The sequence below is a fragment of the Ictalurus furcatus genome, chromosome 25, assembly GCF_023375685.1.
Source record: "Ictalurus furcatus strain D&B chromosome 25, Billie_1.0, whole genome shotgun sequence".
NCBI lineage: Eukaryota > Metazoa > Chordata > Actinopteri > Siluriformes > Ictaluridae > Ictalurus > Ictalurus furcatus.
Genome location: NC_071279.1, coordinates 3,938,066 through 4,000,000, shown reverse-complemented (window position 1 = coordinate 4,000,000; position 61,935 = coordinate 3,938,066). Strand labels below are relative to the sequence as shown.

Genomic DNA, 61,935 nt, shown 5'->3' with positions numbered 1-61,935 from the left:
TAAGAAAAGTGCTCTATAAATAAAGTCCATCATCATCATCATCTCTAAACCCGTAAAGTCAGTATCTTCATTCAAGTGATAGTTCAAAGAAAAAATGAAATGCAATTTTTTCCCCTAACCTCAAATACATTCAAGCAACCATGTATAAAGTTAGCTTATTTAGTTTTATAGCCTTCAGAGTAGGATCCTTCATGCTACATGTTTAAATCATCATGACTTTACCTTAAACGTGGAGTTGAATTTAATAAAGACATACAGTGGGTGTTGGATTCCTCACAGCTCCACAGTCCCTGGTTTGATCCTGAGCTACTGGCAGGAGGTGAGTTTTTTTTCCATGTTCTCCCAAGGTCAGTGTGGGTTTCCTCCAGGTTCTCCGGTTTCCTCCAACTTCCTGCCAGTAGGTGGTTTGGCGACACAAAATTGTGAATGTGTGCATGATGCCCTGAGATTGACTTGTGTCCCATTCATGGTGTATTCCTGCCTAGTGCCCAGAGGTCCTGGGATAGACAACACCATGCATTTACCAAGTCATTTAGAAAAAGGAAACAGCCAATGATATCATTGTATCTGTACTTGCCTGATAGAGGACTCAAGTCCCAAGGATCAACAAGACGGATGACATGCATTATGCTACCCCATCACAGGCGCGTTAAACTTTAAGTCATATTTGCAACACCTTTACAATATGTCTAGAAGTCTAGCTTGTTAGCTCACAGATCGCAAGATGCGACCTATTGGAGGTTTAGCCTTGATTTGGTGCTCGTCTGTTCGAGTTGGGAAACCTTTCTGGTACTTCACACAACCAAACAACCCCCATTTCTGTGGAAGTACTACACCAAGACAGTTACTACACAATAAAACCGCTTAAACTGTGGTCGAATCCCCCCTCTCGCTCAGTGTTCCTCCAATCCTGCGGTCATTTTTGTGCCTATGGTCAGGCCATTCACATACAGGATAGCAATACGAAAAAAATTAATCTGCTGCCCCCTAGTGTTAGTCACCCGCCATTCATTTGCCCTCACACCAACAGCTTCGGCAGTCGTGTTCATCGTGGAACATTTATCCTGTGAACGTAAGTGTTACATGTTGTCTAAAAAAATATCACGAAAAATAAGAAGCCTTAGAAGGCAGACAGCCAAATGCCAACACAACCTTGCCATGAATGGACTACAGGCATTACAGTTACCGAGAATTGAATTAGCGGGTATCATCAGCACGAGTAGGTGCGATAGTCCAGAACGATGTAGAACTGACTGACCAGACAATGCTACGTCTGTGTGAGAGATAAAACCATTAGATATCTTCACCCATTTTCCAAAACGTAATACCTGAATGATAATCTAATAAAGCTGCTTTATTGGTAAGACAAAAAGAAAAACCAACAAATATGACAATTATCTACAAACCGAAAACAAACAAGGTTCATAGCTGTACATTTCATATTCATACTATTGAGCATACACATTGATACTACTGAGTCACAGAGGGCTTCACCAGGTCGCCTTTGCTGTGCTGGATGGTTGAATCGATGGATCAGTGTCACTATCGTCCTGGATCACTACCAGTCCGACTGAAGGTGCTTTACGCAGACCTGTGAAAACCCACAAAAGTCTTTTACACTATTATTTATATGTTATATTATTTTATATCTGAATTACTGTAGGGAAAGCGAGGCCAATTCATTTTTCTTTTTGCTGTAGACTGGAGACGTTTAGGGTTTGAGGACAAAAAATGAATATGAGAAGGGTTTAGAATTTCAGCTTTTTTCCCCTTGTATTAATATGTAGATGTGTTAAACAACACAGAACATTTTTTTTCAGACCACCCAATTTTGTAGGCGAGCAAAAAATATTGTAACATGTGACTGACTGGTGTTTCTTGTTACCCAGGTGTGTCCTGTTGGATTGATTGTTTAAACAATTAATAGCTCTGAATCTACATCTACTCCTGGTTTTCGCCTTCAGTTTCACCTGTGAAGACTGCGTTTGTTGTTAAAAAGGATAAGCCAACATGAAGATCAGAGAGCTGCCTATGGGAGAAAAGTAAGCCATTTAAAATCTATCAGAAGATTCAAACCACTCATCAGCAGTAAGAATCGGAAGGCCAGATTGGAATTCGCAAAGAAATACAGAGATGAGCCACAAGAGTTCTGGAACCAAGATTAACCTCGATCAAAGTGATGGAAAGGCCAAAGTGTGGAGAGAGAAAGGATCTGCTCGTGATCCTAAACATCCAAACGCTCATCTGTGAAACCTGGTGGAGGTAGTGTCATGGTTTGGGCTTGCATGCTTGCTTGCTTGCTTCTGGAACATTCTCACTAATCTTTATTGATGATGTGACGCATGATGGTAGCAGTAGAATGAAATTAATCGGGAAGGACTTTATTATGCTGCAAGACAACGATCCAAAACGAACGGTCAACTCAACAAAGGACTTTATCAGGCAGAAAAAAATGGAAGGGGTTAGACTGGCCAAGTCAATCACCAGACCTTAACCCAATTGAGCAGCGTTTCACCTCCTGAGGACGAGACTGAAGGGAGAACCCCCCCCCCCCGAAACAATCAATAACTGAAAGAGGCTGTGGTAAAAGCCTGGAAAAGCAACACAAAAGAAAAAAAAATAGTTTGGGATATGCAACCAAATATTAAGTAATATTTACTTTAATCGACTTCAAGACTTTTCTGTTCCTATACTTTTGCTTGCCTAAAAATGGACTTCTCTGATACAAAAGGTTCTATGCTTTATGTTGTTTAACACATCTAGATGTACATACCGGGAATTAAAGTTGAAAGCCTAAACTCTCGTCTCATATCCATCTTTTGATCTCAAACCCAAATGTCTTTGGTGTACAGCACAGACAAACAACGTGGCCTTGCCGTTCCAATAGTTTCGGATGGGACTGTATGAGGTATAAGCGCCTAATATAACTGCTTTTCATTCTTAACTATCTGGTAATGACGAATATACTGTTAAGGCTCAATGGACTCATCAGGAAAAGTGGAAATCATGCAGCATAGTGGGCAGAGAGGACGCACCTCTCACCTTTCCTCTGGCTGATAAGCGCTGTTCTCCTCTCCCTCATCACAGTGCTCAGGTTTTCCACCATGCGGTCAATGCAGTTGTCCAGCACCAGAGAGCGAGCCTGAGACACAATGGGCTGCCTGCAGATGGGACACTCATCTCTGCGTCTCCGCCAGTCTGCGATACAGTGCTGACAGAAACTGTGAGCGCAGCTCAGCGTCACCGCCTGAGACGGGAGGAAAAACAAACACTGCTTAACGTGAACCCAAACGCCCCACACCATCGGAAACATTTTTTTCCAAGATAACAAAAGTGAAGTGACTGATTCGCTACTACTAGATATTTTAAAGCCATCTGGATGACCAAACGCATTCACAGACATTCTATTCATGCGTGGACATAACAGTCATTGTTTTTAAAAGTTCACTACCCCATGATGGCCATACCTCGATGAAGAGCTCAGAGCAAATGATGCACTGCAGTTCATTCTCCAGCACTTCCGTCATCTGTGAGACCACCTCTTCCTTCTGAGCTCTCGCCCGCTCTTTCTCCTCCTGCAGCAAGCACAACAGTCGCTTATCAAACTCGATAAACTGCGTACAGCAGCCAGGGATGAGATCTTTAATGCAAACGCTTCAGAAATATTTATTTACGTCTGCAGCGTAACGACAGGTGGAAAAATAGAGACGACAGAACAGAAAGACAGACAAATAACAGTCGATAAACATTTTTGCTGTGTTTGGGAAAACATTGCTAGCACCAGTTAGAATGGCATTTAATAGGAAAAACTCAGACACGTGAGAAAGAAGTGATACCTGATCCTAAAAACAAAAGAGTAAGAGCTTCTCTTTTTGTCACTCACCATTTTTTAGGGACGTTAATTAATTATAAAACCAATATAGAGGTATTGAAGATGACGAAAGCTGAACTCATATGAAACAGCTAAAAGACGTAGTTCTGGGGCGTGGCCGGTAAACCAACTGGGCTAGTTAGAGATCTAGGAGATGGCTTTTATCGGAGACAGGGTATGAAATGAGCTTTTTCCTCCACCTGCCACAGATGCTGGTACGTTTTATTTTTTTACCAGCCACTCAGAATTTTTACCAGCCACCTCACAAGAACAGAAAACAACAACGTTGTTTTAAATGATATAATTGATATAAACAAAAAGTTATTTTAATTGTAAAGTAATCATACAAAGTCATCTGCACACATGCATTCACTCGATACAAATACGTTTAAAACACTCATCTATTCGATCATACATAAGAACACCACTCCTTTATTACATACACTCCTAGGTATTGCAAACCCTTATTATTTGCAATACCTTGCATGTATGCACTTATTAAATGGATAGTCATTATTTACTCGCCCTCCGGCCTCCTGACTGTCTTTCTTCGGTGGAACACAAAAGGAGACGTTAGGCAGGATATTAGCCTCAGTCACCATTTACTTTCACTGTATAAATAAATGTAAAAAAATAAATAAATAAAAAATGCACTGAAAGTGAATGGTAACTGAGGCTAACATTCTGCTAACCGTCTCCTTTTGTGAGGGTGATGAGGGTCAGTAAATGACGACACAGTTTTCATTTTTGGTCTCTTTAACAACGGCACAATTCAAACAATACCACCAGCATACTGTGCTTTAATTTGAGAACATTAAACTGTTTTAAATTCTGCTCTGGTTCTCCATGTTTTGCAAAGTTCCAGTAAAACACGAAGCTAATAACGGTTTTCACAAGCTGTTAGGTGGGAGACATTTTATGAACGCGACAGACAATTAACCGATTTCCCACTTCCGGGTCTTCGCATTTTCCTTCTCTTCTACATTCATAGTGATGTTTAATGTTTGTACAGCTGACGGTAATCATGAGAGAGGAATCATGGTGGGTGCTATTTTCATACCCTGTTTGAAACCCCATCTGTCTGAGCGAGAACGTACAGACGATGAGTTGAAACTAAAGGGCTGCGTAGGTGTCGGGTGATGCCTGAAATAAATGCGTGAGTGAAATAAACGTGATTTCTTTTCTACAGGGATGAGTACCTTGGTTACTTCCAGCTCCTTGTCTTTGGCCTGAAGAACCTCTTGAAATCCCTCCCTTTCATGTTTGAGCTCTTCTATTACTTTGCGGTGCTGAAGCGGCAGAAGACAGACAGACAAAACATTAAGAGAGAAACGAGAGCCTTAAAGTGAGCAGACATTCATGTCGGAGTCAAAATTCCACCATTAAATTAAACAATAAAGACAGGTCTATCAAACTATTACTTTTTTCATGAAGAGGCTTTCAAACCCTCCCCCGCATCCCCACCCATATAAATACAAACCTCTTACCTCTTTTAACGCCTCCTCTAGTTGTTTTTTCAGGCCATCTTCTTTCTGCTGGATTCTCTCCATCTTTTAACATAGACATCACACAGTTTAAGAACGCTGATTAAAATCTGCTCTTCTACATGTAGCCTTTACATCTATAGATACTGTAAATGAAGGGAGCTGTGTGGCCTCGAGGGGAGAAAAACGAAGCAATGCTCTATCTAGTATACTGCCACTGACGATACAAGTGTGTCAGGCTCTAAAGAAACGTGACGCCAGTTTAGACTGATCGTCTCTTGGTTTTAACGTAGAAGGGAAATGGATTATTACACTCATATCATCGTCATCATCATCTGCAGACATGCAGCGTGTTCTGGATATCTCGACCGACAAACCAAAATAAACAGTGGACTTGATACGCAAAATGTTTCGAACCAGTTAATAATAATAGAACATGCTTGTAATTTATTGAGCACTGGCTCCATGTTCTCATGATCAGGTGACTTCAGTGATTTCCACAAACAAGTGTTTGTTTACCTTTTTCCATCACCATGTTTGTGGCCGATCAATAGAGGAACGTTATGCGTATGTTTTCAGCCTGAAATCGTTTTTTTTTTCTTTGTTGAATGATGTGCAACGGGAGACTAAACTAAACCAAATGAATTAACTTTGTTCTAACTCAAGCTCACGAATGGTCAAAAGTTTGTGGACACGCGACTGAAACGTTTCTCAGGATGTTAAAAAGCGTTTGATCTGAAGGTGTGTGATTAAATGTTTGAAATCGGTGTCCTAGACAAAAATATACTCGTGCCGACGTACTCGTTTCTTTCATTAGAAACCTAACATTTTATTTACAAAACATTTTTATTAAACGGACGACCCGGAGCGAAATATTCGGAAAAGCGGCCGATAGGAGTCCGGCGTCGGTGGGAACTCCTTTAATACTGTTTAAAAAGCATCTCAGGGAAATTCCTCAAGAAATCGGGCGAGAAAACGGCAAGAATACATTTCTGGAAATTCTAGACAAAAAGCGTGTCTACTTTGAAGATGCTAAAACACTAAATTATTTTGATTTATTTTGAATTTATCATCACAACATAATTCCCATAGTTCCATTTGTGTTACTCCAGAGTTTTGATGACTTTATTATTATTATAAAATGTGTGAAAATAAAAATAAAGAATGAGTGTGTGTAAACTTTTGACCGGTAGTGTACGTTGCATGAGTGTTACATGGATCCTGGTGATCCTTCATATTGCCATCACTGTCTAATTTTTGTGGGTTTTCATGGCATGATACGTCACTTTAATCAAACCGTTTTTGGGGTTCTTCAGGTAATTAGACGAATCGAGTGCGCTGTCCAGTGAGCGCAGCGACAGCTAAGCAACTAAATTAAGATCAGTATTTATCGACTCCCTATTAATGTGTAAGCTGCGCGACCAATCACAGCATGTTTTCTTCAATTTTTTCTTTATATTTCGCTTTACATTTTTTTCCTCTCTATAAATGGAACATGTATTATTACGGTTATTATTATTAGCACAAACAACAAATATATAGGGATAAAATAGATTTTGTATGCCAATCAGAGTTATATAGCCGAGACGGACACATGTACACATGGCATACGGATTAAAAGTCTGTAAAAACCCACCGCCAGTCGTCTCTCCTCCTCACACACGGTCCGCTCCAAGATCTCCATGCGCTGCCGTGCCAGTTCCTGCTGTGAGTTTAACTCGCCTCGTAGCAGCTTCATCTGCTCCTGCAGAGCCTCCATTTCCTGGCGCTGCTCGAGACTCGAGGCCTCCTGCCCCTCTAACTCAGCCGCTCGCTTCTGCGTGGCCCCCATGCGCTCCTTCAACGCTTTCAGGTTCTCGTTGTAGCGTTTTAAGCTAGTCAGATGCTGGCTGCTGTCACTACACTGAGTGAAGCGTCCAGACGGTTCACTAGGTCCAGCCTGATCGGGTAGTGTCGCTGGGGGACACGGAAGGCCGTGAGATTTGTCCGTGTTGGACACGCGATACAGCTTCGCTTTCGAGTTGTTCGGCTCCGTCTCATCTGTGCCAAATTTTCGCTTGGACTTTTTTGGTCTGGAGGTCAAAGCTTTGACTTCTGCTCCGGCTGTTTTTGACAAGAAATCTTTGATTTTGTCGAGGCTGGAGTGGAGAAGAACATACTCAAACTCAACTGGGTTGCCATCCAACGGGACGCCGAATCGCACGAGGTCACCCTGCTGCAGAACGTGAGGTTTCCTGGGGGATATCCGAGTACCATTCACCCACACTCCATTTAGGCTCTGAGGCAGAGAGAGTGGGGGGGAGCAAATGATTAAAAAGAATAACAGCTTACGAGAACAATTAAAAATAAAAGATTCATTAAAGTTGTCTTGTAGTATAATCTGTTTGAGCATAGTTTCCTTATTTATTCATTTAATCCTTGTTTAAATGTACGATCAAACTTGTGTAAATTTGTGCGTTAACATTTTAACAACCTAGAAATGCTTGATTTGCAGTTAAATAATCGACATTACGGATAATTTGATAATTATAGCAAGCAAGCAGAGTTGTAAAAGTAATAATAATAAAAACCGTAAATAAGGTTTGAGCTGATTACATAATTTGATATTAAAAACACACACACACGAAAAAAAAACCCCACACCAGACCTGATTTTATACATTTTGGTAGAAGATTAATTTCTTTCAGCATTTTGCATCTCTACATTCAGAACAGTCTGGGAGTTTCAGTTCGCAAGGTGTGGTGCTACATTTTTAACAAAGATGTTTATTTAACGTTTTATTTTATGGAAGGAGTCTCCAGTGTGAGTGCACCGTAACCGTCAGAGGTAGAACTATAATTTTATGTTTGATTTACAGGAAAGGTTCGAGGACCGAGGAGTTTGTGTTTTGTGCTTTCACGGTAATCTGATAAGGGACGACTATTTATAGCTGCTATAACACGTGAGATAACAGATATTTGCTTTGCAGACGTTCAACAAAACTAAAAAGTAACAGTAAATGGATAAAAAGTTTGATGTATTGTTCTTTAATAAATACAATTTTGCAATAACTGGCAAACTGCTGTGGTATAAGAGGAATAAAAGAATAAGAGGATTGGAAAATCATCAGCTTTGGGATCACGTCACTGCAGCCTGGCGTTATTTTCCTATAACAGCATGTCCTGGAAATGTTTTATTCCTAATTTATAAAAGGCTATGTTCCCAGGGTCCTAAGTTCCCCAGTTCAATATTCTGTTAACATACATTAAGGGCATGTCTGAACCAGCTCGCTAGTTCAGTAGTCAGGACACTGATCAGGGAGTCGGCCATTTTAAGGACCGTCTCGATCGCAAAATCCTTCCAGCGCACCGTAATGTCCGTGCCCTAAAAAAAATCCCACAATGCACCACTAAACCCACAGAGCACCGATGCTCATTATGTTCCCTTACTGGAAATGATGTCATATTTTCTGAAGCCGCTCACTTCGAAAAAATAAACAAACTGGGGACAAACTCTCAGCCAACTTCCAGCTATAAACGCAAGTAGCTTGTTATTGTAACTCTCAAATGATTACTCATGCTAACGATTTTTAACTTTATTTGACGTTCTATATACAGTTTGTTTGAGTCTAACGACTTTTAAGTGTATAATGATTTATTTATTTTTTGAAATCCACTAGCTTACCTATGATCCTGCTTGACATGACAGAAATACATGCGATTAAGTGAACACACATTTATGACATATAAAACTGAAATGTTTTTAGGTTTTTGGTGACATTTTACAACGCGAGTACGTAGTCATGTCGCCGGAAATTCAGATATCCGTGCCCCAGTGTGTAGTGAGCCAGGGTCCTTACCAGTGCCCGAACTCGTGTACACCATATACTGATTCACCACCTCGGGAGCGAGGGAGCTGGATGAGACATACCCAAAGTCAACTTTTCCAAAGGTTTAATGTAGTCAGGACTTATTTTCCCAGGGCCCTATTAACTTAATTACCTTTTACACGTTTAAATAAATAACATACATGTATTATTTTTAAAATCCATCTTTCATCCACACTCGAAATTTATGAAAGATATGGAAAATGAACTAGGTTGCACGTGCTGAACCGTCATTTGTGCTGCTCTAAAAATAGCTGTTAGTCTACATTCATACAGGTCAACTCCATGCAACAGTACAGTACAGAAGTGAAATGTACACACTAAAACTGAAGAGATGCCACACTGTAGCCTATAAAACACATAAAAGGTCATAAAAGAAACAAAAATGTTAAGTATGAACATGTCCCAGCACTCACTTATGCTGAAGCCTAGCTTTAAATCACCACGTGTTCATTATGTGCCATAGAAACCCGGGGGAACGCGGAAACCCGGAGGAACACGGAAACCTGGGGAACGTGGAAACCCGGAGGAACGCGGAAACCTGGGGAACGCGGAAACCTGGAGGAACGCGGAAACCGGAGGAACGCGGAAACCTGGAGGAATGCGGAAACCCGGAGGAACGCGGGAACCCGGAGGAACGCGGAGGAACGCGGGAACCCGGGGGAACACGGGAACACGGAAACCCTCCTGGGACATTACAGTCCGAGTTATAATAACGCAACAGAATTCCACTGACAGTCACACAGCTATCTACTCCTGCCATGTACTTATTAAACCTTGTGCGTCCTTATGGACATTTTTGTCTTTTTCGTTTTGCTTTTTTTTTTTTTTTTTAATAATTTTTATTGTGTTAGCGCAAACAGCATAAATTTTGCAAAAGAGGTGTATTTTTATTGGAATTTTAAATATTTCACCCTCATTTGCTTTCATAAATCTATTATAAAACTAGATACACAAAAAAAAAGTTACACTCAGGAACTTAAGGACAAAAATGTCCCCACTGAAACCCATTCAAACTGCAACACTTAATCCCCATGACATTTAAGCATACAATTACGCCTTCTGTATTAATAGGCTTTTATTTTATTGACAAAGTTTCAAAACAGTCATTTATTTTCTGATGTGTGTAATATTTTCTCAGGTTTAGCCTCTGGGGAAAACACACGCTTTTCCTTTTTTCGGATCCTGCTGTATTAGAGAGTGCCGCAGACCATCTGAATAAATGATGCAGCTAGAATAGTGTGTGTGTGTGTGTTTGAATGGATCAGATATCATGGTTTGTATGCGTGTACTGAAAATTGTGTGTGTGAACAGTCTGAAAGAAAGAAATGATATCGTATTGGAAATCACATCGCACCCCACGGTTACGAATCGAAGAAGGTTTGAAGATTTTTTGCATTATGTAAAGAACCCAGTGTTTAAAGGGTTAAAATGGATGAATGTTTGGTGATTATGATCAGAACTGATGCTGGTAATAAATAAATAAATAAATAAATAAATCAACATCAGTGAAAGTGGGGGGAAAAAATGAATATATAATATTTCTATGAGATTTTTGGACATGGAAATGTCTGTCCTGTATGGACCGGAGTGTGGTACTGTACCTCATTGTCAGTCACCGTCCACTGGCCATGTTCTCTCTGCTTAAACATGCAGTGGTTTCTGGAGATCATCAGTGGACAGCTCACTGACAGAATCTGATGGGTGACATTCAGTCCACGTCCGATGGTAACCTTACACACAGCAGAGACCATTTTAAAGAAGAATAACCAAACCAACCAAAAGTAACAGTCAGAAAACGTGCCCAGATAACAACTTACTCACTTCATGGTGCCAAGCAACTAGCTACTACAGAGCTAACATGCTAACATGCTAACATGCTAGGTTTCAAGTTCAGCTAGCTGTTAGCTTAGCTCCGTTCTCGTTACTTACCCACACCTAGGTAACGTGTCTACAGATCGAAAATAGCTCATTGTAACTCTTAAATAGTCAACTGAAGTCCTTTTAAACTGCTAGCTACACAGCTAGCCTCGACTCCAGTTAGCGTGCTAGGCTAGCTCAGTCCTTTAGCTCAGTCCTTTACCTCAGTATTTTCGAAGAGTTGTAGCCAGCCGCTGTCTTTCCCAATTCGCTTCAAACACCATATTTGACCATTCTGCTTGGAGGTTTCTTCTCCTTCCTCAGCCGATAAGGAAGATACTTCCTTTGCCAGCTCCTCCATAATTACCACGCCATAAAAGTCTAATTAAATGCCCATTTTGCCCAATGTTTTCTCAAGGAGTAGTTGACATTTTGTTTTCCATTCCCTGTTACAGATTAAACTCGGGCGCCGCCCTAGCGGAGGGAAGAAGGAAAACCACAAGCAGTGTGAAGGCAGCCACGACAGAGCACTGAGACAGCGAGCTGGGACACCGTCATTTAACTCAGGGGTTCCCAAACTTTCCCAGGGCAAGGCCCCCCAAATGGCATTAACATTTGACCAAGGCCCCCCTTTTGCAAGATGTCTTTAAAACACATTAAAAATACAGACTTCTGAATATATCCCTCTTTTTTTATTAATGATTACATCTTACATCTTTACGTTACATTACATTACATTAGGAATTGTGTGTGTGTGTGTGTGTGTGTGTGTGTGTGTGTGTGTGTATTTATTTTTAGTCTAGAAATAGTCTAGTTACATCCTGGTTCAAGGATGAATCTCAGATGAACAATGTACTGTACACTGTACAGTGATTTCCCTTGCTATGAAATCAAAGGAAAAAGCTTATCAGTATGACACTAAATTCAAAATTCAAGTATAATGAGTCTTTATTAGTCACATGTACATTACAGCACAGTGAAATAATTTTTTCTTCACATTCTGCGATGTTAGGAGGTTGGGATCAGAGAGGGTTAAGGGTTTTGCTCAAGGGCCCAACAGTGGCAGCTTGGCAGTGCTGGGGCTTGAACCACAGAACTGAAACCCCTATCAGTAACCCAGCGCCTGACAATGCTGGGGCTTGAAACCCCGACCTTACGATCAGTAACCCAGAGCCTGGCAGTGCTGGGGCTTGAACCCCTGACCTTACGATCAGTAACCCAGAGCCTGGCAGTGCTGGGGCTTGAACCCCCGACCTTACGATCAGTAACCCAGAGCCTGGCAGTGCTGGGGCTTGAACCCTCAAACTGAAACCCTGATCAGTAACCCAGAGCCTGACAATGCTGGGGCTTGAACCCCCGAACCGAACCCCTGGGCAGCAGCACAGAGCATTAACCGTCAGTTAAGGTCTGTGCCACCACAGACATTTAATTTACATCATCCAGCATTAGGCATATGTGTCTAATTTGTGGCTTAAAAATGTTAAAAAAATCCGAGCAGTATAAACCTGTCGCATACTAAAAAAATGTAAATAATTCTTTGGTTGTGAGTTGAGGTGGGCGTAATGTGAAATGCTCACCGATGGCTGATTTAGTGCCAAGTTCTGGCAGTGTCAACATTAAAAAATATATTTTTTAAGTTAAATTCTCATATGTAAATGATGCTCATCTATAACCCGCCAAGAGAAAAATCGTGGGATAGGTTGCATATCTGTCATTAGAGGATGTTCATTATATAATCTGACATGAAGAGCATACAGTGTATTGTTGCACAGTTTGTTATAGAATTTGGCAAAGATTTTGGGATCGTCATACAGTAGACAAATCTTAAAATACTGCTGAAATCGAACAGTGCAAAACAGGCTTTAGAGTTTTAAGTCCCTGTGAAGTGCCTTAAAAGACATGCGGTTATTCGATGTGTTGACGTAATAGCCTGGGAAACAGGAAGTTAGGGTGGGACATATCGAGTGGCTCCTCCCCCTTTTAAAATAGCTAATAGTGTTCAGATTACCTCACAGCCCGGGCTAAAGCCGGGTGCACACTGTGCAATTTTTAATAGTCCTTTGCGACTGTTGCTCGTCATACTGTACGAACACGATCCCCGCTGTAAGCCATGTCACACTGTAGGATTTCGGTTGTCATTAATGTCAGACTACACGACAGTCAAGACGCGAAAAACGGACGCAATCATGTGAGAAGGAGTCTTCTCACATGATTGCGTCCGTTTTTCGCGTCTTGACTGTCGTATAGTACGGGTTAGGAGAAGCCACACTACAAGACTGTGCCTCAAATCTTCCGACACTGACAGAATTTAATCGGAGGAAAAATTTAATCACAACGGCCGTTAATCGTCTGTCGGGAAACGCGTCAAACTAGCGATGAATGACTACAGATTTTGGCCTAGGATTATAGGAATCTTTTAGGATTCTCAAAATTTGTCTCGGACGACCAAATCGTGGCCAAAATCATACAGTGTGAACCCGGCTTAATACGTACTTGACGGTTAGTACTATGGACGCGAGCCTGAGCAATAACGACGTGTTGGATTCACTTGTGCAGGATTCAAGCTGTTTCCTTCTTAACCAATGTACACTTGGAAAATGAATAAAAGGCGGGTGTTTGAACAGCCAAAGACCCAGCTCAATAGCGGCAACTTCGGCACGGTGTTTATAATGTTGGGGGCGGGGCACTTCAGATTCTTGAGAGCATTTGTTTGTACGGAAAATCTAATGAGAAGCCGAAGTGCAGGGCGATGTCATCAAAATTGTTGCGTCGTATTGGTGGTAGAGAAACTTTACATTTTGAATGCATACATCTTCTAAATGCGAATTTTGTCATTGTTTTGGAGCACACTTGCTTATAGATAACCTGAAGCCCAACATATTCCTACTAAAAGCCACAAAACTTCGATTTTGATTTCATGGGGGCTTCATCTCAGGAGCACTAGTATGACCCAAAAAATGCTGCCTTTCTTGAGAGCCTCCTCCCAAGTGAATGATAGTAATGATATTTTAACAACAAATCTGTTCTTAAAACAATATGCAAGTTGCACAGAGTTTTTAGAAGTTTTTTTTTTTTCTTTGATTTTAGAGCATTATGAGGACCACTGGTTTCCTGACGCACCGTTTAGAGGTTCGGGATATCGCTGTATCCGGATCAATCACAAGATGGATCCGCTAGTAGGGAAGGCCGCTTACACCATCGGCCTCAGCAGGGAGCACCTTTTATCCCTCTTACCCTGCGAGCTTACGATGTGGGTCGACCCCTACGAAGTGTCCTATCGTATAGGGGAGGGCGGGTCCATTGGTGTACTATATGAGTCCACACCGCCGCCGGAGACTCATCTGAACTCTGTGGACAGCTGCAAAGAGAAACTGAGACTGGGTCACTCGAGAACTGTGATGACTGTTTCCAGCTAATGTCTCATTTGTTTTATACTTTTTTTTTTTTAATGACTTTTGGAAATTGAATATATTTGGATTCAATACTTGATTTTAATGCCTGTACAATTTTGTAAATTTTTTTATACGTTTTTTCATAGTGTTACATATTATGCAAATAAAATATAAAATATACTACATATACAGTAAGTGCACACTTTATGTGTAACTGTAGCCCATTTGTTGCTATACACAATTTCTAACCCCTCTTTACCACATCCATCAGTGGGAAAGGTCCATCATAGGACCACACTGAGCCACTCATACCAGTGGCAGACTCACTACTACGTCAGTGTTGCTTCTGTGAAAATTATCAGCCACCCAAATAATATCTGCTCAGATGTACCATATGGTGGTCTGAATTAATTTTCACGTGGTCATTAAGATATGAATTGAATAAGGTCAAACATCTGCTGTACAGTCACGACACTACGTGTTACACCTTACATATTTCTAATGGTTATGAGATACAAAAATGTTGGTGTATGTGAAGTTTACTTATCACAAGATAATGTACAGTCTCCTCTGAAAGTATTGGAACAGCGAGGCCAATTTTTGGTTTTAGCTATACACACTGACAACATTTGGGTTTGAGACCAAAAGATGAATATGAGACAATAGATCAGAATTTCAGCTTTCGGTTCCTCATATTTACATCTAGAACATGAGAGAATATGGTATCTTTGGTTTGAACCCACCCATTTTTCAAGTGATCAAAAATATCCTAACAGGTGATTGACAGGTGTGTCCTGTTAGATTGATTCTCTAAACAATTAATAGCTCTGAATGTCTACTCTTAGTTTGAGACCTTGGTTTCACCTGTGAAGACTGTATTTGTTGTTTAAAAAGCATAAACCAACATGAAGACCAGTGAGCTGTCTTGAAGCTGAGAAAAGAAAATCAATCACAGAAAATCCATCAGAGCCATTGCACGAGGATTGGGCATAGCCAGTGCAACAATTTGGAATGTCCTGAAAAAGAAAGAAACCACTGGTGTGCTAACAACCGGACATCAAACATGCTGACCGAGGAAAACAGCAGATGATGCTAGAAACACTGTGAGAGCTGTGAAGACAAACCCAAAAACAACGGTCAGTGACATCACCAACAACCTCCACAGAGCAGGGGTGAAGTTATCACAATCCAACCTTTGAAGAAGACTTTGAGAGCAGAAATGAAATAAAGTGACTGCAATCACAAAACAAATGTGCTGTGCAGGACATAGTGGTTTTCTCAGTGCAGTAAAAGTAGAATACTGTTACGAAAGAGGACTTGGACAGGAAGTAAGCGCAGGAGTAAAGTCTTTATTTACACTTAAGCATGAAACACTCGTTTAACTAAGGCAGGAAACACCCGTTTAACTATGGCGTGAACACTCTTAACTATGGCATGAACACTCTTTTAACTAGAGCATGAAACTAGGAACAGGAAACTAGACAAAGCATGGACACATTACCGCCTGACGCCATTATACATTCCATCTTCCCTCCATTAGTCTCTATTGTTCTCTAATACCGCGCGATGTGCGCAGCAATGTGAGGGGTTTAAATAACCAGTCACCATTATCTTAATTGCTGGCAACACTTAACACACCCTCACACCTCCGCGAATAACTGAACCGGGCGAAGCCAGAACAGGAACCAAAAACAAGTGCATATGTCCATTGTAAACAAAGTCTTAGCTTCCATGCGCACTTCAAGCACGTGCACGCGCTCTCCAGCAGACTGTGCACGTCATCGCCGCAGCGCCATCTGCCGGCGAGATCGTGACAGAACCCCCCTCCAAAGGTGGTCCTGGACCCCTGTGTAATCTGTCCTTTGATGTATCAGGAAACAGGGCGGCCTCCGCCGGGCAGCAAACAGGCGGAGCACCGCCCCAGTGGGGCTGAGGCATTGGGTGACGTCCACCGCAGGGCTGGAGCTCGGGTGACTTACTCTGCGGGACTGGAACGCTGAGCGACATCCTCAGTGGGACTGGAACGCTGGGCGAGGTCCTCAGCGGGACTGGAACGCTGGGCGATGTCCTCTGCGGGGCTGGAACACTGGGCGACGTCCCCTGCCGGGCTGGAGCTCGGAGGGACGTCCTCTGCGGGGCTGGAGCTCGGAGGGCTGTCCTCTGCGGGACAGGACCGCGGGACAGCTATCTCGGTGGCAGAGACCTCCCCGCAGGTCTCTGGCTGGAGCTCCGAGGTCGCCAAGTTGACCTCAGGCTGGAGCTCCGAGGTCGCCAAGTTGACCTCAGGCTGGAGCTCTGAGGTTGCCAAGTTGACCTCGGGCTGGAGCTCCGGAGCTGAGACCTCCCCGCAAGTCTCTAGCTGGGGCTCTGAGGTCGCCGTGTTGACCTCAGGCGAAAGCTCCAAAGCTGAGACCTCCCCGTAGGTCTCAAGCTGGAGCTCTAAGGTCGCCAGGTTGACCTCAGGTGGCGGCCCAGAGGTTGCCAGGTTGACCTCGGGCTGGAACTCCGGAGCTGAGACCTCCCTGCAGGTCTCTAGTCGGAGCTCTGAGGACACAAAGTTGACCTCGGGCTGGGGCCCAGAGGTCGCCAGGTTGACCTCGGACTGGAGCTCCGGAGCTGAGACCTCCCCGTAGGTCTCAAGCTGGGGCTCTGAGGTTGCCAGGTTGACCTCAGGCGGGGGCCCAGAGCTCGCCAAGTTTACCTCGGGCTGGAGCTCTGAGGTCGCCAAGTTGACCTCGGGCTGGAGCTCCGGAGCTGAGACCTCCCCACCTGTCTCAAGCTGGAGCTCTGTGGTCGCCCTGTTGACCTCGGGCTGGATCTCTGCACGGGCTTTCCGGTGTAGTCGTTTATGCTCCCACCAGCTACTCTTGAAGCATTCCTTCGAACAGAAGAACGCTTCCTGGAGACCCAGTTTCTTGCAGGTAGGGCATTGTAGTTGGGTCTCCCTCCCGCAGCCCTCAGACATACATCTAGGTGTACTCTCCACTACATCGACTAATCCATAATGAGATTCGTTGCCAATGATTTTCATAATCAATTATTATCGATTAGTTGTCGCAGCGCTACAGATAGGGCTGAATAAATGATGAATAATGGCGGTAATTAAGTGCATATCTGGCAAATAAGGTTCAAGATTTTATTTGTCACACAATTATACAAGTTATATACACAATTATATATCGTATAGAATTTGCAGTGAAATAAAAACCTGGCCTACTCCTCTTTAGACTGTGCAATAAATACTAAAATAAAAATAAAATCAGAGATGAACAGAAATAATAAGAAATAGATAAGAAATCTGAAATATACGTAAAGGAATGTGTAGAAAATGGATGAACAAAATATGCAGTATGTACGTGAGTAACAATACAATACAAAGTGGTGGTGTTGGAATTACAGTTAAATATGTCCAAAGTTTGATTGTAAGGTCCTGCCTAAAAAAGAAGGTGAAAAAGGTAAGAGAGCAGATAATGTAACATGATTATAACATTTTACACCTATGGCGTTTGGCAGACACCCTCGCCCAGAGCATCTTACACAACTGAGCAGTAGAGGGTTAAGGGCCTTGCTCAATAGCCCAGCAGTGCTGAGATTTGAACTCACAACCTTCTGACCAGTAATCCAAGATCTTGACCACTGAGCTACCACTGCTCCTTATGTCACTCTAAGGAAATGACAGTAGCTAGTAAAATGTTAAAACATATAATTCAGTATATCTCAGTATACCTGTGGTCACCAACCCTCTTCCTTGAGCTCTACCACCATCCTGCAGGATTCATCTCCAACCAAAATCTAACACACCTGTTTTAGCTGATTATGGCTGGAGCTAAAATCTTCAGGAAGGTAGATCTCCAGGAACGGGGTTGGTGACCACTGACGTACACACAGTCTGATACACTTGGAAGGATGGCAAAAACAGCAAGGAATGGATGCAGATGCGCCATGATAGAATCAAAATAAAACAAATGTGATTAGGTTGAACCGTGATTAAAACAAGTACGATGGAAATCCCTCTGCTCCACAAATCCTTCGGCTCTTTAAAGACTTTTATATGCACCATTGTGACTGAATGTTTTCATTTTTTGTAATGCAGAATCAGAACCAGGGGTGAGTTTTACAGATTACATTCATTCAAAGCAACTAGCTCTTATTTTATATAATGTTTATGTGTCATGGAAGTCCAGTCCAGTTTTGGTGACTGTAATGGTGATTTTAATGCAGTTCCCAGGTCAGCAAATGAAGAGGCTATGGAAGGGTTAAATGAGAGAAAACTGAGAGGTAGTGAGAGGATTGATATCAATCCTGGGTATCAGACTGGTGCCATCTTTTCTGAGAACTAGCACTAAACCACTAGATGGTGTCAGCGAGTTGAGGCTGAAATTGTTGCCTCAGTGTCCTGTATAAGCTTTTTCTTTTAATAACTCTATATTTAGTTTTGGCTGGAGTACCTGAACAGGTTTTCTTCTGAATTCCAGAAAATGTTATTTTGTTGTGTATTTACCGGAGTAATACAGAATACAGTGGCTGAGCGTGGAGTGAAGGTGCACCAGACAACCATTTTAAGAGCTCTGCATAACCGAGGACTGTATGGGATGGTGGCGAGAAAGAAACCACTTCTCAGCCATATGAAAGAGTGACCCAGTGACCCAGTGAAGATATGGTTTTTCTTTGGTGTGATGAAACCAAGACCCAACCTGAAAAACCTAGAGCAATTCTGAAAGAACGAAGGAGAAAGAAGAAAGAAAAATAACTCAAGAACAGTGTGCGAAGCTGGCAGGAACTTCAATGAAAGAAGCGTTTTTGGGGATTTTAAAGACAGATGATGAATTTTGACTTTGAAAATGTACTTTAAGAGCATATTGGTTTGCAATAAAAAAAAAAAATACTGTCTGGAATACTGTGTGTAAGTGTCATTTGTAAACCCAGACGAATCTGATGACTCTTAAGGGGGTTGAATACTTTTGCAAAGCACTGTACAAGTTAATGGTTTTAGCACTTTAGCTGCTCAACAGAAACTCGGTTCACTTTAGCCTTAGTGACGTAGACATCATTAGTTCTTAGTTCCAGACCAGCAGGATTTTGGTGCCAAAACCAGACATTTGTGCAATTGAGAATTCATAGCAATCGATGTCTCTGAGATACAGTCTTGACGTTCTCCTGACCTGTAGGTTTTCCCTCAACTAAGCGACTAATTAGCGCCACAGCCTTCCAGGATGCAGCATTCAAGAGCGCACAATACTCTCTGGGTTGGAAGAATGGTCTTACGCTTTCTCTCTCTCCTGTTCATTTGAATGACTCTCTTGAAAGACTGCCAATCATGGCTGTCTATATATGGAAGACCACAGTTAGAGATTTCCTCCGAGTGTGTTCAGCTGCCAAGATGTTGCATGAGCAGCAGTTCATGAAGATACCATGGTAGAGCTGTACATGTCTCGCAGGAAGCATATAGCTCTCACCTTCCCCATGTGGTAGCGGTCATGTGATAGGAGAGTGATAGTGGATGGCAATTTGCAATGATAAGGAAATGAAGGGTGGAAAAAAGATTTAAAAAATTGGGAAGAACACTATTCTCAACGCAGTGACCGTGCAATGAGTAGATTTAACTCTATGTATTCGACGTTTTAATTTCACTGTTGAAATACAAATAGTTGGCACTGCCATCAGGAAGTGGTTTGGGGTTCTCAATTTGAAAAAAATAACTATACCCATAGTGACAGAGATCATTCAGTTCCTTCAAGTTAAACATGTGAATCTGGAGTTGAGACCATTCCTCACTATTCACTCCGCCGTACCTGTTTTATTATCGTGTTATTAAGTGATGAACCCAAGGTCGCATGACATGAAAAGTGCCTACATATTTTCATGAGAGGTTTCACATCATGGGTGTCTTTGGGTTCATCCGAGAGTTTCAATTACCACTATTTTGAAATGCAAGGATTATTCAGTGCAGAGGTTGCATGTAAATGTTACGAAAGCCACAAAGTCTTTTGCTTTGACACCTGAAAAAGGCAGCGAAAGACTGAGAGAGGAAAAGCGACAACACAGGAAACTCTGTGGAGGCGACTTGTTGGTGAAAAGGTGAAACATACGAGTTTTGTAAAGTCTTATTCGGTGCAGGATTGCATCAGTACAAACATCCAGTCCAAAGACAGTGCTTTAAATGCGAAGGCTCTTTATATACACATTTCCTACACACCCATGTTTCTGTGTAGTCACATTCTCAAACATCCGACTTTCTCCTGTAGTGTACTTTGATTCTACGGGTATTTCTTTTGCGGATGCTTTTATACAAAGTATGACACAAGAGAGTTAAGGACCTTCCTTGACACATATAATGTGCCATGTTTTTATGTTCATGGTTAGTTCTGAAAAATGTGCTATATTGTGATTTTAGCTATTTCTGGATTTCAGGAAATTAGTGGTGTAACACAATGCCACTTTGTGTATCTGTATCTGTATCTGTTTAATGCTTCAAAAACAATATCTATACCTGTATTTGGATTTAAAAACAAAAAAAGCGGGCATGGACTATACTAGAGGGAAAATAATGAACCCTACTACTATGCCCCAGAAACAGTGGGAAAACCAAGTCAGCACTGTCAGCATGGTCTGTATATTCTGGCTCTGAAAGTTTCTCAACCTCAGCAACATCGAGAGATATGCACAGGACTGGGATTTTTATCAATGTTTTTTGTTTGTTTGTTTTATTTCAGTCTGTTGTTGTTTTCACATTGCAGTATTTTTTTTAAATAAATTGAGTTGGTTTCCAAAAAAACTAGTAGCTTAATTTAAACTACTAGGACTCTGACCAGGCAGCCACTAAGGATGAATGAATGCTACATGCATCATGTTAACGAAGATGGTGTTTTATATCTGACCATTTGCTCACACCTCCGACCTTCATACCTGACCACTTGAAAGGAAGAACCTCTTAGCAGTTTAGCAACAGCTACATACATAGCCAATTCCTAACAGACTGTTTCCTTTATAAATAAGATTCGGCTAGTTAATGTTGAGTATACTATTTTAGTTGTGCAAGTTGCCAGATTCACTGGCAAGCAAGCAGACATTTGGGCATTATGCTCTGTAATCAAAACCAGTACCAAAGTTGAGGTAGATTGTTGTTGTTTTTCCATTAGCGCATTATTGAAGTGCTTGTTTATGTGTTTATCCAATTTTTGACCACAGTCTTTCAGATAAGTTTGCACACGTAAACATGTTATTTAGATCATCAATGAACTCTGGACACTTCCTTTGACTGGCTCTGTTTCCCCAGTGTCAGTACTGTGAAAATGCTCAGCTCTTACACAACAGTTAAGCAACATTACACGTGGTATAGACAACACGGGCCATTGAACACCTTTATTAAAACTCTTTATTGTACTTTATTTAGGCTTTCCATGTCCATGACGGGCATTCGCATTCCAAAAACTGGACATTTGTTCCTATAATTTTTCACACTGAATTGTTTTGCTGCTCTGTCACCAGTCAAAGATCATTAATGGCCTCTGAAGGTGAAGCACGCACTGAAGCACTGTTATATAATCAAGCAGCTTACAGATGGAAAATGTGCCACTGCATTATGCAAGATGGAAGCGTTTTGTTTACATGCGTAGTCACTGAGGAGACCAAGATATGTAGCGTTTTCTAAATGGACTGAGACATGTGATATTAACAGACCATGCTCATTATAGCTCATATCCTTGTTTGTGATTGAATATGTCTATTCTGAGAGGTGACACTTTTCACAGGAACATGACAGTATGCTCTCTGGAAATCACACTCTCACTGAGCTAGCTACATGCCGAAAGCATGTATAACATCAATGACTTTTGTATCAGTTAAACTATTTTCAGAAAGGTAGTAAAAAAAAAAGAAAAGCTATCTGCATGGAGTTTGCTCTTAGCTGAGACGGAGGAAATGGTGGCACATGTTCAACAAGCCGACTGAATTCAGAGAAAAACCAAATCAGCCCATGTGATCATGGCTGACTTCCTCTGTGCAGAGCGCCTAAGCAGAACATGTTGTTCTCAATGAGGCTTTGTCTCTGTTATGCAATTCCCTTATAAAAATGGAACAGTGCACATATGAGCTTCAGAGCTTAATTAAAAGTTAAGATTAAAAGTTTTAACGTTACACAAAGTACACAATCAAGTTCTTATACAATACCAAAGGATGAGATGTTCCGAAGATTCATAGAAGACGAAGTTTATTGTAGTGAAGAAAAGTGGAATATTAACATATAAAATACATACATACACAAACACACATATCTATATATATATATATGTACAAGTGTCATCACGAAAGTGCCAGAGGCAGATGGGGAAAGCTAAGAATGAACTCTATAATATGGTTAAAACAAAAATATACACAACTTTGTGCAAATGTAGTCAATCAGCAAGGACATGAATGGTATTAACGTGTGCTTCTTTAGTTTTGAACCTGAGCCACAAATCTATTTATATATATATATATTTTTCCAAAAATGATAATATACTTTTTTTTTTTTTTAATAATAAATGGTTTTGTAAAACAAACATCTGCAAAAATTCCAGTTTCTGGTATAATTTCACTTTCAGACTTTTGGAGGTGGGGTCTAGCGAACAGAAAATGAAGTTAAGGAAATAAGTGATTTGCCTTTCAAGATGGCTGCCCCATACCGTTGCAGTGTTCAGCTACACAGTGAGATTGATTCTGTTCATGTTTATACATTATAGATTGTCCAAAACTACATGGGTGAGTCAACATGACATTACTGAAGCCACTGATGTGATTTGAGGCAGCTATTTATTTCTGGTGAGATAGACTTCTCTTACTTGTTAGCATTATTAGCCATGGAGCTCCAGTGCAAAAGTAAATAATTGATTTGGCCTAACCATTCCTTTAATAGGTTGCTCTATTTACAGATTGTTCTATTTACATAAACGTAGCTTCAGACTGGTGATATTATATTTTATATTAGCATATTAAGTAGCTTTTAGAAACAGAAAAAAAAAAAACTGACACTGCCTTACAGGGAATGTCTTGGCCTAACAAGTGCATTGTGAAAACAACAAAAAGCTAAGTACTAATTTACACATATGACTCCTTTCCGTACGAGAGTTCCTCGAACACAGGCTGACTGCACCGACGATGGAGTTTTTCGATCCTGGTGCAGCCTATCGACTCAGACATGGCTCTTTGCCTAAATGAGCTCTGCTGAGGTGCACCTAAACCGTCGTTGGAAAAGTTCAACTTGTCCAAAATTTGGCAAACGGGAGAAGAGTCCAAGATGTAATCATTCATAGAGATAGGACGAGATCTTTGGCCCAGCCCTCTTGCATCATGGACAGTCATGGTACGGTATTCAGGAGGTGGCTGAAGGACTCCAGAATTCACAGCCTGTTGGTACGACGGTGGACTGCCAGGGTCACGTCTGTCCACGTGCTCAAAGACCTCTATGGCAGAGAGTGGCCTTTGGCGCCTCACCGGCTCATCCAGAACTTCTGCCTCATTCTGAGAGTCCTCCTGCAACGTTCCGCATGGAAAAGTGCCCTCTTTTTGTGCCTCTGTTTTCTTGACGCTTGCCTTGTTAATGGAGAAACTTCCTAGGCTTTTGGCTCGCTTAAATGGAAACGGACGCCTTGAATTCGTGTCCATTTTGCTTTTTACGTTAAGAGACATGTGTCTCTCGGGTTGTATTTTCCGAGGGCTGGATGGAGAGGGCAAAGGAGAGTTGGCAAACACTGAATTCTCAGAGATGTTCGAGTTAGTGCTTTCCAGAGAACAAGATGAGGAGCAGGAGAAGTTTTTGGAGATGACCGGTACTTCAAGGTTTAGACTGCCAGTCGTTTTTCTCAGTAAAGGTTGCAACGGTCTCCTCTGTGCTTGTAGGAACGAGTCGTCGGAATTTTGCTTCATCAGAGGCTGTTCTTCATACTCTTTAGCAGAAGAACAGTCATCGTGACTCCGTGCCAGAAATCGAAGGTCCTTCACCCCGACCGAAGAAAAGATGGCAGGCTCGGAGCTGCGCCGGTCGAAGGGCTTGGTGAAAGGCTCGAAAATTTCTTCTGAGGAGTGGGAATGATTGACTGAACATTGGATTTGGATGTGAGGACATGCTTGCTGTGTCTGTCCTGTCGCCTCTCCGCTCTCTCCATCGGTGCTGTCATATGCGGAGTCGTGCTGGTGTGAAGACATCGTATCTGTGTAAAATCAAAGTTGCGTTATGACAGAGGATACATGACGTATTCTTAAATACTTCTCAAGTCGAATCACAGCAAGTCATTTGATGATTGGAACTGATTGACAGGGATTTTAATCTTGTGAGTAAGTCCTTCGAGGATTTTGGTGTCTCTTACTCCTATAGTGAATTCATAAAGTGTTCTTTAAACGCAAAAAAAAAAAAAAAAAGACTAAAATTAAGAACAGTTTGAAGATTATATGATTTTCTCACAAAGCTGGGACCTCTCAGAATCTGGCGCTATATGATATATGATTTTTTATTTCTTTTTTTAAGTAAACTGATTCATGAGGTAAAAGCACAAGTTTTCTTAGCTTGGTTTTCTGTACCTGAGTTATGTCCTAGCTCTTCTTCTGGGTCTCCAAGCAGACTCAGGATCCTTTCTCCAAAGATTTCACAACAATTTTCAATCAGGAACTGGGTTAAGCTTGTCACCTACAATGCAAAATGACAATTATGATGTTAAAAGATAAAAAATATAGCGTTACCTATCAGTGTAGCCTAGTTAGTACATGGTTAGTGGTGGTGAAGCAGTGGTTTTTGGGAGTTTCCCTGCAGATCTGAGGTAAACATCATGCAAGCATGAAGAGGGTTTTTTTTTTTTTTTTTTTTTTTTAAAGTAAAACAGTTTTTAGATATTTACAGTACACGATATATCGTTGAAATTACTGACAATGTGTCAGCCCTGATCTTGTCCACCAATCGAAATACTGTTTACCTACAGTATACGGTAGCCGTGTCTCTCAAGTGTCCAGTAAAAATGTGGGATATGATATCGGAAATCATACATTAAAAGAGTCTGATATTTTATTTAAAATAATGTGGATCTAATTGGAAAAAATCTGTTCGACCAGCCTAATCAAATAGAGTATCTACAGTGGATACTTTGAGCTGGTATATCCACCTGTTTTAGAGCCCTGTAAGGATCTGAGAGGTGTTTCAAAAACATTTGTCTAGAACATTTGTGTGGAAATGTATTGCAGCATTGCATTCCAGCAAAAATAGTCCTTAGCTAGTAGCTCAAAGGTAGCTCTGTCAATGTGAAATGTTGTGCATATGTTTTCCTGTTTGTTTTTTGAAGCTCTTTTTGCACATACAATTCGCACTCATACTCGAGCAAACAAAAATATTTGTCTAGTAAAAACTAGAACGCTGCGGTTTGTCACGCTTCGACAAACCACACTTTGAGCTTTATGTGCTTTATGAGTAAGAGTCAGAAGACAGGTGTCTAACCTTTTCGACCGTGCTCACGTCCAGCGGCTGGCTGCTGAGCTGTAGCAGAGTTGGTGCAATGCAGATAGCCAAGTTTTTGGGATCCATTTTGTTCTTCTCTGATCGCTGGATAATGTGGCGCAGCAAACAGAGCAGGTACTGCAGCAGGATCCTGTTGGCTTCGGGGAGTTTGGAAACAATCCTGAACATAGAGCGAAGGGACCAGACAAAAAAAGAGGAAGAACCATTAATCACTTTGATGCTTTTTTTTTTCATTCGACTCCAAAAGCAGAAGTGGTGACCTTCTATTTTAACAAGTTGACATTTTGACACTCAGTTGTTCCCTATTTGAAAGGGAAAAGTCCACCGAAAGCCCCGTTTTCTCTTCCTAATTTTGTTTTGAGCCGGTGAAGTTAGGTGCTTTCTTAAAATAAAAAAGAGCCCCTAACCGTGCCCACGTCTTGCTTTCCCTTTCTTTTTACTCCATGCTTACCTTCTCAATTCGGCAGGTATCTCCTCTTTCTTCTCTTTCTCCAGTGCTTCTATCCACTCAGCATAGTGCTCGGCCACCAGCAGACTTCCTGGAAGCTCCCTCAGGAAAGTCTGTCAATAGAATGACATCAGTATTATTCATTTACTGACTTATATCTTCTTATATATGGACTTCTGTCACTGTGTTGGAAATGAGTCAATCACGCCATGTCATCAAATATCACACTTCCAGGATCGACACACAAGACAATACACACAATTAGAGTACTGAAAGATCCTGGAGGCTGGATACTTTTCCCCAGTATATACTGGGATATGGATGGGATGATCGTAGCAATGCATATGGTTGCGTAAATGGTCGTGTTGCATGCTGCAATAGGGACAGCATGTTTACCTTTAACAATCCGACCAGCAGAGTCACAGGAAGTGCTTCCAAGTCCACCGCAACCCCAGAGTTGAGTTGATCACGGACAGCACTCAGGTTCTTGCTGTTACACGCTGTTCGGAAAACTCCCTCTGTATCGGGACCTTTCCTCCACAACAGCACAAGAAGATCCTGAATGGACACGGATGACGATTATTTAACATAAGAAGAAATCATATGGATTTTCAAGTGTGTATTGTTGTGCGTTGTTATCCCTTACATTTGTTGTTCTTATTTCTACAAAATGTTATACTTAAAAACCCCCTCTATTATATTGTCAAATGGACTCGGCAGCTTTTCAACTCTGATCTTTCTGAGATGTTTAAACTGGCGTGTAGATGTTAACACGAGATATGCTACAGCTGAAAACACCACTGTCAGATTATCTGATTGAATATTTCCTATTGATTAGATCTTAGCTGAAGCGTGTGCACACGTATGGGAAGAGCAGCTTAGGTATGACAGTGGAGTTTTCTGCCTACTTTTATAAAGTCATTTCTGAGCACTGAATTACGTCTAGTTTAGGAGAAATATCTTTAATAGTCCTGAGAATGGATTGCATTGCCTGTCTCCTTGCCTCTGCCTTTGAAGATATGAATCTTCTCGTATACAGGTGGAAATGTTATAAAGCTACATGTAGCAAATACCTCGAAGTAGAAGTATCGGCGAAAGATATCTTAATAAACGAAGTACGTGAGGAAGGTTTATTTATTAATGCTCGTGCAAAATGAGGAAAAACTTGTATGTATGCATGAATGAAAAGAGAGGAAGTAAAAGAGAGAAGAAAGAAGTTCTTCTTTGCCTGTGGGAGGCATGATGGCACGATTTTTAACCAAAGAACTGTTGCAAGTCTGCAAGGCAAATCATGGGTAATTATTATCGTTTCTATAGGAGACCGTTGTAAGGTACGTGATGAGAAGAATAGACTGGTTTGTCAATGTTCCACAGCATAAAAAAATAATTGTTGGTTAATCGCTGTGGTGTAAAAGGAATAAACCGCGCTGGGACATGCTATTACATGTAAATAATCAATTCTAGGGTGGGAACTCGTCACATTAGCTTTTCTTTTTTTTTTCTTTTTTTTTTTTTTTAAATATCAGCATTTCCTGTTTTAGCCTTTATTCGATCTCTATATACATGGGTTAGTTGCAGAAATAAATAAATAAATTAAATAATAGTAAGATGAAGAAGAAGATGAAGAGTTAATAAATAACAGTAATGTGCTTGCATATACCGTATATTTATCACAAAGAAAAAGAAGAGAGACCTACAGCAATGGGTTTGGGGATTTTAGAGTCTCCAGGGAGAGGCTGACCAAACAGCAGGCTCGTCTTGTGTCCTGGCCGTGTGGGCATGCCTGTGTGCGTGTCTCTTCTCTTAAGCTTGGAGAACAGGCTCCTCTTACCACCATCATGTTCTGCTAAAGTAAAAAAAAAAAAAAAAAAAAAAAATCAGCATATGATTGTGAGTCAGAGTGAAAGGGGGGAGTTGCTAAGAATATATCAGACTGACATAGAACTGAGACTTAAAGTGTGTCCTTCGGTTGGCACACACAACAGTGGGCACACATGAGTTAAAAGCTTCAGGTATAAAGTCACAAAGTCATGTACTTTTATCTTTTCTTCCCTCTCTTTCTCTCTCTAGCTGGCTATCTCTCTGTCTTTCTCTCTTCTCCTTCTCTCACCCCTCATCTCTCTCCTTCTTTGATTCTCTCCCACTCAGTTTCACTGGCACTCTTTGGAGGGCCCCTAACCGCACCTGTGGTCACAAAGCGCCTTCTTGATTTGAGTTTGAACTCACCAATTGCCAGCTCCGTCTTGCACTGCAGGGAGGAGCCGTTGCCATGGAGAGCCTGGGAAACAGCGAGACGTGAGTGTGTGGCAATATAGAGTACACAGTGTAACTGCATACACGCCCTCATAACCACATTGGTGTTGCACTACAAGCCCGCCACACCCACCGGTCTTATTTTTGTTCAAATAAACAAACAAACCGGCCGCCTTCATTAATGCTTTATTTGAAAAATGTCTTTGAAAAATCAATACTCACATTAACTTGCAGGTCGATGACACTGTCCTCCATTCCTCCTCCACTCAGAACTTTATTCTGCAACACACCACACAAAGACAGAGCGCACACAATTAAACCCCAACACCTAACAGGGAACTTAAAATCCAGCCAGTCGAAATCTCAGTGCAAACATTTGGACGCTTAATAGGTAAATGAAGATAACGTCCGTCGAGTACACGTCAATAGATGCAGAATGCAAACTGACTTATAGGTGCACTTACTGTGGTGGTGCTGCTCAAGACCTTCATGAGGACACTTGGAGGTGGTGAAATCGTAGCGGTCCTCTTCCTAGCCTCTGTAATTTTCCTGTTATTATATGCAGTGCGGTTAGTGGTTTTATATCAACGACCCCTTTCGACTTTCTACCAAACAAAACACGGGACCTTTACGATGTTCCCGTTATCAAAGTGATTCGACTTCATAGCCGATCACACAAAATCTATAATAACCCAACATGCTCTGCTTTACAATTTTACATAATAGTAACACTGGGTTAAACGCTAACGGTAAAGTCCTAATGACATCTTGTAAATGCTGTGACCTTTATCCTCGGTAACGTTCAAGCACAACTTTGGCATTAAAGGGTATTATGTGTATTGTAGTTTCGATTTTATGTTAATAGCGTGCCCGTGACCACAAACAGCTATACACCAGTATCTACTAGGAATTTACTAGCTAGCTAGCTTGTTTCAAGAAAACATTCAAAAGTGATACGTCATACCATAAAATACCACAATAACAATATCACATGAACCGCAACTAATATTTGAAAATAAAACCGATCAGACAACAACAACTCATGCGAAATCAGATGTATTAGTGTTCATCTTAAAAGTCAATTTGGTCAAGAGACAATTAATAGAATACATTCTAGCGTTATGAATCCTTAGTCAAACGCTGATTTTGTTTTTCATATTATTTTTATTTAAGTTTGACAAATTCGTATGGTTACGGATTAGTGCGGCACATTGCATTGCTCATTGATTTTGTATAAGTAACTTTATGTACGATTTGCTAATAAATATAGTACTAATAAACAGAATAGTAATATAGTATCAGAGAGAGGCACGTACCTGTGAACAGTATCTAACCAGCGTTCTTTAACTTCAGGCGAACTGCAGGTAAAATAACAGCATGGTTTGAGTTACTGATCCACAGAGCTCATACACCTTACACTGAAGCACAAATCGCACGCACTGATGGACTGGCTGCACACACGAGGCCTCTTTTTAACAAGCGGAAACTGCACCAAGTCATGGGGACAGGAAGCAGCGTCATGGTAACACCGCCACTTCCTCGTTTCGCCCTGACACCGTGTCGACAAGTGGAAATTCTCCTTGTGTGGTAGCCAAGCACCTGACTAGGTGTTAGAGCTGGATATGGGTCCGCAGGAAGCGCATACGCAAATAGAGAGGATGAGATGAGTGTAAATTGACAACTGTACTGGTTTGGAACATGAAATGAAGGGTTACGTGACATTAAATACGATCCACAGACATATCAACCTACCGTGTTAGTTTACGAACACGCCTACTCATCATACTAGTGCTGCTGTGTGTCTGTCTGTCTGTCTGTCTGTTTATATACGGTGCTGTGAAAAAGTATTTTCTTTCCGGACTTCTTCGGTCTTTGTGTATATTTCATACTAAAATTTTTCAGAGATTAAAACTAAATCAAAAGCAAAAAGGAAAGGCGACCTGAGTAAACACAAAATACAGTTTGTTAAATGATAATGTTATTTATTGAGGCAAAAAAGGTAATCCAATACCAGCTGGGCCTGTGTGAAAATGTATTTGCCCCCTGTAGTTACTAATTCCCCAAATCTATGAAACTGCATTCATAATGGGGTTCAGCTGGACTAGACACAACCAGGCCTGATTACTGCAAACCCTTTTCAATCACATCAACACTTAAATAGAACTTTCTCAACAGCATGAAGTTGGTTAAAAGGTCTTATCCAGCACACACTATGCCAAAGTTGAAAGAAATTCCAGAAATGATGAGGAAGAAGGTGATTGAAATACATCAGTTTGTGAAGGGTTACAAAGCTATTTCAGAGGCTCTGGGACTCCAAAGAACCACGGTGAGAGCCATTATCTCCAAATGGATAAACTCGGCACAGTAGTGAACCTTCCAAAATTCCTCCAAGAGCACAGCGACGACTCATCCAGCAAGTCAGAAAAGAGCCAAGGACAACATCAAAGGACCTACAGGCCTCTCTTGCATCAATAAAGGTCAATTCAATTCAATTCAGTTCAATTTTATTTGTATAGCGCTTTTTACAAGGTCACTGTTCATGACTCCACTATCAGAAAGACACTGGGAAAATATGGCATCCATGGAAGAGTGGTGAGGTGAAAGCCACTGCTAACCAAGAAGAACGTTAAGGCTCGTCTGAATGTTGCCAAAACACACCTTGATGATCCTCAAACCTTTTGGGAGAATGTTCTGTGCACTGATGAGTCGAAAGTGGAACTGTTTGGAAGACAGGGGTCGCGTTACATCTGGCGTAAACCAAACACAGAATTCCACAAAAAGATCATCATACCTACGGTCCAGCATGGTGGAGGAAGTGCGATGGTGTGGGGATGCTTTACTGCTTCAGGGCCTGGGCAACTTACAGTAATTGAGAGAAACGTGAATTCTGTTCTATACCAGAAAATCCTAAAGGAGAATGTCCGGTCTTCAGTCCGTAAGTTGAAACTCAAGCGCAACAGGATTATGCAGCAAGACAATGATTCAAAGCAAAGAGTAATTCCACCTGTGAATGGCTCAGAAAAAGCTAAATTAAAGTTTTGGAGCGGCCTAGTCAAAGTCCTGACTTGAACCAATTGAGATGCTGGGGCAGGAACTTAAACGTGCAGTTCATGCTTGAAAACGCTCCAATGTGGCTGAACTAAAGGAGTTCTGCAAAGAAGAGTGGGCTGATATTTCACCACAGCACTGTAAAAGACTGATAAAGACTGTTATCGGAAGCATTTGGTTGCAGTTATTACTGCTAAAGGTGGCACAACCAGATTTTAAGTTTAAGGGGGCAATTAGTTTTTCACATGGGTGATGGGTGAACCAGGATGAACTTTTTTTTGCTTCAGTAAAAAAAATGTATACTTTATTGTGTGTTTACTAGAAAAACTGTACTGTGTGTTTACTCAGGTTGCCTTGGTGTTCTGCTGTATTTCGTTTGAAGATCTAAAACTATTTAGCATGAGATACACACAAAAACAAATGAAATCAGGAATACTTTTTCACAGCACTCTATCTATCTATCTATCTATCTATCTATCTATCTATCCGTCTCTATGTCTGTTTTTATCCATTGGTATAAATATGTTATTGGCATGTATGTGTCTTGGTATGAAATATTAACACAAACTAAATTTATCATGAAAATGTCTGAGCTCTGAAACCTGGCTGTTGCATTCACATCCGTCACGTGATGGATTTCAGGAGGTGTGTGCAGCAACAGAACGTGTGATGTGTGTGTAAACTGTGTCTGTTTTTTTGCAATAGTGGGTCATGTGGTTTGTGTATATATCATGTGATTGATGTGTACTGTGTTGTAAGTCATAAATGAAAGTAAATTCCTTTGTGCAACCACAGTATTTTAATAAATAAATTATATATATATATAATTAATGACAAAAAAATCGAATTCTACCCGCTTAGTAGAAAGTTATTTAATGAATATAGTCCAACTAATAAACCTTCGGCTCATTATCCAAATGTGTAGTAAAAAATATTCGGGCTATTTATTATGTATAGCAATAGAGCTTTATATTCCGGAACTTTCCATTGACAGTTCAGAATCGATTTGGACTTGATAGGGTTTTTTTTTTTTTTTTAAATTACAGGTTTGAACGAGTTCAATTCAAATGATCGTGAAACAGGCTAATACCTATAGTATGATAACTCAAATAATAAATATAACTGGTTGTGATTTCCACCACTGTAACAAAATGTGAAACATCACGGTCCCCAAGGCTATGCTCTGGGGGTCCATGAAACATAGCCACGGGGTCTACGATTTTTTTAAACCACAACCGCAGTATCAAAACAGTCACATCTTACTTTTCAGTTTTTCTAGAAATTAGCTTATTTGACTGGTCGCTTGACTTGAAAGGGTTTAATCCAAACCTCAATAATTCAAAACACAAAAGTCGTCCTATAAATAACGTCAATTTAGATGTAATGTGGAAATTTCTAAGCGCACCAATATATAACAGTGCTTCTTTGACATAGGGTGAGCTCTCAATTTTCTCATTGCCAATATATACAAAACAAAATCATAACAAGAAAGTTCATTGGTGTAACTAGCTTGCTATTATCCGTGTCGTACAGACACAAAAAACTAAAGTTGAACATTACTGAAATGTCAAAACTATGTACATTTGCAATGGTACTTTGTTAGTATCTACCAAAAGTCCCTCTTATTCTTCCTATAGACGGCCGATTTTCCACTATGAGTTTCTCTGTGACGTGGAATACCCCGTCACTGAGCATGTGAGCAGTCCAAAATGTAGCTTTGTTTTTTAAAACAGCTTTGTGGTGCTGGAGGAAATTTAGCTTCCCTGAATTTACTTCCCTTTTCATTGGTGACAGCTCTCATACACTATAAAGAGGCAGTTGGTCAAAAAAAAAAGACACTACTGTCATCGATACAAATGATAAGGGCCAAGAACACATGTTCGTACTTATGAACATTGTACACACATGATGCCTTGAATACTGGTTTATAACCAGAGCAAGCTGACAAACCAACAGGGCCATTCACTTCCTGTGTACATTCATGGTAGTGATCGTGACCGTGAATTTCTGACTACAACAGTGTTATGGTGTTTGCTTCTCTGTGTGTACTGCATGTAAAAAGGAACTTGACAAACTTCAAGAAATGTGAATCGGGCAGTGGGCATACGGGGATTTTTGAGGTTGTGTATATTTATGTCCCCCAAATGTGATGCCATTTCAATATAATTTCACAGGTTCCTCATTTCTGGTTGCTTATTTAAACTCTTCATTTTCCCTCCGTGATTCTTGAAAATCTTGTTATTATTATTATTATTAGTAGTAGTAGTAGTAGAAGGAGGAGGAGGAGCATGACTAGAACTTGTAGTAGTAGAAGGAGGAGGAGGAGGAAGTGAATAAGGAGTTGGAATAGAAGTAGTAGTAGTAGTAGGAGTATTAGTAGTAGTATGATAGGAGTATAGAGACTAGTAGGAGGAGGAAGAGGAGGAGAATAAGGAGTAGGAATAGAAGTAATAGGAGTAGTAGTATTAGTAGGAGGCTCAGAAGTAAGCACTGTAGTAGAAGGAATAGGAATAGTAGTAGTAGTATGCTAGGAGTATAGAGACTAGTAGGAGGAGGAAGAGTTGTAGTAGGAGCAGTATTAGGAGTAGGAATAGAAGTAGTAGGAGCAGTAGTAGTAATAGTAGTAGTGGATGATAGGAATGTGATAGGATATGATAGTTGTATGGAGACTAGGTGGTAGTAGTAGTAGAAGTAGTATTAGGAATAGTAGTAGTAGTAGAGGACATGTTAGTAGTAGGAGTAGTAGAAGGAGCAGCAGCAGCAGTAATAGTAGTAGAAGTAGTATTAGCAGTAGGAACAGTAATAGAAGGAGTATTAGGAGTAGGTATAGCAGTAGGAACAGTAATAGAAGTAGTATTAGGAGTAGGAAGAGCAGTAGGAACAGTAATAGAAGTAGTATTAGGAGTAGGAAGAGCAGTAGGAACAGTAATAAAAGTAGTATTAGCAGTAGGTATAGCAGTAGGAACAGTAATAGAAGTAGTATTAGCAGTAGGTATAGCAGTAGGAACAGTAATAGAAGGAGTATTAGGAGTAGGTATAGCAGTAGGAACAGTAATAGAAGGAGTATTAGGAGTAGGAAGAGCAGTAGGAACAGTAATAGAAGGAGTATTAGGAGTAAGAAGAGCAGTAGGAACAGTAATAAAAGTAGTATTAGCAGTAGGTATAGCAGTAGGAACAGTAATAGAAGGAGTATTAGGAGTAGGAAGAGCAGTAGGAACAGTAATAGAAGGAGTATTAGGAGTAGGAAGAGCAGTAGGAACAGTAATAGAAGGAGTATTAGGAGTAGGTATAGCAGTAGGAACAGTAATAGAAGTAGTATTAGGAGTAGGAAGAGCAGTAGGAACAGTAATAGAAGTAGTATTAGGAGTAAGTATAGCAGTAGGAACAGTAATAGAAGTAGTATTAGGAGTAGGAAGAGCAGTAGGAACAGTAATAGAAGTAGTATTAGGAGTAAGTATAGCAGTAGGAACAGTAATAGAAGTAGTATTAGGAGTAGGAAGAGCAGTAGGAACAGTAATAGAAGTAGTATTAGGAGTAGGAAGAGCAGTAGGAACAGTAATAGAAGTAGTATTAGGAGTAAGTATAGCAGTAGGAACAGTAATAGAAGTAGTATTAGGAGTAGGAAGAGCAGTAGGAACAGTAATAGAAGTAGTATTAGGAGTAGGTATAGCAGTAGGAACAGTAATAGAAGGGGAATTAGCAGTAGGTATAGCAATAGGAACAGTAATAGAAGTAGTATTAGGAGTAGGAAGAGCAGTAGGAACAGTAATAGAAGGAGTATTAGGAGTAGGAAGAGCAGTAGGAACAGTAATAGAAGGAGTATTAGGAGTAGGTATAGCAGTAGGAACAGTAATAGAAGGAGTATTAGGAGTAGGAAGAGCAGTAGGAACAGTAATAGAAGGAGTATTAGGAGTAGGAAGAGCAGTAGGAACAGTAATAGAAGGAGTATTAGGAGTAGGTATAGCAGTAGGAACAGTAATAGAAGGAGTATTAGGAGTAGGTATAGCAGTAGGAACAGTAATAGAAGTAATATTAGGAGTAAGTATAGCAGTAGGAACAGTAATAGAAGTAGTATTAGGAGTAGGAAGAGCAGTAGGAACAGTAATAGAAGTAGTATTAGGAGTAAGTATAGCAGTAGGAACAGTAATAGAAGTAGTATTAGGAGTAGGAAGAGCAGTAGGAACAGTAATAGAAGTAGTATTAGGAGTAAGTATAGCAGTAGGAACAGTAATAGAAGTAGTATTAGGAGTAGGAAGAGCAGTAGGAACAGTAATAGAAGTAGTATTAGGAGTAAGTATAGCAGTAGGAACAGTAATAGAAGTAGTATTAGGAGTAGGAAGAGCAGTAGGAACAGTAATAGAAGTAGTATTAGGAGTAGGAAGAGCAGTAGGAACAGTAATAGAAGTAGTATTAGGAGTAAGTATAGCAGTAGGAACAGTAATAGAAATAGTATTAGGAGTAGGAAGAGCAGTAGGAACAGTAATAGAAGTAGTATTAGGAGTAGGTATAGCAGTAGGAACAGTAATAGAAGGAGAATTAGCAGTAGGTATAGCAATAGGAACAGTAATAGAAGTAGTATTAGGAGTAGGAAGAGCAGTAGGAACAGTAATAGAAGGAGTATTAGGAGTAGGAAGAGCAGTAGGAACAGTAATAGAAGGAGTATTAGGAGTAGGTATAGCAGTAGGAACAGTAATAGAAGGAGTATTAGGAGTAGGAAGAGCAGTAGGAACAGTAATAGAAGGAGTATTAGGAGTAGGAAGAGCAGTAGGAACAGTAATAGAAGGAGTATTAGGAGTAGGAAGAGCAGTAGGAACAGTAATAGAAGGAGTATTAGGAGTAGGAAGAGCAGTAGGAACAGTAATAGAAGTAGTATTAGGAGTAGGTATAGCAGTAGGAACAGTAATAGAAGGAGTATTAGGAGTAGGTATAGCAGTAGGAACAGTAATAGAAGTAGTATTAGGAGTAGGAAGAGCAGTAGGAACAGTAATAGAAGTAATATTAGGAGTAAGTATAGCAGTAGGAACAGTAATAGAAGTAGTATTAGGAGTAGGAAGAGCAGTAGGAACAGTAATAGAAGTAGTATTAGGAGTAAGTATAGCAGTAGGAACAGTAATAGAAGTAGTATTAGGAGTAGGAAGAGCAGTAGGAACAGTAATAGAAGTAGTATTAGGAGTAAGTATAGCAGTAGGAACAGTAATAGAAGTAGTATTAGGAGTAGGAAGAGCAGTAGGAACAGTAATAGAAGTAGTATTAGGAGTAGGAAGAGCAGTAGGAACAGTAATAGAAGTAGTATTAGGAGTAGGAAGAGCAGTAGGAACAGTAATAGAAGTAGTATTAGGAGTAGGTATAGCAGTAGGAACAGTAATAGAAGGAGAATTAGCAGTAGGTATAGCAATAGGAACAGTAATAGAAGTAGTATTAGGAGTAGGAAGAGCAGTAGGAACAGTAATAGAAGTAGTATTAGGAGTAGGAAGAGCAGTAGGAACAGTAATAGAAGTAGTATTAGCAGTAGGTATAGCAGTAGGAACAGTAATAGAAGGAGTATTAGGAGTAGGAAGAGCAGTAGGAACAGTAATAGAAGTAGTATTAGGAGTAGGAAGAGCAGTAGGAACAGTAATAGAAGTAGTATTAGCAGTAGGTATAGCAGTAGGAACAGTAATAGAAGGAGTATTAGGAGTAGGTATAGCAGTAGGAACAGTAATAGAAGTAGTATTAGCAGTAGGTATAGCAGTAGGAACAGTAATAGAAGTAGTATTAGGAGTAGGAAGAGCAGTAGGAACAGTAATAGAAGGAGTATTAGGAGTAGGAAGAGCAGTAGGAACAGTAATAGAAGGAGTATTAGGAGTAGGAAGAGCAGTAGGAACAGTAATAGAAGGAGTATTAGGAGTAGGAAGAGCAGTAGGAACAGTAATAGAAGGAGTATTAGGAGTATGAAGAGCAGTAGGAACAGTAATAGAAGGAGTATTAGGAGTAGGAAGAGCAGTAGGAACAGTAATAGAAGGAGTATTAGGAGTAGGAAGAGCAGTAGGAACAGTAATAGAAGGAGTATTAGGAGTAGGAAGAGCAGTAGGAACAGTAATAGAAGTAGTATTAGGAGTAGGTATAGCAGTAGGAACAGTAATAGAAGGAGTATTAGTTGTAGGTATAGCAGTAGGAACAGTAATAGAAGTAGTATTAGGAGTAGGAAGAGCAGTAGGAACAGTAATAGAAGTAGTATTAGGAGTAAGTATAGCAGTAGGAACAGTAATAGAAGTAGTATTAGGAGTAGGAAGAGCAGTAGGAACAGTAATAGAAGTAGTATTAGGAGTAAGTATAGCAGTAGGAACAGTAATAGAAGTAGTATTAGGAGTAGGAAGAGCAGTAGGAACAGTAATAGAAGTAGTATTAGGAGTAGGAAGAGCAGTAGGAACAGTAATAGAAGTAGTATTAGGAGTAGGAAGAGCAGTAGGAACAGTAATAGAAGGAGTATTAGGAGTAGGAAGAGCAGTAGGAACAGTAATAGAAGTAGTATTAGGAGTAGGAAGAGCAGTAGGAACAGTAATAGAAGTAGTATTAGGAGTAGGTATAGCAGTAGGAACAGTAATAGAAGGAGAATTAGCAGTAGGTATAGCAATAGGAACAGTAATAGAAGTAGTATTAGGAGTAGGAAGAGCAGTAGGAACAGTAATAGAAGTAGTATTAGGAGTAGGTATAGCAGTAGGAACAGTAATAGAAGTAGTATTAGCAGTAGGTATAGCAGTAGGAACAGTAATAGAAGGAGTATTAGGAGTAGGAAGAGCAGTAGGAACAGTAATAGAAGTAGTATTAGGAGTAGGAAGAGCAGTAGGAACAGTAATAGAAGTAGTATTAGCAGTAGGTATAGCAGTAGGAACAGTAATAGAAGGAGTATTAGGAGTAGGAAGAGCAGTAGGAACAGTAATAGAAGTAGTATTAGGAGTAGGAAGAGCAGTAGGAACAGTAATAGAAGTAGTATTAGCAGTAGGTATAGCAGTAGGAACAGTAATAGAAGTAGTATTAGGAGTAGGAAGAGCAGTAGGAACAGTAATAGAAGGAGTATTAGGAGTAGGAAGAGCAGTAGGAACAGTAATAGAAGTAGTATTAGGAGTAGGAAGAGCAGTAGGAACAGTAATAGAAGGAGTATTAGGAGTAGGAAGAGCAGTAGGAACAGTAATAGAAGGAGTATTAGGAGTATGAAGAGCAGTAGGAACAGTAATAGAAGGAGTATTAGGAGTAGGAAGAGCAGTAGGAACAGTAATAGAAGTAGTATTAGCAGTAGGTATAGCAGTAGGAACAGTAATAGAAGGAGTATTAGGAGTAGGTATAGCAGTAGGAACAGTAATAGAAGTAGTATTAGGAGTAGGAAGAGCAGTAGGAACAGTAATAGAAGTAGTATTAGCAGTAGGTATAGCAGTAGGAACAGTAATAGAAGGAGAATTAGCAGTAGGTATAGCAATAGGAACAGTAATAGAAGTAGTATTAGGAGTAGGAAGAGCAGTAGGAACAGTAATAGAAGTAGTATTAGGAGTAGGTATAGCAGTAGGAACAGTAATAGAAGTAGTATTAGCAGTAGGTATAGCAGTAGGAACAGTAATAGAAGGAGTATTAGGAGTAGGAAGAGCAGTAGGAACAGTAATAGAAGTAGTATTAGGAGTAGGAAGAGCAGTAGGAACAGTAATAGAAGTAGTATTAGCAGTAGGTATAGCAGTAGGAACAGTAATAGAAGGAGTATTAGGAGTAGGAAGAGCAGTAGGAACAGTAATAGAAGTAGTATTAGGAGTAGGAAGAGCAGTAGGAACAGTAATAGAAGTAGTATTAGCAGTAGGTATAGCAGTAGGAACAGTAATAGAAGTAGTATTAGGAGTAGGAAGAGCAGTAGGAACAGTAATAGAAGGAGTATTAGGAGTAGGAAGAGCAGTAGGAACAGTAATAGAAGTAGTATTAGGAGTAGGAAGAGCAGTAGGAACAGTAATAGAAGGAGTATTAGGAGTAGGAAGAGCAGTAGGAACAGTAATAGAAGGAGTATTAGGAGTATGAAGAGCAGTAGGAACAGTAATAGAAGGAGTATTAGGAGTAGGAAGAGCAGTAGGAACAGTAATAGAAGTAGTATTAGCAGTAGGTATAGCAGTAGGAACAGTAATAGAAGGAGTATTAGGAGTAGGTATAGCAGTAGGAACAGTGATAGAAGTAGTATTAGGAGTAGGAAGAGCAGTAGGAACAGTAATAGAAGTAGTATTAGCAGTAGGTATAGCAGTAGGAACAGTAATAGAAGGAGTATTAGGAGTAGGTATAGCAGTAGGAACAGTAATAGAAGTAGTATTAGCAGTAGGTATAGCAGTAGGAACAGTAATAGAAGTAGTATTAGGAGTAGGAAGAGCAGTAGGAACAGTAATAGAAGGAGTATTAGGAGTAGGAAGAGCAGTAGGAACAGTAATAGAAGGAGAATTAGCAGTAGGTATAGCAATAGGAACAGTAATAGAAGTAGTATTAGGAGTAAGTATAGCAGTAGGAACAGTAATAGAAGTAGTATTAGGAGTAGGAAGAGCAGTAGGAACAGTAATAGAAGTAGTATTAGGAGTAGGAAGAGCAGTAGGAACAGTAATAGAAGTAGTATTAGGAGTAGGTATAGCAGTAGGAACAGTAATAGAAGTAGTATTAGGAGTAGGAAGAGCAGTAGGAACAGTAATAGAAGGAGTATTAGGAGTAGGAAGAGCAGTAGGAACAGTAATAGAAGGAGTATTAGGAGTAGGAAGAGCAGTAGGAACAGTAATAGAAGTAGTATTAGGAGTAGGAAGAGCAGTAGGAACAGTAATAGAAGGAGTATTAGGAGTAGGAAGAGCAGTAGGAACAGTAATAGAAGGAGTATTAGGAGTATGAAGAGCAGTAGGAACAGTAATAGAAGGAGTATTAGGAGTAGGAAGAGCAGTAGGAACAGTAATAGAAGTAGTATTAGCAGTAGGTATAGCAGTAGGAACAGTAATAGAAGGAGTATTAGGAGTAGGTATAGCAGTAGGAACAGTAATAGAAGTAGTATTAGGAGTAGGAAGAGCAGTAGGAACAGTAATAGAAGTAGTATTAGCAGTAGGTATAGCAGTAGGAACAGTAATAGAAGGAGTATTAGGAGTAGGTATAGCAGTAGGAACAGTAATAGAAGTAGTATTAGCAGTAGGTATAGCAGTAGGAACAGTAATAGAAGTAGTATTAGGAGTAGGAAGAGCAGTAGGAACAGTAATAGAAGGAGTATTAGGAGTAGGAAGAGCAGTAGGAACAGTAATAGAAGGAGAATTAGCAGTAGGTATAGCAATAGGAACAGTAATAGAAGTAGTATTAGGAGTAAGTATAGCAGTAGGAACAGTAATAGAAGGAGTATTAGGAGTAGGAAGAGCAGTAGGAACAGTAATAGAAGGAGTATTAGGAGTAGGAAGAGCAGTAGGAACAGTAATAGAAGGAGTATTAGGAGTATGAAGAGCAGTAGGAACAGTAATAGAAGGAGTATTAGGAGTAGGAAGAGCAGTAGGAAGAGTAATAGAAGTAGTATTAGCAGTAGGTATAGCAATAGGAACAGTAATAGAAGTAGTATTAGGAGTAGGAAGAGCAGTAGGAACAGTAATAGAAGTAGTATTAGGAGTAGGAAGAGCAGTAGGAACAGTAATAGAAGGAGTATTAGGAGTAGGAAGAGCAGTAGGAACAGTAATAGAAGGAGTATTAGGAGTAGGTATAGCAGTAGGAACAGTAATAGAAGTAGTATTAGGAGTAGGAAGAGCAGTAGGAACAGTAATAGAAGTAGTATTAGCAGTAGGTATAGCAGTAGGAACAGTAATAGAAGGAGTATTAGGAGTAGGTATAGCAGTAGGAACAGTAATAGAAGTAGTATTAGGAGTAGGAAGAGCAGTAGGAACAGTAATAGAAGGAGTATTAGGAGTAGGAAGAGCAGTAGGAACAGTAATAGAAGGAGAATTAGCAGTAGGTATAGCAATAGGAACAGTAATAGAAGTAGTATTAGGAGTAAGTATAGCAGTAGGAACAGTAATAGAAGGAGTATTAGGAGTAGGAAGAGCAGTAGGAACAGTAATAGAAGGAGTATTAGGAGTAGGAAGAGCAGTAGGAACAGTAATAGAAGGAGTATTAGGAGTATGAAGAGCAGTAGGAACAGTAATAGAAGGAGTATTAGGAGTAGGAAGAGCAGTAGGAAGAGTAATAGAAGTAGTATTAGCAGTAGGTATAGCAGTAGGAACAGTAATAGAAGTAGTATTAGGAGTAGGAAGAGCAGTAGGAACAGTAATAGAAGTAGTATTAGGAGTAGGAAGAGCAGTAGGAACAGTAATAGAAGGAGTATTAGGAGTAGGAAGAGCAGTAGGAACAGTAATAGAAGTAGTATTAGGAGTAGGAAGAGCAGTAGGAACAGTAATAGAAGGAGTATTAGGAGTAGGAAGAGCAGTAGGAACAGTAATAGAAGGAGTATTAGGAGTAGGAAGAGCAGTAGGAACAGTAATAGAAGGAGTATTAGGAGTAGGAAGAGCAGTAGGAACAGTAATAGAAGTAGTATTAGGAGTAGGAAGAGCAGTAGGAACAGTAATAGAAGGAGTATTAGGAGTAGGAAGAGCAGTAGGAACAGTAATAGAAGGAGTATTAGGAGTAGGAAGAGCAGTAGGAACAGTAATAGAAGGAGTATTAGGAGTAGGAAGAGCAGTAGGAACAGTAATAGAAGGAGTATTAGGAGTAGGAAGAGCAGTAGGAACAGTAATAGAAGGAGTAGGAGTAGCAAACTCCTGGAAATCTGGCATATTACTGGCAAACTAGAAAAAAATGACAAAGTTTTTAAGTTCTCCAAAAGGATTTATCATAAAAACGTGTTGTACAACATACAGGGTGACTTTAATAAAACTCTGTTTATGGAGCCACATTGCTTTCTTTTCTTCTTCTTCTTCTTCTTTTAAATAAACATTTTTCCTTTTGTATCAACTGAATAAAGTGAAATTTTATTTCTGACACTGGATTGTTGTTGGTCTTCTAAACGTAATGGCAAATATAATGATGTTTTTTGATGACGTGTGTGTGTGTGTGTGCATGTGTGTGTGTGTCTATTTTTGTCTCTCAAACAGCTTGTTTCAGTGCACACAGCCTGCAAACTTCAATTAAACCCTGAGTCAGTCGTGAAGTGTGTAGGCGGAAGTGGATTTTTGAGGTACGCTTCTGTGAAATTGTCCCCCCAAATGACGTCATTCATTACAAAACAATCAAATCGAACTTCAAAGGAAAGGAAACTGTTTTTATTGAAACGGCACGAAATATTTCCCATTTACAAAACTCAATAAACGTCTAAAGACTTCAACGCGCGCAAACCTTACTGAATACAATCATGATCTTAATGCTATTGATGAGGCTGTTTTAGTCTCTGTGTGAATGTGGACACGTTTTATTTCCTCTCTGATAAAACCACACAAAATGAGCTTCATCCAGCTGACACATTCACATTCTGTTCCGAATATCCACGTTTCATCAACTCACCTGAACGTCAGCAGACAGAGAGAGACAGACCAGGCCAGAACGATTGTCTTCTTCAGGTGGACATGTCCGTCTTCATCCTCACATCCTTCATCGTCCTCACTTTTAAAGTCACAGACCCAAAGCTGCTCCAGGTTTACCCTGTGTTTTAGTCTGTAGCTGCCTCTGGATCTGAAGAAGAAGAAGAAGAAGAAGCAATGAACAGGGGCAATAATATCATTCATATCAATAAGATCATCATTAGTGCCATTAGTGAACCATTTTCTTTATTAATAATATGTAAAGAAGAAAACATTTTGGGATGTGCTATAGGAAAACAACCGAGTCAGGGTGGTGTAATGTTACAACCCTGACGTGGATAATTTCCCAATAACAAGGTGATTTATTCCTCTTTATTTATTTATTTATTTTTAAATGCCACTTTTTCCACTTATAAGCGAACAAGAAGACATACGTTTTATCCATTTATTATTACATTTAATGTGGTGGAATGTCCACGAATCAGGTTGCTCTAAACCAACTTCTCTTTTTTCTCTCTCTCTTGTAGATATTAATGGAGTAAAAGAGAGAAACGGGAATGCACACAGCCCTCTGTCCTGAAGACTTTCCAGTGTCAGAGTCAGATTTTTACACTGTAAGCATTGAATGTCTCTTTACAGAGAACTTCACCATATCAGTAATGAATCTGTTTATGCGGCGTGTTGGCCATACAAGTCCCTGTGTAAGTTGTTATACTAGAAACTAGTGTATTAAAATAAGCGCATTAGTAAACACCCGTCACTTGCCTTGGAGTTAAAGTACTGTACTGTCAGAGCTGCTGGTAATGAAAAGTAATCAACAGCATTTGACCAATCAGAATCCCTTGTATATGCAAGCCATTCTATATGTACATATATACAATATAACCACAGTTTGGTCAGTATAAAAATGTTTTCGTGGTTTTAATCTAGACTTTGATTTTGTCATTCACATTAATACTGTGCACTGGCCTTGAAAGAGTCCTGGAGAGGCTTCCGGGATAAAGACAAGATGAAGGAGACACAAATGGTGACTTTTTTGACATATCTGGACGAGCAGACATTTGATCCTTTTTGGAACAATGCGTATTAATAAAGGTGATGCACTCTATCAAATGACGTGTAAAATTTTCATCTGGAAAATTGAAAAAGTAAGTACGCCCCTACATTTATCACACCTTTAAATCCATATAATTAGAATCAGGTGTTCAAGATCGGGTGCCAGTGATTAGAACCTGCTTAGGGAGTGCAGGTGGAACCGGTCTTGTTTATCTGTCCGCTCTCATATCTAGTGTCTGGTGGTTCTTTTGTTATTGAGGTGTGTGGTTTCATCATGCCAAGATCTAAAGAGTTCTTCAGAAAAAAGGTTGTGGATGCCTATGAGTCTGGCAAGGGATTTACAGAGATCTCCAAATTATTTGAAATACAACATTCCGCTGTAAGGAAAATCATCTACAGGTCTGATGCAAAAAGAAGTCTCCAAGAACCCCCAAATTTTATCACAGGATCTGCTGGTAAGGCTTGCAACTGTTGGTTTCACGGTGCAATGATTTTGCAGTCAGAAAGAGATTGCGCAAATTTGCATGGCAGACCTGCATGGCAGGCGTGCCTGGAAAAAACCTTTGCAAGACTACAGTTTGCCAATGAGCACATAGGCAAAGACCAGGCCTTTTGGAATAATGTGCACCTCATAGCAACTGTGAAGCACGGTGGTGGAAATGTCATGGTTTGGGGTTGCTTCGCTGCCTCAGGGACTTGTCAGCTTGCATTTATTGATTCAACTATGAATTCTGCATCATATCAAAGAGTGCTTGAAGATAACGTGAGGCCGTCTGTCCAAAAGTTGAAGTTGAACCGAAAGTTGACCTTTCGACAGGATAGTGATCCTAAGCACACTAACAAATCCACCAAGGAACGGCTCATAAAGATGAAATGGAGGGCTATGGAATGGCCTAGTCAAAGCCCGGATTCGAAATGTTGTGTAGGGATTTGAAACGGGCAGTACATGCAAGAAAACCCTCACACTTCTTGCAACTGAAAGAATATTACATGGAAGAGTGGTCAAAAATTCCAGCAAGTCGGTTGTCAATTATGCAAAACACCTACAAGAAGTTATTTCTGCTAAAGCAGGCAATACTAGCTTCTGAGGTCAAGGGTGTACTTACTTTATCCACAAAAGAATATCACATCTATTGATATTTCTGTTGAATAAATTATTTAAAATGTTAATTTTCCCTGTGGTTTTGTTCAAGTACGTCACCTTTATTACTAGGCGCTGTTTCAAAGATGATCAAATATTTGCTTGTCCAAATATGTCAAAAAAGCAACAATTTCCATGGGGTGTACTTATTTTTTCCCCATGACTGGATCAGTCATGCTGAATTTCACAGTGTTAGGTTTCACATTCCTTTATTTATCCCAATTCAAATGGCCAAATAGTGCATGTTAAGCTATAGCTTTTTTCTGGTTCTTTTACTTTTGTTTCTTTTGCTTTTGCTTACGTTTTACGCTGGCATCTTGGTGTGGGAAATGAAAACATTTCATATTTAACTTCTGAAGATTTTAGATACGATCTTCTGCACCTGATTGTGCAATTACTGATAAGACAAGCTATAATAACAAAGCATAGATAGCCATTGCAAAGCACGCACTTATGTAATTTTAGCAAATAGTTTCTCAGTTTTAATTCAGTGTAAAAAGATATTTTTAGAGATATCTTTAAACAAGCTGTGAGTATATCCAGACATTTGTAACACCAGACCGAAACTGTGAAATTATCATATTGTAAAATCAGCTGCGATAGAACTGATGAGCAAAACCACAGTGAGCTGAAGCGGGTGCACTGTTAGAGCTGAAAATACAACACGGAGCAGCAAAAAAATTAAATAAATAAAAACGGTAGATACAATCACAAGAGACACGGTACACTTAGTCGCCCGAGCCATATCTCCCTGCTGTTCTCGCCTGGTTTCCCACTGAAGCCAAGCAGGGTTGAGCCTGGCCAGTACCTGTACGGGAGACCTCCGTGGGAAAATCAAGGTTGCTGCGGTATTAGTGAGGCCAGAAGGGGGCGCTCACCCTGTTGTCTGTGTGAGGCCTGATTCCCCAGTACAGTGATGGGGACACTATACTGTAAAAACTCTCATCTTTCAGATGAGACGTTAAACGTAGGTCCTGACTCTCTGTGGTCATTTAAAATCCCAGGACACTTATCATAAAAGAGTAGGGGTGTAACCCCGGGGTCCTGGCGAAATCCCCCCAGTGACCCTTTTCTATCATGGCTCCCTAATAATTCCCATCTCTGAACTGACTACATCACTCTCTCCTCTGCACTTTTAGCTGGTGTGGTTGGCGTTCTGGCGCAGTATGGCTGCCGTCACATCATCCAGGTGGATGCTACACACTAGTGGTGGTTGATGAGATTCCCCCCTCCCCCATACTATGTAAAGCGCTTCGAGTTCCTAGGAAAAAAAAGCGCTATATAAATGTAAGGAATTATTATTATTAGTAGTAGTATTAGTAGTAACAGTAGTAGTAGTATTAGCAATCTGAATCAGGTGTGCAACTACTTGCATAGAACAAGTGCATATGGAGGAGTTTTTAGAGGTGTGTATAGATTTGCATGGGAATGAATTAAAGAGGCCTTGAATCCATCAAGTCTGGAAGAAGTTTGTGACTTGCAGTCATTTTTAATGGACTCTGTCTCTATGTGTGTATCTGTGCTGCGGTCTTACTTGAGCTTAGCGATGACCAACACATCACTGAAGAGGAATACATGTCTCTCGCTCGTCTTCTGTCCCTCGGTGAGCTGCACTGTGTCATCCAGGATGAGCTCCGAGTCCTCACTGCTCAGACCGAGCACAAACGGACACTGGTCGATCACGATCGCAGGCACACACTCCTCCCTGCAGGACACAGCAGCGCACACATCACGCTCGTGTTCATGTTCATGGGCCAAGAAGAGCTTGTGACCATAGATTTCAGTGGCATAGCCTCAAACTAAATCAGGTCAAGAGGCTATAACACTTGACTTCTGCTGTATTTCACTATCGAATGAATTTTATTTTTACGTAACTGTGTAATAGGCAATTTAGAGTTGATGACACATAGTCAAGCAGCTTGTTTTGAGCACTTCTGACATATCTTTCTTCAACTGTGTTTAATAAAGCAGGTGTTTTCCCTGAAGAGCTAAAGTCACTAAACAGGGTTGCCAGATTTCAATCAAATTTCCAACGAACGATTTCTCAACAAAAAAAAAAATCCCCACACAAAAGTCTTGAAAGCGGTCCAGAAAATATTTCGTGCATCGGAAAAGGAAGACGGTTTCTTCTCCTTTTTCGCAAGTGTCAAAGTGCACACACACGCATTTCTGATGTATGTTTTCACTCCATAATCCCTCTTTCCCTCCCCCAATCTTTGCAATATATATTACAATAGAAATGGTTCTATTCTTCATAGACACAACTGTCTGCACTTTGGCTTGTAAGTATTATTTGTGGAAAATTATTACATTTAATTCAGATTATTTGCTATAAAACAAGATCTTGGCAGCCATGGAGCATTTTTAAACTAACCCACCCCTGGCAATCATATCATTAACTGTCCTGTTCCCTTTTCCTCCACAAAGGATGGGGCATCATGATTCTTTCCCCAAACCGGCCTCTATTAGTGCTTGTTGTAGTTTCCATTTGTGACCACTAGGTGCAATAGCTCTATGGCGCACGCTGCTACATGATTACACAACATCTATAAAGGTGAATAAAAGGAACATCGGTTTATATCTGTCAAATAACAACATAATGATTGTCAGAAGGATTTTAAAGTGTTTGGTCACTCAAAATAGATCATTAGTATTTATTTATTTTTTCAAATTTAAATGTATGCAGTTATGAATGAGGACCTTATGATAATTAATATTGTCTAAAGGCTATGGATGTCTTGGATGCAGCATATTTTCTAATCTACATGATGTATGAGTGGAGGCCTTAACTACGTCATGTTGTCACTGCCATACCTGCAAATTAAAACAGTATTAATTAAACTGCAGACCATCCACAATGCAGCTTAAAATCCTATTCATTCTATATAAAAATTTACATTAACAGTTATTCATTTAGCAGACTTTTCTTCATTTCCAAAGCAATGTACAAATGAGGAAATACAAGCAGATAAACACTTTTAAATGTCATGTTCATGTTCAACCGTACAGTTACCTGCTTAGATGCCCCTAGGTGATTTATAATAACACACACTTCTGTCTTAGAGAAAGCTGTCAGTACATGTTACCACATTTCCATGCCCGAGTTTAACGTATTTATCGTGTGCTGTGTTACATGTCTCGCCGTGATTCGCTGATGTAACAAACAAACAAACATTTTTATGCATTTGGATAAATCTCGAAAATATCCATATAATATATTTCAGAGAAATTTTCCGTATAAATTCTCTAAAAAAAAGAAAAAGAAAAAGCGGCATTACTTCTATTAGAAAACATGCTGATAACAAATAGTTAAAAGTGTTGTTTTAAAAAAAAAAAAAAAAAAGTATATAGCTAATTTGAATTAAAGCTAAAAATTCAGCATTCAGACTTGGAGGAAATAGTTCCAACCTGATGGAGGGCCAAGACATTCCCAGAGCCTTCCCAAACACCACGCTTGGTGCGGATCGTCTTCTCTGCGCCAGACTGCGCAAGTGCTGGGGGAAACAATGAAAAAGCGTAACAGAAGTGTTACTGTTCATTCTAAATAATAATACAATACTATAACATGTATCGTAACACGGCGCGTCCCGTCTTCGACACATCAGGTTGTGACGATTCAAATGATTTGCTGTGACTTTTATCACACTTCTCAATGCATTTGTTTTCCTACTGACCAAGTGAACTACTGTAGCTTGTAAGGTATCTGTGAAAACTGTAGAAATATCAGAGTTATGATACCCGAACGCACGATCACACACCATTCCACGCTCTCACACTTGTTACATGTATATGTGAGAAGTAGATCTTTAGGGATGTCTACCACGTTACTGCCCACTTCTGCCTAAAGGACTGATTTATTGTCACTTCCTTTTGTTGTTCCTGTTTGTTTTATATAGGACAAGGCCGATCATTAAACGGAGCTGCTGAATACAGTGTGTCCCTGATGAGGACTTTTCATGCGCACCAGTGCATTCTGGGGCAGCCATTCATATTGAAACAACACTCACTTGTTCAAATAACAATACTCTGTCGTTCAGAGTGGTACGGGTTAACACGTGTAGACAACAAGACGTATCATTCCGGATGTGCGTCGTTTAAAACGCTACAGCGCTTAACTTGCTTCCTCGCTGATACTTGTCGTAGTTGCTACTTCTCTTTTAAAAAAAAAAAAAAAAGTTCTTTTAAACCGAGCACGATCTGTTCTAGCCGGACTTCATAACAACCTGCTTTTATTTGTTGTCTTGTTTAGCTTGTAGAAATATGCAGTGTGTGCTTGGTAGTGTTCCCGAAAATGAGCAAGGACACAAAACAAGCAGGTCCTGAATCAGACAGAGTGCATGAATAAACCTGACTAATTCGGTACATCAATAATTATCGAGCAACATCTTTAACACAAACGATTTGAGATGCTTTTAACATGTAAAATACCATTTGCTGACCGCTTTATAGAATTCCGCTCTACTTTATACAGGTTTTTAGCGAATTTAAAAAAAAAAACAACTAAGTGTTAACAAAGACATGACGAATGACTCCACACTTATAAGCATTTGTGTATTTATTCCTACACAATCAACTCAGCTGACAACACACACTGACAAACGAATACTAAACTCCTTAATGTTCCATAAATAAATCAAAACCTCAACGACAAAAACTTCACGAAGCATTCGATATGATGTTGAAAAAGCTGGAATCCTGAAACAGAAATACAGACAGCACTCTGCTTTAACGACTTTAACAGAGGACTTGGTAAAACCCTATGGCTTGGTATGAGTTTGGGATTTTGGTTGTAATTACATCAGCAGGGGAAGTGGGTCAAGTAACAAAAACACAGTAGACGGCAATTAACACCAGCATATTGGCGCTAAACATTACCCAGAAGTCTAGTGGGAGGCAGAGGAAACAACAGCGACTTCATAAACACAATTGAGTCTGTTGTTTTTGTTACCGGTAACTTGGTGTTGTCGTTCTGAATGTGAAGTTCTAGAGGACGAAAACAGGTTAGAATGTGACGGTGGTCTGGTTGACGGTTATATACACAGGTTATATACAGGTTTTTTATTCTTTTATTTGTGTTTGCATCGTTTTTGTTTCATATATAGATTCATACCGGAGCACTCTTGAATTCTGAAAACACATTGCTCTGAACGTGTTGATTAGTTTTCAGACATTAGTTCCAGCAGCAAGGCAAATCGCAGGTTTATATTAATGCGCTCATTCTAATGAATAATCGTTTCCATAGTAACAGCTCATTCATAAGGATTTGTAAGGGACATAATAGCTGCGTTTACATAAACAACAATAATCCACTCTTAATCCGATTAAGACCATACTCTAATTAAGAAACTAGCATGTAAACAGCAATTTTTACTTACTTTAATCTAATTAAGGTCATAATCGATGTAAGCAATAATCTAATTAAGACAGGTGGAGTACTCCTGTTTTAGTCGCATTATGGACGTGTAGTAGTGACATGTAAACACATTAATCACATTATGAACGTCGTGTGGGAGTTTTCACCGCATTTTGCGACAGGACACGATCACACACGGCAGTTTTACGGCGAACAAGAGAGTTCGGCTGTGTCCCAAATCGCATACTTTCCTACTATAGGCCTGTAGTGGAGAAAAATACATGTATCTCGGCTACTATATAGACGGTAACTACGCGATTTGGGACACACCCACCGCTTCAAGCAGTTGTCTATTAGCACGTACAGCAAGACAAATAATTAACTGCACTTAAAGCGTTCGTAAAAAAAATAAATAAAAACACCCAAAACTGTATACGGTACCATAACGAAGACGAACTGTATGTTGATACGTGAAATTCTGGAGGGACGTCGGACGGCGTGGCGCGGTGACGTAATGACGCGGGCTGTTAATCTAATTATGTTCTAAAACATGTAAAACGGGTACATGACAGGAGTATACTAAAAGCGACTCATGTAAACACCTTAATCACATTATTATCTTACTCAGAGTAAGGTCAATAATTAGATTACTGCCGTCCATGTAAACGTAGTCAATGTAGGACTAGTAATAAACGGATTAAAAACAAACATTGGGTAATGAAGAAAATCGAATCACTGATGTAGTGAAGTTTTCTGTAAGGTGCTGTTTTTACCTGAGGCCCAAAAAACTTAATTTCCACCTGTTTTGGGGCGTGCCCGTGTTCAGCATTGAATTTATGTGTGATGTCACACTCCACGGTAGTAGTTCATGTCTCTTCTAGCACAGCCTTGTGCCCGATGCTCCCTGGGATAGTCTCCAGGTTCCCCATGACCCTGAAGGATTAGTGGTATAGAAAATGGATGGATGGATGAAAATTTTAACATTTGGGCGACAGCTGTATCGGGCAGTCCAGATGGGAAACGATATAAACGAAAGCGAACATCAAAGGTAACCAGCAACAGCAAATGAGTATACGTGTATAACGCAATCAGTGACAAACAGCTATTCAGACCTGAGGGTGAAAAACATGAAGAAAACACCAAAAATACGACAGCTTGAGCAGTAAACGTGTTTAGAAATTGGCTTAAAGTCAAAAATACTCCGCTTCACGTCGTGGCCGCATTACCACCTCGGGTGTGCATTATTTTTCTAATAATCATACTCAATTATTCCTTACATATGAAGTAGACACCCAAGACTTTAAGGATTTGAAGTCTTTCATAAGTATTCCTTTTTTTTTTTTTTTTTTTTTTTTTTTTTTACCTAGCCTACTAGGTGTAAATATTATCATTTTATTGTGACAGTTGTATACTATGTTCTAGTATCAAAAAGCTTTAGTGCTGTCTATTTGATCTCTTTAACCCGTTCCCCATCAGCCTGACTGATTGAAGATGTCCAATAAGTCAGAGGTAAAGCTGTTCTGTCATGTCTTCTGCTAGTATCAAAAAAACCCCCCCAAAAACTAACGCCAGTGGATGTGTCACTTTTAGGTTTCTCGTTAATAAATTGCTTTTCTTGTCCAATGACAAAGAAAGTACAAAGTATTACTCTCTATTTTTTTCTTACTGTGCAATAAGAGGAATAATCAACTTCAGCGTGTGCTGTTATTGGAAAATAATCAACTCCCGGGTGGTAACAGTAACCCGTCGATCGACCACCCTGTTGTAAATTGTTTCCCAATTGGGTTTTATTTCACTATATATGAAACTTATAAGGTTCCTACGATGATGTGTGTTTTTTTTAAAAAAACGATTCCTCGGGTGGAGTCACAGTTCCATCCGTAACGTCTCTCAAGAATAAGAAACATCCGGCCCTTCACGTTAGAAAACGCTCGTAAGAATGGCGCTCCAGCCGTGGAATCATTTTCATCATTTAAAAACACACTACTGCGCTCATATTGTTCATCGTGATCACGGATATTTACGTCTCACTTGGAAAACCGTCCTTTCAGAACAAGCCGGAACACACTCATGTAGAAATTCTAGTCTTAGGGTCACACCGACAATGAGATCATCATCACTATTACCATCAGGATGATTCAGATGTTCTGGAGTATATTCTGTTATACCGTTATAAATATTCTGATATACTGTAGTAAGAAAATCGTAAACAGCAGCTGTACACGCTGTAAGACATTAAGGGAGCGTATTTCCTCACAGAAAGGGATTTGTTTGTGTGTGGGCACAGTCTAGTCGTACGGTCCAGTTATATTCTGCAGAGATTTCCGAGGGATTCAAACCGACAGTCATCTGAGAAAATTTCCTGTTTAAGTTATGTTTTGACTCGTAAAGTTACAGCTACTCAAACACGGCCTGCTTTTATAAATGCGTACGTCGCCGTGTACGTTCTGCTGTTTATTTATTCGTGTAATCACTACTACAGGTCACAGAAGCCCCGAGGAAATAAACCGAAATGATTTTGCGTCCATTTTTAATAACTTAAGAACTATATATTTCCGGTTTTGTACCGGTCAAGCCTTAATGAATAGCGAACACACGTCGGATACGATCTTAATGTGAGAAATAAATAAATAAATAAATAAATAAATGTTTAGCATCTACAGTTACAGCAATAATTCCATTTGGAGATTTAAAACAAAAATGCAGGCCCACATGTTCAAACTGAAATTCCTGGACTGAAGAGTCCAGAGCTTTGTGCTGTGAAATCTGCAGATAAATCACTAACCGGTTGCATTTCTGCAGTAACTTCATCGTAGCTTCTCCTCCTCATAGCAGCAGGCAGGTCAGTACAGAGAGCTCCTTCACTCTCCAGTCCGAACGTGACTACGCGCCTAAGCTCCCTTCCTCGCCTTATGAAGAGGACGCTAATGAGGCTGGAAACAGCGAAGGGCTCCTGACGCTAATCCCCAGGCGGTGAGACAGGATGAGGACGAGACTCTGAGCTTGTTTCCAGCTCTGTGGTGATGTAAGTTAATGAGGACGATGTTAATGACGCAGCAGAGAAAGAGCAGCCGTGAGGGGAACGACTGAGACAGCGTCCACCCACAAACCTCCTGCTTTATGTGTGGTGAGGTGTTAAACACATGGAAATCTAAAAATAAGTATCACTTAGAATTATTTCATTACAAGATACACCAGTCCAATAGATGAGGACATGAGGTGGGGAAGCTGGTGAAGGATTTCGGATCGTTTTCCTGTAGCGGTTTTATTCCTCACATACAGTATTATTCATTCGGAAAATTGTTATAACAATAATGATGAATATTATTGCCCCTGTTCATTGCTTCTTCTTCTTCTTCTTCAGATCCAGAGGCAGCTACAGACTAAAACACAGAGTAAACCTGGAGCAGCTTTGGGTCTGTGACTTTAAAAGTGAGGACGATGAAGGATGTGAGGATGAAGACGGACATGTCCACCTGAAGAAGACAATCGTTCTGGCCTGGTCTGTCTCTCTCTGTCTGCTGACGTTCAGGTGAGTTGATGAAACGTGGATATTCGGAACAGAATGTGAATGTGTAATCTGGATGAAGCTCATTTTGTGTGGTTTTATCAGAGAGGAAATAAAACGTGTCCACATTCACACAGAGACTAAAACAGCCTCATCAATAGCATTAAGATCATGATTGTATTCAGTAAGGTTTGCGCGCGTTGAAGTCTTTAGACGTTTATTGAGTTTTGTAAATGGGAAATATTTCGTGCCGTTTCAATAAAAACAGTTTCCTTTCCTTTGAAGTTCGATTTGATTGTTTTGTAATGAATGACGTCATTTGGGGGGACAATTTCACAGAAGCGTACCTCAAAAATCCACTTCCGCCTACACACTTCACGACTGACTCAGGGTTTAATTGAAGTTTGCAGGCTGTGTGCACTGAAACAAGCTGTTTGAGAGACAAAAATACACACACACACACACACACACACACGTCATCATCATCATAAACATCATTATATTTGGCATTACATTTAGAAGACCAACAACAATCCAGTGTCAGAAATAAAATTTCACTTTATTCAGTAAAAAAAAAAAAAAAATGAAAAAAGAGCTAGCGGAGTGGATCCATAAACCGAGCTTTATTCCTTTTATGGAACTTAAAAGAAAAAACTTTAAAACTCTTTCATTTCTCCCTATAGTGCATGTCAGTATTCATATCAGGATTCAAAACACATGCAGATTCTACAAATATTCCTCCTCCTCCTCCTCCTCCTATTACTACTACTATTATTACTACTATTACTGCTCCTCCTCCTATTACTACTACTATTATTACTACTATTCCTCCTCCTCCTCCTATTACTACTACTATTATTACTACTATTCCTCCTCCTCCTCCTCCTATTACTACTACTATTATTACTACTATTCCTCCTCCTCCTCCTATTACTACTACTATTATTACTACTATTCCTCCTCCTCCTCCTATTACTACTACTATTATTACTACTATTCCTCCTCCTCCTCCTCCTATTACTACTACTATTATTACTACTATTCCTCCTCCTCCTCCTATTACTACTACTATTATTACTACTATTCCTCCTCCTCCTCCTCCTCCTCCTATTACTACTACTATTATTACTACTATTCCTCCTCCTCCTCCTATTACTACTACTATTATTACTACTATTCCTCCTCCTCCTCCTCCTATTACTACTACTATTATTACTACTATTCCTCCTCCTCCTCCTATTACTACTACTATTATTACTACTATTCCTCCTCCTCCTCCTCCTATTACTACTACTATTATTACTACTATTCCTCCTCCTCCTCCTATTACTACTACTATTATTACTACTATTCCTCCTCCTCCTCCTCCTATTACTACTACTATTATTACTACTATTCCTCCTCCTCCTCCTCCTCCTATTACTACTACTATTATTACTACTATTCCTCCTCCTCCTCCTATTACTACTACTATTATTACTACTATTCCTCCTCCTCCTCCTATTACTACTACTATTATTACTACTATTCCTCCTCCTCCTCCTCCTATTACTACTACTATTATTACTACTATTCCTCCTCCTCCTCCTATTACTACTACTATTATTACTACTATTCCTCCTCCTCCTCCTCCTATTACTACTACTATTATTACTACTATTCCTCCTCCTCCTCCTATTACTACTACTATTATTACTACTATTCCTCCTCCTCCTCCTCCTATTACTACTACTATTATTACTACTATTCCTCCTCCTCCTCCTATTACTACTACTATTATTACTACTATTCCTCCTCCTCCTCCTCCTATTACTACTACTATTATTACTACTATTCCTCCTCCTCCTCCTCCTATTACTACTACTATTATTACTACTATTCCTCCTCCTCCTCCTATTACTACTACTATTATTACTACTATTCCTCCTCCTCCTCCTCCTATTACTACTACTATTATTACTACTATTCCTCCTCCTCCTCCTATTACTACTACTATTATTACTACTATTCCTCCTCCTCCTCCTCCTATTACTACTACTATTATTACTACTATTCCTCCTCCTCCTCCTATTACTACTACTATTATTACTACTATTCCTCCTCCTCCTCCTATTACTACTACTATTATTACTACTATTCCTCCTCCTCCTCCTATTACTACTACTATTATTACTACTATTCCTCCTCCTCCTCCTATTACTACTACTATTATTACTACTATTCCTCCTCCTCCTCCTATTACTACTACTATTATTACTACTATTCCTCCTCCTCCTCCTCCTATTACTACTACTATTATTACTACTATTCCTCCTCCTCCTCCTATTACTACTACTATTATTACTACTATTCCTCCTCCTCCTCCTCCTATTACTACTACTATTATTACTACTATTCCTCCTCCTCCTCCTCCTATTACTACTACTATTATTACTACTATTCCTCCTCCTCCTCCTATTACTACTACTATTATTACTACTATTCCTCCTCCTCCTCCTCCTATTACTACTACTATTATTACTACTATTCCTCCTCCTCCTCCTATTACTACTACTATTATTACTACTATTCCTCCTCCTCCTCCTCCTATTACTACTACTATTATTACTACTATTCCTCCTCCTCCTCCTATTACTACTACTATTATTACTACTATTCCTCCTCCTCCTCCTCCTATTACTACTACTATTATTACTACTATTCCTCCTCCTCCTCCTATTACTACTACTATTATTACTACTATTCCTCCTCCTCCTCCTATTACTACTACTATTATTACTACTATTCCTCCTCCTCCTCCTCCTATTACTACTACTATTATTACTACTATTCCTCCTCCTCCTCCTATTACTACTACTATTATTACTACTATTCCTCCTCCTCCTCCTATTACTACTACTATTATTACTACTATTCCTCCTCCTCCTCCTATTACTACTACTATTATTACTACTATTCCTCCTCCTCCTCCTCCTATTACTACTACTATTATTACTACTATTCCTCCTCCTCCTCCTATTACTACTACTATTATTACTACTATTCCTCCTCCTCCTCCTCCTATTACTACTACTATTATTACTACTATTCCTCCTCCTCCTCCTATTACTACTACTATTATTACTACTATTCCTCCTCCTCCTCCTATTACTACTACTATTATTACTACTATTCCTCCTCCTCCTCCTCCTATTACTACTACTATTATTACTACTATTCCTCCTCCTCCTCCTATTACTACTACTATTATTACTACTATTCCTCCTCCTCCTCCTATTACTACTACTATTATTACTACTATTCCTCCTCCTCCTCCTATTACTACTACTATTATTACTACTATTCCTCCTCCTCCTCCTATTACTACTACTATTATTACTACTATTCCTCCTCCTCCTCCTCCTATTACTACTACTATTATTACTACTATTCCTCCTCCTCCTCCTATTACTACTACTATTATTACTACTATTCCTCCTCCTCCTCCTCCTATTACTACTACTATTATTACTACTATTCCTCCTCCTCCTCCTATTACTACTACTATTATTACTACTATTACCTGCTCCTCCTATTACTACTACTATTATTACTACTATTCCTCCTCCTCCTCCTATTACTACTACTATTATTACTACTATTCCTCCTCCTCCTCCTATTACTACTACTATTATTACTACTATTCCTCCTCCTCCTCCTATTACTACTACTATTATTACTACTATTCCTCCTCCTCCTCCTATTACTACTACTATTATTACTACTATTCCTCCTCCTCCTCCTCCTATTACTACTACTATTATTACTACTATTCCTCCTCCTCCTCCTCCTATTACTACTACTATTATTACTACTATTCCTCCTCCTCCTCCTATTACTACTACTATTATTACTACTATTCCTCCTCCTCCTCCTCCTATTACTACTACTATTATTACTACTATTCCTCCTCCTCCTCCTCCTATTACTACTACTATTATTACTACTATTCCTCCTCCTCCTCCTATTACTACTACTATTATTACTACTATTCCTCCTCCTCCTCCTCCTATTACTACTACTATTATTACTACTATTCCTCCTCCTCCTCCTATTACTACTACTATTATTACTACTATTCCTCCTCCTCCTCCTCCTATTACTACTACTATTATTACTACTATTCCTCCTCCTCCTCCTATTACTACTACTATTATTACTACTATTCCTCCTCCTCCTCCTATTACTACTACTATTATTACTACTATTCCTCCTCCTCCTCCTATTACTACTACTATTATTACTACTATTCCTCCTCCTCCTCCTCCTATTACTACTACTATTATTACTACTATTCCTCCTCCTCCTCCTCCTCCTATTACTACTACTATTATTACTACTATTCCTCCTCCTCCTCCTATTACTACTACTATTATTACTACTATTACTGCTCCTCCTCCTCCTATTACTACTACTATTATTACTACTATTCCTCCTCCTCCTCCTCCTATTACTACTACTATTATTACTACTATTCCTCCTCCTCCTCCTCCTATTACTACTACTATTATTACTACTATTCCTCCTCCTCCTCCTATTACTACTACTATTATTACTACTATTCCTCCTCTCCTCCTCCTCCTATTACTACTACTATTATTACTACTATTCCTGCCTCCTCCTCCTATTACTACTGACTATTATTACTACTATTCCTCCTCCTCCTCCTCCTATTACTACTACTATTATTACTACTATTCCTCCTCCTCCTCCTATTACTACTACTATTATTACTACTATTCTCCTCCTCCTCCTCCTATTACTACTACTATTATTACTACTATTCCTCCTCCTCCTCCTATTACTACTACTATTATTACTACTATTCCTCCTCCTCCTCCTCCTATTACTACTACTATTATTACTACTATTCCTCCTCCTCCTCCTCCTCCTATTACTACTACTATTATTACTACTATTCCTCCTCCTCCTCCTATTACTACTACTATTATTACTACTATTCCTCCTCCTCCTCCTCCTATTACTACTACTATTATTACTACTATTCCTCCTCCTCCTCCTCCTATTACTACTACTATTATTACTACTATTCCTCCTCCTCCTCCTATTACTACTACTATTATTACTACTATTCCTCCTCCTCCTCCTCCTATTACTACTACTATTATTACTACTATTCCTCCTCCTCCTCCTATTACTACTACTATTATTACTACTATTCCTCCTCCTCCTCCTCCTATTACTACTACTATTATTACTACTATTCCTCCTCCTCCTCCTATTACTACTACTATTATTACTACTATTCCTCCTCCTCCTCCTCCTATTACTACTACTATTATTACTACTATTCCTCCTCCTCCTCCTCCTATTACTACTACTATTATTACTACTATTCCTCCTCCTCCTCCTATTACTACTACTATTATTACTACTATTCCTCCTCCTCCTCCTCCTATTACTACTACTATTATTACTACTATTCCTCCTCCTCCTCCTATTACTACTACTATTATTACTACTATTCCTCCTCCTCCTCCTCCTATTACTACTACTATTATTACTACTATTCCTCCTCCTCCTCCTATTACTACTACTATTATTACTACTATTCCTCCTCCTCCTCCTATTACTACTACTATTATTACTACTATTCCTCCTCCTCCTCCTATTACTACTACTATTATTACTACTATTCCTCCTCCTCCTCCTATTACTACTACTATTATTACTACTATTCCTCCTCCTCCTCCTATTACTACTACTATTATTACTACTATTCCTCCTCCTCCTCCTCCTATTACTACTACTATTATTACTACTATTCCTCCTCCTCCTCCTATTACTACTACTATTATTACTACTATTCCTCCTCCTCCTCCTCCTATTACTACTACTATTATTACTACTATTCCTCCTCCTCCTCCTCCTATTACTACTACTATTATTACTACTATTCCTCCTCCTCCTCCTATTACTACTACTATTATTACTACTATTCCTCCTCCTCCTCCTCCTATTACTACTACTATTATTACTACTATTCCTCCTCCTCCTCCTATTACTACTACTATTATTACTACTATTCCCTCCTCCTCCTCCTATTACTACTACTATTATTACTACTATTCCTCCTCCTCCTCCTATTTACTACTACTATTATTACTACTATTCCTCCTCCTCCTCCTCCTATTACTACTACTATTATTACTACTATTCCTCCTCCTCCTCCTATTACTACTACTATTATTACTACTATTCCTCCTCCTCCTCCTATTACTACTACTATTATTACTACTATTCCTCCTCCTCCTCCTCCTATTACTACTACTATTATTACTACTATTCCTCCTCCTCCTCCTATTACTACTACTATTATTACTACTATTCCTCCTCCTCCTCCTATTACTACTACTATTATTACTACTATTCCTCCTCCTCCTCCTATTACTACTACTATTATTACTACTATTCCTCCTCCTCCTCCTCCTATTACTACTACTATTATTACTACTATTCCTCCTCCTCCTCCTATTACTACTACTATTATTACTACTATTCCTCCTCCTCCTCCTCCTATTACTACTACTATTATTACTACTATTCCTCCTCCTCCTCCTATTACTACTACTATTATTACTACTATTCCTCCTCCTCCTCCTATTACTACTACTATTATTACTACTATTCCTCCTCCTCCTCCTCCTATTACTACTACTATTATTACTACTATTCCTCCTCCTCCTCCTATTACTACTACTATTATTACTACTATTCCTCCTCCTCCTCCTATTACTACTACTATTATTACTACTATTCCTCCTCCTCTCCTATTACTACTACTATTATTACTACTATTCCTCCTCCTCCTCCTATTACTACTACTATTATTACTACTATTCCTCCTCCTCCTCCTCCTATTACTACTACTATTATTACTACTATTCCTCCTCCTCCTCCTATTACTACTACTATTATTACTACTATTCCTCCTCCTCCTCCTCCTATTACTACTACTATTATTACTACTATTCCTCCTCCTCCTCCTATTACTACTACTATTATTACTACTATTACTGCTCCTCCTATTACTACTACTATTATTACTACTATTCCTCCTCCTCCTCCTATTACTACTACTATTATTACTACTATTCCTCCTCCTCCTCCTATTACTACTACTATTATTACTACTATTCCTCCTCCTCCTCCTATTACTACTACTATTATTACTACTATTCCTCCTCCTCCTCCTATTACTACTACTATTATTACTACTATTCCTCCTCCTCCTCCTCCTATTACTACTACTATTATTACTACTATTCCTCCTCCTCCTCCTCCTATTACTACTACTATTATTACTACTATTCCTCCTCCTCCTCCTATTACTACTACTATTATTACTACTATTCCTCCTCCTCCTCCTCCTATTACTACTACTATTATTACTACTATTCCTCCTCCTCCTCCTCCTATTACTACTACTATTATTACTACTATTCCTCCTCCTCCTCCTATTACTACTACTATTATTACTACTATTCCTCCTCCTCCTCCTCCTATTACTACTACTATTATTACTACTATTCCTCCTCCTCCTCCTATTACTACTACTATTATTACTACTATTCCTCCTCCTCCTCCTCCTATTA

At 39.7% G+C, this 61,935-nt stretch overlaps 3 protein-coding genes across 4 annotated transcripts; 1 reads left to right on the top strand and 2 right to left on the bottom strand.

Moving 5' to 3' along the window:
* Nucleotides 1-1,339: 1,339 nt before the first annotated feature.
* Nucleotides 1,340-11,569, bottom strand: rnf8 (ring finger protein 8, E3 ubiquitin protein ligase). Of its 2 annotated transcripts, none has more exons than XM_053614492.1 (8): nt 11,304-11,569; nt 10,825-10,953; nt 6,992-7,633; nt 5,359-5,421; nt 5,071-5,160; nt 3,468-3,575; nt 3,036-3,247; nt 1,340-1,591 (listed from the first exon to the last, which is right to left on the bottom strand). In XM_053614492.1, exons 1-8 carry the CDS (start codon nt 11,439-11,441, stop codon nt 1,582-1,584), a joined length of 1,392 nt encoding a protein of 463 aa, XP_053470467.1. In that variant the 5' UTR covers nt 11,442-11,569; the 3' UTR covers nt 1,340-1,581. The 2 variants fall into 2 exon arrangements, with proteins under 2 accessions (XP_053470467.1, XP_053470466.1); XM_053614491.1 differs by having other exon boundaries at nt 3,043-3,247; nt 11,304-11,566.
* Nucleotides 11,570-13,594: 2,025 nt separating this feature from the next.
* Nucleotides 13,595-15,205, top strand: LOC128601456 (protein BTG1-like). The gene has a single exon (XM_053614677.1). It carries the CDS (start codon nt 14,026-14,028, stop codon nt 14,494-14,496), a length of 471 nt encoding a protein of 156 aa, XP_053470652.1. The 5' UTR covers nt 13,595-14,025; the 3' UTR covers nt 14,497-15,205.
* Nucleotides 15,206-22,664: 7,459 nt separating this feature from the next.
* Nucleotides 22,665-50,269, bottom strand: tagapb (T cell activation RhoGTPase activating protein b). Its single transcript, XM_053614297.1, has 13 exons — nt 48,828-50,269; nt 46,954-47,124; nt 43,206-43,373; nt 29,969-30,010; nt 29,117-29,201; nt 28,875-28,931; nt 28,626-28,677; nt 28,097-28,245; nt 26,796-26,957; nt 26,403-26,512; nt 25,931-26,111; nt 25,027-25,132; nt 22,665-24,659 (listed from the first exon to the last, which is right to left on the bottom strand). The coding sequence occupies exons 1-13, from the start codon at nt 49,178-49,180 to the stop codon at nt 23,548-23,550; spliced, it is 2,748 nt and encodes a 915-aa protein (XP_053470272.1). The 5' UTR covers nt 49,181-50,269; the 3' UTR covers nt 22,665-23,547.
* Between the last annotated feature and the right edge of the window lie 11,666 nt (nt 50,270-61,935).

Bases quoted from the DNA above. Each gene is read 5' to 3' on its own strand.
- rnf8 (XM_053614491.1), bottom strand. From the start codon at position 11,441: ATGGAGGAGCTGGCAAAGGAAGTATCTTCCTTATCGGCTGAGGAAGGA. The intron at 10,954-11,303 runs GTAAAGGACTGA...GCTGTGTGTAAG, and splicing joins AACTCTTCGAAAATACTGAG to GTTACCATCGGACGTGGACT. The intron at 7,634-10,824 runs GTACAGTACCAC...TCTCTGCCTCAG, and splicing joins GGACGGTGACTGACAATGAG to AGCCTAAATGGAGTGTGGGT.
- LOC128601456 (XM_053614677.1), top strand. From the start codon at position 14,026: ATGACCCAAAAAATGCTGCCTTTCTTGAGAGCCTCCTCCCAAGTGAAT.
- tagapb (XM_053614297.1), bottom strand. From the start codon at position 49,180: ATGGTGTGTGATCGTGCGTTCGGGTATCATAACTCTGATATTTCTACA. The intron at 29,202-29,968 runs GTACGTGCCTCT...ATATAATAACAG, and splicing joins TGGTTAGATACTGTTCACAG to GAAAATTACAGAGGCTAGGA. The intron at 26,513-26,795 runs GTAAACATGCTG...TTCTATTGACAG, and splicing joins TGCTGGTCGGATTGTTAAAG to ACTTTCCTGAGGGAGCTTCC.